Source organism: Panthera tigris, chromosome B2, assembly GCF_018350195.1.
Source record: "Panthera tigris isolate Pti1 chromosome B2, P.tigris_Pti1_mat1.1, whole genome shotgun sequence".
Taxonomy (NCBI): Eukaryota; Metazoa; Chordata; class Mammalia; order Carnivora; family Felidae; genus Panthera; species Panthera tigris.
This window is the reverse complement of record NC_056664.1, coordinates 102495981-102568069: the sequence shown is the minus strand read 5'-3', so window position 1 is coordinate 102568069 and position 72089 is coordinate 102495981. Positions and strand designations below refer to the sequence as shown.

The window sequence follows — 72089 nt, the reverse complement described above, 5'->3', positions numbered from 1 at the left end:
AAATATAACTGATTGTGTAACCAAATAATAATAATAATGTAGTGTAAGTTTTATAAAAATTCAGAAGTAAAATATATAGCAATAATACAAAAGCCAGGAAGGAAGAAATAGAAGCATAATATTCACAAGAACATCACAATATGTGAATATGTTGAGTTATGTGAATATATGTGAAGTGTTATAATATCATTTGAAGGTAGTCTGTCATAAGGAAGAAATGTAAATAAACTCAGAAACAGCCACTAAATAAGAAAATAAATGGTTACACTAATAAACCAAGGAGATAAAATAGAATTATAAAAAATACTCAATGTAAAAGAAGGAAGCAAAACAGGAAAAAAAAAGGAACAAAAAACATATGATACAACAACACAACAAACAGAAAGCTGATAAATTTAGACTTGGTCATCTCAACAATTGCATTAAATATAAATAATACAGACATACTTTCTTCAAGTCACAGATTGTTAGAAGATCTCAAAAGGTAAAATCCAACTATATGCTTCTTAAGAGAAACACATATTCAACTTAAAGATATAAATAGTTCAAAAGTCAAAGGATGATACAACATATATTTTAATAACACCAACCAAAATAAAACTGGAGTGGTGTATTAGTATCAGCCAAAGTAGGTTAGAGCAAAGAATATGAACAGTCATTTCTTAATGATAAGAATAAATTCATTAGGATTACATAACAATTCATAAATGCTGATGTCTATTAACAGAGTTTAACATACATGAAACAAAAACAGACAGAACTGCAAGGAAAAATAGATAAATCCACTGTTGTAGTCAAAGATTTCAATATTCTCCAGTCAATAATAGATAGAAAACTAACAGAAAATCAGGAAGGATATAGAAGACTTTAACAACATATTGTTGAGGGAAATTAAATGAGATAGAAATATATATGATGCTCTTGGGTTGAAAGAATATAGTGAAGAATTGATCTATAGACCTAAATAGATCTGTAGATTCAAATGTATCCCAGGCAAAATCCAAAAAGACACTTTGGTAGAAATTGACATGTTCCTTCTAAAGTATACAGAAATGCAAAGGACCTAAAATAGCCAAAACAACTTTTAAAAATAACAAAGTTGGGAAACAAATGCTACCTGATTTGAAAACTTGTTTTACTTATTACAAAACTACGATAATCAAGAACGTGATATTGACACCAGGATAGACAAATAGACTTTTTAAACACCATAGAATGTCCAGAAACAGACCTGCTCATATATGGACAGATAATTTTGGCCAAGATACAAACTTAGTTCATTGGGAAATGATGAAATATTGTATATTCATCTCCAAAAAAGTAAATTTTACTTGCATCTCACATCACATATCAAAATTAACTCAAAATGGATGGATCATAGCTCTAAATATAAAGTCTAAAACTATAAAACTTATAAAGGAAAATATAACCAAAAATTTTGTGATCTTTATGTTAGGCAAAGGGTTATTAGAAATGACCTTAAAAGTATAATCCATATAGGGAAAAAATGACAAAGCAAACTTTATCAAAGTTAAAAACTTCTGCTCTTTGAAAGACACTGTTAAAAGAATGAGAAGACAAACCAGAGAGTAAGAGAAATATTTACAGATCATAAGGCTGATAAAAAAAAATCAAAATATATGCAGAACTCTCAAAAGTCAATCATAAAAAAGCAAACTGATTGTGAAAATGTGCAAAACATTTGACCAGATATTTTCCAAGAAGATGTTCAATGACAAGTAAGTCAATAACATCATCAGTCATAAAAATGAAAATAAAAATAAAAATGAGATTTCATGACACACTATACACTAATTATATTGATATAAAAAGACCGATCATATGAAATGTTAACTACACTGTAGAGGAACTGGGACTCTGATACTCTGGAAGCGATAATATAAAAAAAAGAAGAGAGGGAAACAAACCATAAGAGACTCTTAACTATAGAGAATAAACTTAAGGCTGATGGAGGGAGGAGGGTAGGAGATGGGTGAGGTGGGTGATGGGTATTAAAGAGGGCACTTGTTGGGATGAGCACCGGGTGTTGCATGTAAGTGATGGATCACTAACTTCTACGCCTGAAATCAATATTGTACTGCATGTTAACTAACTAAATCTAAATTTTAAAAAATATAACCACTTTGGAAAGCAGATTGGCAGTTTCTTCAAATATTAAACACATACCTATGGTATAATCTAGCCCTACCAAGGAAAAAGAAAGCCTTTGTACTTACAAAGACTTGTACATGAATGTTCACAGCAACTTTATTTGTCATAGATAAACACTGGAAACAATCCAAATGTCCATCAGCAGGTGAACGGTTAAATTGTGCCATATCCACTACTGGGGAATCGAAGGGAATGCACCATTGATATGTGAATACACTTACAAGGAGGAATCTCAAAATGGTTATCCTAAGTGAAAAAAGCAAGGCAAAATAACATAATCTGTATTATCTTATTTATCTAAATTCTAAAATATCTAAGTTAATCTATAATGACAGAAAGCAGATCAGTTTTGCAGATTAAGTGGTAGAGAAGAGCAGGGAACATCAGGAGAAAAGGATTCCAAGAGATTCAAGGAAACTTTTAATTGCGATGGATATGTTCATTACCTTGGTTGCGGTGATGGTTGAGTGGATTTACACAAGTGCCGAAGTCATTCAATCATTCACTTTGAGTATGTGCTATTTATTATATACCATTATTTCTCAATAAAGCTGTTCTAAAAATCAAATACTAGGAATAAATCTAATTAAATATCTATAGAAACCCTTCAATGAGAGAGAGAAAATATAACAGAGAAATTAAAGAATACTGAAATAGGTGAAGAGCTACACCATTTTCACAGAAATAAAAATCAATATTGCAATGGCAATTCCCCTCAAATCGATAGATTTAAGTCAATGTAGGTTAAAATTTTATTAAGGGGTGTGTGTGTGTGTGTGTGTGTGTGTGTAAGAGAGAGAGAGAGAGAGAGAGAGAAATAAGAAGTTGATTTTAAAATATTTTTTAAATATATATGTCCTTTACATCTTGTGTCAGATTTACTTAGAAGTATTTTGTATTTGTGGATGCTATTATAAATGGTAGTTTTTAACTTTTATTTTGGATCATTCACTTCTAGTCTATATAGAAAAATGAACTTTTGTTTATTAATCTTGTATCCTGCAACCTTACTAAGTTCATTTCTTAGTTCTGGGGTGGGGGGTTGTGGATTATTTAGGATTTAGGAATATTTAGGTTTTTATTTAAGATTAAATTAAAACCATACGGTGATACTAGTATACCCCTACAAGAATGATTGTAATGAAAATAGCAGAAAATAGCAGGAGTTAGCAAGGACGAAGGATAACAGCAGCTCCTATACAGTGCTTGGGGGCAGGGGGTAAAAAATTAATACAACCACTTTGGAAAACTGAAACAAAACCTATGCATACCTATTGCTCAGCAATTCCACTCGTTGATATGTACCCAAAAGAAATAAGCATATAGATTTACTAATAGACATGAACATGAATATGCATAGCAGTTGTTTCCAAACTGGAAACAACACAAATGTCCACCTACAATAAACAGGATAAATATATTTTGGTGTTTTCATGCAATAAAATACTGTATAGCAATGAACAAATTCTAACTATATGCATCTGTTGGGGGAGGTCATTGATTGCTGATTGACCGGTGAGATAAACCCAGGTAAGTGGCAGCTTCTCATCCCCTGCCCTGTTCTTGGAATGTGCCCTTGCCTTCCCTACTCCCAGAAGCTGCCCTGTGGATACAGCCTTGAAAGAGTGATGTGTTGTTGAGACCATCTGGCTGGTATACATGACTCAACCCAGTTAAAACCAGTAGGTCAGCTTTGAAGAGATGGCTGATAAATGCAGAAACTACTCGTCTTGCAGCCACCCAAGATATATGTAGGTTCCTTTGCCTGCCACCTTTCAATCTGGGATGGTCTGCCTCTTTCTTCAGTCACTCCCTGCACTGTGTGTTCCGGGGGACCAGTTTCAGATTACATGAGGAAAGCCCTTGAGGTTGCAAACTAGCAGCAGCAACATAAATGGATTTCAAAATATTGAGCAAAACAGTCCTGTACGTGATTCCATTTACATAAAGTAGTAGATAGCAACAGTTACAGTTTTAGAAGTTAGGATAGCAGTTCTTCTCGGCAGTGCTAATGATTGGAGGGAACTAATTACATAGGTATTGTTCAGTGTGTTAGAACTCACTGGGCCTCACATTTGAGATTTGTCCCCTCGAATAAGACATCGTTTGCATCTGATGTCAGCAGTTGTACATGCCACAAACCTCCATGGCATTGACATGCAGTCACCTTTCATTTCAAGGTCATGGGGCAGGAGATGTAGGAGAAATATCCATTTCCTTGGGGCCTAAATTATATTAGTCACAAGAGCAGATGTTTAGGGTTACAGGTCACAAGTGCAGATCCCAACCAACAGATGGCTTATGGGCTTCACCTTCAATGAATTTCTGTGTTTGTGACCTACAGGGCTCTCTGAAACATAGGGCCCAGATCAGGGACTGCCCTTGCCCTGATCTAAGACGGTTCTGATCCAGTTAGAATTAAAAAAAAATTTTTTTTAATGTTTTTATTTATTTTTGAGACAGAGAGACAGAGCATGAGCAGGGAAGGGGCAGAGAGAGAGGGAGACACAGAATCTGAAGCAGGTTCCAGGCTGTGAGCTGTCAGCACAGAGCCCGATGCGGGGCGTGAACTCACAGAGTGTGAGATCATGACCTGAGCTGAAGTCAGATGCTTAACCAACTGAGCCACCCAGGCGCCTCAGTGATCCAGTTAGAATTTAACTGGTACATGTGTCTGGCGACTAAGGTGTTTGCTGGCCACAACTAGTTTTACCCATTGCTTCTAGATATTTTTCCCATTCTTGAGGGTACTTTCTCATAAAATTCTATTTCTTTGCTGTATTACCTTCAGGTTATATCTAAGAATGTTCAAACTCCAATAAAAAGAAGAGAAAGAACAATCTGATCCCCAAATAAACGTGGACCTGGTTTAAACCCACGGATTTATTACATTCATTTGATTAGCTGTAGTCCATTTTTGTCCTCCCTACAATGCGTAGAAAGCTATGAAGTTCTAAACTGAGGTCTTGTAGCAGCCTATGTTGATTGTTCAGTGTCAAATTCAATGTCAATTCTATACATGACCAGTTCACTGCTAATTAGATGTGTTTGCAATTTGCAATTTCTTATCTCCTGGGAATTAAACTCCCAGAGGCTTGAGTATGGAGAAATGACCTAAGGAAGGGACCCAGATTCAGAGAGGTATGTCACTAGTTTATCGCTTCTGCAGGCAGGTATTCACCCAGATCATCAGAAGAAAGCATTGGGAGGCTTCCCTTTGTACTCTGTCAGCCAGCTGATACCATCCTGTTTCAGCAGTCCCCCACAAGGGAAGAGACAGGCCTTTTAAAAGAAAACTGCAGCATGCTCTGAGGAGTCTCCTGGGTAACCCAGAGAGACCTGGAAGAAATCTGCCAGCATGGAAAACCGATGATTTGGGGTGGGGTGAATAGAGAAACAGAGAGAAAGCAAAGAGGGAAAATGAGAAATTTCACTTATCTTTATGTCACGGCAAGATGTTCTGTAGGCAACCATGCATTATTTCAAAGTGAAAGAAGAGAGGAACAACTTTTGGGAACTTTATAATTGTGCATAGTATGTATTAAACACCTTGCAAAAATCAATTTATAAGCACCCAAAAGAAAATGAAGGATTGAAAAAAAGTACAGAGAAAAGCATGTCTGCCTAATCTATTTTTTTTTCTCTAACACAGTAATAGAATTGAGGAATCAATAGTTATAATTAGCCTGATTGTCCAAAGGGGACTGGACGTAATATAGATGCAAAGCATATCATCTTTGTTAAATTTCTAGTCCCGGGCTGCTTGGCAAATGTCTCCAAAATGGAGAAGACAGAGGAAAGGATTTAGCTCATTTGGGGTGTAAAAGAGGCTTCTTCTGAGCAATGCCTGTGTCATCCTACAGTGGAAAAGGTGTGGTAAGCACTGATATATCAAATTCCTTAAGGATGTCATGCCTGTTCCTTTTTCACACCTTTATTAATTACTTAGATGAAGGTCAACGGTCAGACTCTTGGGTGTTCACAGGAGAGTTTTCCCATCAAGTCTGTCGCTCCTGCCATTAGAAGGTATATCTGCTCCCCTCCTCATACCCGTTATACCCCCAACCACCACATACCTGGTCAAACTTTCAATGAAGTTTATTTTAACAACACTCAATTGAAATGGGGCAAAAAGAAAAAAAAAATCTCTGAAGATAATGGAAGGAAAGGAAAGGAAATTATCAAAGCGAATTATCAAAATTATCAAAAAGTTGACTCTATTCCTTCTCCATCTTGTCTATTACTGCTTATAGATCTGGCCTTTCATTATTTCCTGTTTGAATTGCTCTAAAAGCTTCATATTCCTAAGACATCATTTTATATTCATCTGGACTTGCTTTCAGAGGTATTTCATAAACATAAATTTGACTGCTACTTTGCTGCCCGAAACCATTCATCACCCCAAACTTCTTGTCCAAGCACATAGCTCCTTCATAATCGATCTGATATTTTCTTCCAAACTTATCTGCCACCACCACAGAATACCCTTGATTTCAGAGCTCTGACAACTTTCTTTTCCTCCAATATTAGGCTTCTGGTTTCTGTGTGATATTCTACAAAGGCAATGACAGACTGCAGATGAGTGAAAAGTGTTTATTGCAGGAATCACCTTGCCACGAGATGATTTTTTTTTTAATTGGTAAGATATAACACAACCTGAATTTTTATTTGGATATCAGAGAAATCATTTTCCAATAATTAATTTTTAGGTTATCTACTTTTTAATAGAGATTTGTAGAACATAGTAAAATGTTTCGACTTCAGAATGTCACTTTTCTTCCCAGGTTTTTTGTTACTTTATACACACCTGGTTTATGATTAAGGAAAATCACGAAAAATATGGTCATCCTAGGGATAAGATTTCTTTCATGTTTATTTTCCATTCTCATCCCAGTTTTAATAAAATCTATTTATTGATTTCTATGTGACTTAAACTTTGATATAAGCTAATTCTGTGATTAGAGGTATCTACTACAAAAATAGTTTGTGGACCTTCTTTTTTTAGAAGTCCATATAGTCATTTGAACATCCAGGAAAAAAAAAATTACTCAGAAAGACCTTTTGAAATACTACAGGGGATTGATTACCTCTTGTACAGGATCTGCCTATGACATTTTGCCCTTCTAAGTATTAAATCAGTCACCTAATATGAAAGTAAATACACGACCACAAAAGTAAACATCTGCTTTCCATGCCAAGAAAACAAATGATTTTAAAGGTCAATTACAGAAAAATAATTTTTTTATTACCCATCTAGAATTTTTATATATTTGAAACTAGTTTCAATTTAAGACAATTTCACCCACATCTGGTTATAATCTGCATTTTCCTTATCCCAAATAATGACATTTGATAGAAAAAAATCCAACACAATATGAAATTTTAGATGAGTCTACACACACACACACACATACACACATATATATATAACTCAGCTGAAGTCCACAAATCAGCTAAAACGCATCAACAATTAGAAGTTCAGTAGATCATAGATTTGCTGATTCTTTTGTTCTTAGTCCAATAGAATATTTATTCAACAGATGACTACTGGCATTGTTAGAAGGCAGTAATGCACCGAAACCATGTTTGCTTAGCCTAGCAAAATAATAAATTGTGCTGTGTTTATCCTTTTGTTTCAAAGGCCAACTGTTGGCTTTATTTAATACCCTCTTAACATGCTAATAGCTCCTAATGGTCACATCAGCCATCAGTTAAACAAACCATTAGTTTGAGAAAAGAAATTTCAATAAAGGCAATTCACTAATTTGTTGATTGTTAATGGACATTAGCCCATTCAGGACCTTAGCCTAGACATACAGTTTAACTCAGAATCTATTATAGCAGTTCTCCATACATAGCAAAGGGGCTAATTCAGCATTCTAAGTACTTCTATTACCACAAGACACGCTACCTAGATTTTTATATGCAAATTAGATGTTTTTAATCTGTAACATACACATAAAAAAAGAACCTGCCAAAAATAGACTTTCAAATTCTATAATTTTCACACGGTTTATGATTAAGGATAAATTTACAAGGGTCTTCTTAACTTCTTTTTCAATTATTAAGGCACTGTTAAAGCTATTTTCGTGTTAGAGCTAGTCATTCCTGTTTTAGATACAAAATGTATAAAATACCCTTTATACAATCAAAACACCACATTATTATGCTGCAAAAATGAAAATCAAAGACATTTTTTATCAATAAGATTTTGCTGTTCCCTTCATGCTTGCCTTCACCGACAAGAGCCTAAATTGCTGAAAACATTTTTTGTGTTGCACTTTTCAACTAATTTGTTTATTTAATTTTTAAATACAAATGGGATTGATGCCTGTTTTCAGAACTCTTACTCACAATCTGATATTTGAGGACATAAAGAAAAACTAACACATGGTTCGTCAATTTTAAAAGGTAAGATACTAACACGTTTGCTTTCCTAGTTGAATTATTTTTCCTGTGATACTCCAGGACTCGTATAAAACTACCCAGATCCCGTCTACTTCAGTGTAAACTCAATTATATACATTGACAGACACCAAAGCACACACAGGACTGTGGAAAATCATTTAATTGTAGGCATATTTTACACATATGCCATTCATATCGCCCAGTAATAGGGTAAGGAGTACACAATTAGATTTGGCTTGTAGTATGAAAGCCAAGCGGTGAATGTACCCACGATTTCACTTTTTTTTTTCTCCTCTCTATCTTGAATGCTGGCTGAGGTGAGCCTGAAGATTACTGGCACTTTCAAGGTATTATCATCATACCCCATCATCTATTACGTTAAACAATTCATGGTGAAAAGGTTTCAGGCGATTAAAATAACCAAAGATTTAGGGATCAAGTTTCTCAGCTTTGAAATTTGAAGAAATATCTAATGGGAGTACAGCATTCTCACAAACAAAATGATTCTCCTTCATGCCATTTAATCATTTAATTACCGTAAAGTGTAGGAACCAAATGTCCTGGTCATACAATCACCTAATTACCATGACTGGACCATACAATAGCTCGTGTGTGCACATTTGTAAAACCATAATAGTCTAATGGAAAATACTCCAATGCATTTTATATAAAGCTCCAAATTTAAAATAAATGAAGCAGCCACAATTTAATCTTCTTCTTTTTAATCTTTGAAAAGAAAAATTACTGAAAGTAGATACCTCTGAGGAACAACCCCTATGTTTAGATATTAAACTTGCAAAACTTTTCCTGAAAAGTTCTTAGGAGGATAACTACTTGTCTATTTTAATCTATGTCTAAATTATACGTTACTGTTATTTCATGTGCCATGTTGTACTTTTAACATATTTTGAAACTTATGTGTGTTTTTAACAAAAATCTATAAAAATTCAAGATATGGTTAATTGAAAAAATATCAATATTTCTACGTCTTGAAATGTCACAGACCACCACTTCAATAACCTAATTAGTATTCAATAAAATAATAAAGTAATCATTTTATTTACTCGAGAATTCAATTCATAAACATTCATTAAAATACAGGCCTTATAGGGTTGCAGTGAGAATTAAATATGATACATAATACAGTGAAGAATTAAGACTCCTTAAACTTTAGATAGCTATCTAGATATAAAAATAGAATCTAGATGGTGGAGATCCAGAGCGAGAGAGGATGATTATGCCGTCTTTGTGAAGGGGAATGAACAGTATCCAATAATTAATAAAGCCAAGCAGTCCCTTTATTTACTCTTATCTAATACTGTCTCCCATTCTACCTTACAATCATACTCATGTTTAACTTGTTATTCTGCTCACAAGGAAACCAGCTGATAACACAGGGTTCATTTTTTATTGCACCATTGATATTGAGATGATAAGTTGGCAACTGTAATTGTTTCTCCCCCATAGCTCATTACAAAGTCCCCATGTTGATGTATCAAGTCATGGAGTAATTCAATTGATTCGAAACTATGATTGGATTCAATGGCCTTCAATTGCCTCTTTTTCACAAAGCAAATATTTTTAGCTAAGAGATATTTTACTTTACCAGTATATGAGCTTAACGTGATTAATTAACTAAGATGCTGAGTTCTACTGTGTCATGAAATCCACACAACCATCACTGTAAATGGTAAATACAGCAACTGGCAGGGGATGAGGGGGTGGAGGATGGAGTAATGACTTGGAAAGTCTTATCGTCCAACAGCTGTTACACACCCAGCCCTAACATCCTATCAGTTGATTTTGTATTTACCACACTTCTACTCATGGCACCTTTGTCCCAGGTCTAAAATACATCTGTAACCCAATCCTTTCTTTAAATTTCCAAAACATTTACCCTTTTCTCAATGTTGTCCCATTGTTCCAGATTACTCACTTTGGAGCTCACTTCTATGACAGCCTCCCAGCCAGGATGAACCTGCCTGTTGCCAGCACATCTTTATACATTTGTCCCAGGGGCACAAGGAGCCCTCTTTCTATACATGCCTGTGACTGTGTTTCTGTCTTCTTCAGTGGGGTTTACTTTATGACCATCATCATTATTTGCTGACTCTAAATTTCCTTTCATCGCTTTCATTCATTTATTCACTCAAGAAATATAATTGAGCACCTTATTATGTGGCAGCATTGCTCAAGATCACGGGAAATAAGCAGTGACTTTAAAGACTGGAGATAGCAGAGAAAGCAGAGATTAATTACAGTTTTGAAGAACTGTATCCAACCCTTCTGAGTTCTCTTACTTTTCATGCATTAAGTTCCTTCACTGATGATTTGATTACTTATCTTATAAGGAGTTTTCAGGAATGTTTCACCCAGAACCTTTCCTAATTTGGTTAAAGAATTCTGATAAACTTGTTAAAATCGTCAAAGGTGATTCTCCTAGAAATTGTGTCATGATTGATGGAAAGAAAATGGCATTATAATATCAGTTCTTCCTTTTGCATGTGTAAGACACAGCTAGAAATTACTAAAGTGTAGTCAGTCTTTTTATTTTTAGAATTGATTATAAAACTGGTTGTGCCTATAACTATAAAATGAAATAATATTTCACATTGTACAATATGACCATATCTAGACATTACACTTTAAAAGAGCTCAAGGGGCGCCTGGGTGGCTCAGTCGGTTGGGCGTCCGACTTCGGCTCAGGTCATGATCTCGCGGTCTGTGAGTTCGAGCCCCGCGTCGGGCTCTGTGCTGACAGCTCAGAGCCTGGAGCCTGTTTCCGATTCTGTGTCTCCCTCTCTCTCTGCCCCTCCCCTATTCATGCTCTGTCTCTCCCTGTCTCAAAAATAAAATAAAAAATGTTGAAAAAAAAATTTAAAAGAGCTCAACCCAGTAAGGTAGAATGTGAATCATTTTAGTCAGCTTTCAGAGTATAGGAGAGATCACAAAATGGAAACTGAGGAACATGCAAATTTCCCTCTGGTCAGGTGATTCTTCAATCTTTTATTATATTCTTTATTGGCAAATCTGTGTGACATTCCAGAATCTGTGTTTGCTTACAACTTAGAGGAGCTGGTTGCAATAAAAGCAGATTTCCAGTATGGGGATATCCAGTGGCACCTGAGTGATGGTCATCCTCTTCCATCAGGTAGAGTGTGCACTTTCCACACGTCCACCTCCTCACCACTCCTTATTGCCATGCACCCAGCTTGTTTCATTCATGTTTCTTATTTGGCTAATCCTATAAGCATTTGAGTTGTGGACCATGACCCACATTAGCCAGGGTGATAAAAGAAGAAGCCGCTGCGTATTGGAATTCTAAGTAATTAATTGAGGTAAGAAATAGGACGCTCTCTCAAGTAGCATCCAGTCTGAAAATTATTCTAATCCTACCCAAATCCAAAGAATGGTTCCCACATTTCCCAGCATATTTGAAAGAAGGCAACGTTTTACAGTATACATTTTTGGAAAGATAGCATTTATTGCCAAAGTGGAAAAGCTATAAAAAAAAAAAAGCATCCCATAAAGTCACTGGACTTTACTAGATGGTCTCTTAGCAATAGTAAGATTCATTCTTTCCCAGAACAAATTCTCTGGGGATCTGTTGTCATCTCAGATACAAATGAATAGGTTAAGGTGGTTTGGTGTGGTTTAACATGCAATTAGCAAGGGATAACACATAACCAGCAAAAGATGCTCCAAGATGGCTTGCATCAGCTTTATTAGGGTGTGGAACATGGGCCAAGAACAATGCCTTCCACGTAGTAGACCTTCAATAAATATTTTTGGAATACTTGGATAGAAAGATTAACTAATTAAAAATGACCCCCAAATTGTGAATATTTGTTAGCACTTCTTCTCATGGCTTACATTTATCTCCAAGTCCCTACTAATCTTCATTTACCATGACAATCACATTGAAGTCTTAGCTGAACATTACTTTTATTTTGTTAAATAGGAGTTGCTAGTTCACCTATCTATTAACTTTTCTATAGTTTGATATTAACAGGTTAGCTCTTCTCAGTTAATCCTTCTGTATTGTGTTCAGAAGGTCCTGAACAACAAAAAGCCATTTAAATGCATAGACACGAAAACTCACCTTTAATGTTTACAGACATTACTCCAGAGTACTGGTACTAAGCAGCATACCTTATTATGTGGTACCTAAACGGTACTGATTTCCATTTGGTTGTAATAAGCACTTCAAGTACATGATAGCCAGCCACGCTGTGATATTGGCTATGAGCAGAAGAGGCAAATACAATTAAATAGACTATATATATATATATATATATATAGTTAGATTGTAAAATGCCAGAGTTAAAAGGACCTGATGTCAGCCCTGGTGTTTCCCAGTACTTCTCAGCTAGAAGTGCTGGAACCTCCCATCATGTGTCCACCTACATTTGGTTTCTTGACTGGCAGGAGAAGGAAAGGTGAATATTTCATATCTATTCTTAGGAGATGAAATCTCACACGCACACACCTGACCCAAGGTGCAATGTCTCTTTACTTACCTTACCTGGCTCTCTCTTTCCTTTTGTGTTAGAAGTGCTCTCTTAAGTGGGCTTACAGGCCACTGAGGTGGATCCTAGAACTTCTTCTTTTATCCCTAACTCATTGTCATTTAGGGTTTGAAGGGACCGTTCAAACGACGCTAAGGCCTTCAGTACAGTTCGAAGCTAAGACCCCTACTGCTGTGACCCAGCTGTGGGTACTGCATTCCTTTTATTACAAGTGTCTCCTTGAATAACCTCAAGTTTGCATAGTCCCTTCGGAGGGTGCTCTGTGTGCTTCTGCTGGAGGCAGGAATAGATATTAGGTCATTTCCCTTCGCTCCATTCCATCTTGCCCTCAGCCTAGCTGATTTATGACACCTCACGACATTATTCAAGGACTTGTAGTCAAGAAGGATCTATGCGGTCACACTTTGAAGCATTCCTGATGTTCCAACCACAGAACGGTGAGACACAAATAAAAAGAGGAGAAAAAAACCAGACATCAGGAACCAAACAAAAACAAAATGAGGCAAAACAAAAACATACACAGGAGGCGGTGAGAGGGGCTGAGGCCACTGCCTGCTGTGTTTTTGAGTTATGAACAGAATAGGCGTGGTGTTTGGCTTCTTTAGGGAAGCAGAAACTGAAGTTGATCCCTACAAGTCAGATCTAGTTTCGTGAAACCAGGAGCTGGAGTAGAATTCCCTGCACATGAAAGGAAGCTGAAGGCATAGCTGCCTGCTAATGCAGAGACTATGGCAAACACCAAATTGCAATCTGGATGGGCAGGAATACGCACACAAAGCCAGAACATGAAGTGACTCAAGCCGCCTGCTGGTTGAGTTACTAGTTTGGAGACAGATACATGATCACGAAGGTGCGAGAGCTATGAAATGCCATGTGAGACCTGGTTCTAGATTAGAGGTTCACGTTTTCCCTCTGTCTAGAATCCCCTTCCCACCAGCACCATCTACCTGAGCTCCTTCCCATCCTCCGGGGATCTGTTCAAACGCCAGTTCTTCCAACAAACACTCTTAGCACATTTTTACCAGTCCTACAAGTAAGATGGCTTCCCAGCAGTTTTTCATACATGCATCTTGTGAAAGTCAAGTTTAAGTGTATGCCATAGTGGTAACTCTGACCTGAGTATATGAAGACCTCAGGCCAAATCCTGATCCAGCCACTCACAACTGGATAATATTGAGTGTTGAACCAAACTCTCCAAACCTCAGTCTGCTTCCGTGTAAAAACAGGGCTGTGTGTCTGGTACCCAGTAAGCCTTCAGTGATATGAACGACTCCTTTCGTGTACGTCTCTTATACTATAAGATTCTGTTTCAAGTGATCTGTGTGATAGAGTCAGGCTTATTTAGCTTTGCGTTCTGACTCTGTCCTTTAGTGCCTACGTGACCATAAGTGAGGGTGACAGGTCTGCTGGGAAATAATACTGAAAAGAAACCCTCCCGGAAAGAATAAAACATTCTGTTAGTAAAATCAAGATTTGTAAATCGATTCAGTCTGTATCACAAATTAGTCAATAATACATCTACTTTTTTAAAGATAATAACACTTCACACCCATTAAAAATGGTATATATATGTGTATGTATATATATAATATATAAATTACATGTAATATAGATATAATACATATACATATAATATATAATCTACAAATGTGTATGTATATATGTATATACACACACACACACATATATATAAATAATAAGTATCGGTGAGGATGTGAAGAGATTGGAATCCTTGTGCTCTGCTGGTAGGAATATAAAATTCTGGAAACCATTTTGGAAAATGATACGGTGTTTCCTCCAAAAATGTAGAAAAAGAATTGCTTCTCGGCCTTTTGGCTAAGATCAAGCGTAAAAAATGTGGAAAAAGAACTACCATACAATCCAGCAATCCCACTGTGGGCATATACCCAAAAGAACTTGAAAGCAAGGGCTCAAACAGATATTTGTATACCTGTGCGCATAGCAGCCTTGTTCATAACAGCCAAAAGGTGGAAGTGACCAAAGTACCCATCAACAAATGAACAGATAAACAAAACATGGTTTACACATACAATGGAATATTATTCGACCTTAAAAAGGAGAAAATTCGGACACATGCTGCAACATGGATGAACACTGACAATATTAGGCTACATGAAATAAGCCAGTCACAATAGGACAAATACTGTAAGATTCCACTAGAATAGTCAAATTGATAAAGAAAGTAGAATGGTGGCTGTCAAGGGGCCCAGGGGAGGGGAGAGCGGGTTTGGAGTTTTACTTTGGGAAGATGAAAAACGTCCTGGAGACAGATAGTGGTGATGGTTGCACGACATTGTGAATGTGGTCAATGCCACTGACGTGTTCATTTAAACAGTCAAAATGGTAAGTTTTACGTTTTGCATGTTCTATCACAATAAAAAAGATGGTGAAACAGAGTAAACTAAGAGACGTTCAACAAAATCACACAATTCCTACATTCTTTTTCCTCCCGGCATGCTTACTTGTTTTTGCTGCTTAACTTTGAGGTCAATGAGCTAGTATTTCTTTCTTATTCAAATTGGAAATTGCATGTTAGGTCAAATTAAGACTATTAATCAAAGACATGCCAAGTGTATTTTCTAAGTTCCCTGACTTTCCGGATTAATTTCTGATCCCAGCACCCAGAACTGCCGGGTGATGTGTGAATTTTAGGGGAGAGTGTAAAAGTGAGTTCATATTAACATGTGATGTCCAGAGTGAAAATCATCCTTGGGTTAAAGAAGCACTATTCTGAGTACTTTCCTGCAAATGAGACACATATGCACGCAAGTTTAGCTGCAAATGATAATGTAAGCAGTTTCCTATTAAGTAGAAAGCTTAGCAGAACTATTTCAAAGGCAACACACCTATGCAGAGAAATAAAATATAAGAGTGCTTTTTTTTATTCTCTCTTCAGTGAGTTGCTAGGTGCGGTGAGCAATTTGGGTGGTACCAGTGGGGAACAAAATGCTATTTTCGGCTTCTCTGCTGGGGAGATATTTTCTGGTGTTTGTGCTGTATATAGTTATCTCATCGGAGAGCCTGTCCCTCACACCTTTTTTGTCTTTTTGGATGTAAGTCTAATAATCATTTCCCCTGAGGTAGAGAAGCAGGAGATTTGTGTTCACCCCAAGGACCACTCAATAATCAAGTTGTTAAAACAGACGGGACTTTTCACTGCTCTCTCCTACCCTCCTTGGCTAAGACTGCTACCTCAGAGACCCATTTTCCTGGATTTCTGATTATCTTCTTTTTTTCCCCCAACATTTCCTTTGGCTACCTCCAATGATTTTTTTGACCCTTAAACTTGCCTCCAACATTCCTCCTTGACTTCTCCGTTTTGGGGACCCACGTTAGGCTATGCGGAGGCCAAACACATTTTGCCCCTCGAACACAGCAAGGAGGTAGGGGTCTGGCCTCGCACGAGTCGTAGTAACTAATACAGGAGCTGAAAGTGTTTTGGAGGGGTGAACGACTTCAATAACAAAGAATTTATGATAAATCATGTTCATTGATCTTCATCTGGCAGTGAAGAAAGAACTGGTCTGCTTGTTATTATTTTTTTTAATTACCAGATACTTTTTCATATCTTAAACATTATTAGACTACCTCTTGGAGGGGCACCTGGGTGGCTCAGTCTGTTAAGGGTCAGACTCTCGATTTCTGTTCAGGTCATGATCGAGCCCTGTGTCAGACTCCACACTGACGCACTGCTTGGGAGTCTCTCTCTCTCTGCCCCTCCCCCACTCGCTTTTGCATGCTCTCCTTTTCCTCTCAAAATAAATAAATAAACACTAAAAAAAAATAATAATACCTCTTGGCACCATTCCCATTCCCAAAGTTTGTTGGTAATACACAAGAACTATGGGCAAAGGGCAGTGGTAAAAGGCAGGAAGTGAAGGGAAAGCATTCAATGATAAGTGGAGGAACAGGGGAAGAAGGATGATGAGAAATTACATGTTGTACCCATGCTGGCAAGATGCCAGGAAGGACTGACAGAGGATCCTAGGTCGTGGTCCCTAAGGTACCTTCTTCCTCACAGCTGGCATATGACTTTCACAAAGAAGGGAAGGTAAACCATCTTTTCTCCAGGCCAACTTACAGTTTTCCACTTTGGTGTCTTGGCAAATAGAAGTATTACACATCACTTGCCAATAAAAATAGTAGTACTGAGGTTCGTGAATTATATTCTTTACAGATTAAAGTTGGTTCAAGTAAGCTGTGCAGTCACATCCCTTTCACTTGCTTTCTAGTGTGTTCTAATGTGTTCAAGCAAAAGACAGGGAAGTAGTGGGCAAGGAACTGCGTTCAGACTGCTAAATATGATATCCCCATGTGTACTCGAGACATGTGAACATTTAAAATGACTCACTTAAGGGGCGCCTGGGTGGCTCAGTTGGTTGAATGTCCGACTTCGGCTCAGGTCATGATCTCACAGTTCGTGAGTTCGAGCCCCGCGTCGGGCTCTGTGCTGAGAGCTCGGAGCCTGGAGTCTGCTTCGGATTCTGTGTCTCCCTCTCTCTCTGCCCTTCCCCCACTCACGCTCTGTCTATATCAAAAAATGAATAAACGTCAAAAAAAAATTTTTTTTAAACGTCTCACTTCAGGGGCACCTGGGTGGCTCAGTCAGTTAAAGCGTTTGACTTCGGCTCAGGTCTGGATCTCCCAGTTTGTGGGTTCGGGCCCCTCATCAGGCTCTGTGCTGACAGCTCAGAGCCTGGAGCCTGCTTTGGATTCTGTGTCTCCCTCTCTCTCTGTTCCTCCCCCATTCATGCTCTGTCTCTTTCTGCCTCTCCAAAATAAATAAAAGTTTTAAAAAAATTAAAATGACTCACTTCATGACCTATTGTGTTTAAAACATGTTTTTATTTTATTTTATTTTATTTTATTTTATTTTATTTTATTTTATTTTCAGAGAGAGAGAGAGAGCATGCAAGCAGGGGACAGACAGAGAGAGAAAAGGAGGGAGACAAAGGAATAGAGAGGGAATCCCAAGCAGGTTCCATACTATCAGCACAGACCCCGACAGGGGATCGAACCCACAAACCTTGAGACCATGACCTGAGCCAAAACGAAGAGTCAGATGTTCAACTGACTGAGCTCCCCAGGCTCCCCTAAAACGTGTTTTTAAAAGTATCAAGCTCCTTGCCTCACCACACATCCAAAAGGCTACAGCTGTGTATTTGTTATTTTCTGAAACACAAATCTGAGAACGTAAATGGGAGTTTGTGGCACAGCTGTGCATATCATCCTCTACATCCACGGATGGGCAAAGAGGTTGGGCCAAGCTGCTTTCTGCCTTCCTCCACATCGTTTGCCCTTATTTCTTGTGTATCACTTGTGTGATACTTTATGGTTACAAAGCACCATTCTAGACCTTGATTCTCATAACTCTGAGGTGGACGGCTGTTACCTCATTTTACAGAGAGAGAAAGAAGTCCTCTTACACAGCGTTCCAAAGGGGAGTAGATTTATGAACTACCTTTCACAGAGAAAACTGCCTCCCAAAGCACAGCATTTCTATGCGCAAAACTGTGCACTCTTCCCTTATTTCCTGTCACATTAAATCCAAGCACCTTCGCCTGGTTTTTAATTCCCCCCCCCCGCCCCAACTCAGATCTGTGGCAATATCCTGCAGATCCAACCTTTGTAATTCACCAATTTTTCTTAACAGAGAGTCAGGCATGTCCCTAGAAGAGAAAGATCCTATGTAAAATTAAACACTGATGAGCAATTAGGTAGGCCAGGCCTCCCTCTACAGGGCAGGTACCATGCATGATATCCCCAGTTTATTGATGAGACCACACTTCTAATGAGAGAGAGAAGTGTGGTTTGAACTGAATCCCATCTCTTTCGTGTCTGCTGTATATCTTCCTGGGCGCCTCCCACACGCCCTGTTGAGACGTCCGCTAAAAGTGATCATCTAATATTCCCCAGAGCTCACCAGTCCATCGTTAACATGCTCCCAGAAAATAGCAGGCGAAATTATATGTTCACAGTTATGACTGAGAAGATGGGTTCAGATGCCCCCTGCAACAGCCAAGGGTCAGCAACCCTTGTCCAAGAAATATATTTTTAATTATATTTTTTCCAGAAATAAAATTAAGGTCGGTGAGGAGGCCTCGTCTTTCTGAGACAAAATTCAGCTTTCAATTGTACTTATAAAATTGACAGTGTTTTCTAGAGTGCTTTAAGGGGGGACAAAAGCTTGCAGAGAATAAAAGATGGGGATTTATTACACTGCTATTACTTTGCAGCTTTTTATTATTATATTTCCTCTTAATTCTATTGAAAAATCCATACTCTGCTTGAAAACAGATTTTTTATTATTTCCAACTCATAGTAATGCTTTTCACCATGTTTAAATATCACAGCATTATATTTCACTCTTGGTTGAATATAAGGGAGGAGGGTATATTCTCTAGCAGACTTATGCGTCTATTTCATGGAAATTGCAAACACAGGAAGTAGGCAAACATAAAATGTATGTGTTGTTCCACCTTTCAAAAACTCTAGTTTTCCCAGTATCACACAAAGTGTCATGTGAATAGAAGTGTAAATTAGCTGAACACGGATTTTAATAATTCACTCCTCTATTCTCTCTGAACACCAACATTTTTAAATAAAGCCCCATAGTGAAGTTGATTAGCACCAGAAAGACAGCCAAAGACATAAAGGTGATGGGGTAAGTAGAGAATAAAGCAGGATGCAGATCCTTTGATAAAGTTTAGAGAGGTTAAGTAGAAATACAAGAAACAGAAAAATTTGATTTTGCACTAACAAGGCAGAACATTAAGTTAGATCAATATGAATACGGGAAATAGAATGGAAGAAAACTTTATATAGAAACAAGATCACTCAACACTAATCTACAAAATGAATCTTGGCATTAGTATTACAATAAGTGAAAAGGAGACAATTTCAGGTGAGTCTAATCAAAACTTACACAGCATCTAATGTAGGAAAGATACGAGGACACAAAGTTAAATCCAGATATGTCCCTCCCATTAAGGAGATTTCTAACCAAAAAATACCAGGCATACATAAATACTTAAAATTCAAAGACAAGTATGCTCAGTGTTCCTAGGAATAGAATGAATAAATGTGATGCGGAGAGAATAGCTCCCTATTAACATCCATTATAATATTAGAAAATCATATCACGAAGTTTTAGCAGAAAAAGGAAAATGAGAATCAATTAAGCCCAACTCCTTTATTGTGTAAATGTGAAAACTGAGGACTAGAGATGCTACAAACCAAAATTTCTTGAAAGACACACAGTGCTGGTCACAGTACCGTCTGACCCAGGAACCCAAGTCTCAAAGCTCCATGCGTCATTTTGCCACTAAAAGCGGAGTTAAAATGATACCTACATGATAGAACATGCTAGCTTAATTTCGGATGAATATGCATGCCATTACTTTGTGTTGTTAGCACTTCTGTGAAGTTTAGGATTCTCTCCCCAGCACCACAAAAAAATATTTATCAGTTGTGTTAACTTTCGTAAGTATGTTAGAAATTCAGACCCAGAGACAAATCAGTCAGGAATTTGTCAAGAACATTGCCGCCTCACTCATTCAAAACCGTGGCACTGAATTGGGAGCTAGAAATGGAAAGCGTTGTGAAGCAAAGGAGTATTGAACATGAGGAAACAAGCCTAAAGGAAATGAAGATTGCGATGAGGAAGAGCTGAACATGACTTAATAAACAGGAAAGACAAACTAGGAGAAAACAATTCATCCCTGAAAGTCAATGAGATAAAAATTGACTGTTTTTCTCTCCTTGAATTATGTTTGCCTGGTCATTACCTCATTGTCTTCCTTGGAGATGATTCTCCTGAGGTGGCCCTGAGGTAAGGCCTGGAGTACCCAGGGACCTGCTCCTTCCTCCTCTGAGGTAAGCTCCCCTCAGGGGTTGAAGCCACCGCAGGAGCTCTTGTAACCACACCCGGGAAGGACCCACTGAGGAGCCAAGCCAGACGCGGAGAAGCAAGGCCAGGCATGTTTGTCTCTGGCACTGCTCCCTTTCGCCATCCTTCTCTCTCCTTCCTTGATCCAGCACCCTTACTCTCAGCACCCAAAGCCGTCCCCAGGTCCTCTGGGATCTCTTTGAAGGATCAGTGCACTGTAAAGTGAATTTACTGTTTGGGGAGAATGAGGATTTAAGAAAAGAAACCCTAAAAAACAGTCTTTCGTAATAGATGATTCTGGAATGAGAGAGAACATTTTGACCTCTGTGTACCTGGGAGGAGTGACATTCAAACCTTTACGCTCCTGTATCCCCTAAAAGAATCTGAAAGTTGGGGTGACTGGGTGATTCGGTTGGTTAAGCACCCAACTCTTGATTTCCGCTCAGGTCACGATCTCGCAGTTGTTGGGCTCGAGCCCCACGCTGGGCTCTGCACCAACAGTGCGGAGCCTGCTTGGGTTTCTCTCTCTCCCTCTCTCTCTGCCCCTCCCCCACTCTCTCTCTTCTCTCTCTCTCTCTCTCTCAAAATGAATAAAATAAACTTTAAAAGAAAGGAATTTTGAAAGTATGTGACTTTTTAAGCTGAGAGTAAAACATTTGCTCAAGTCTAAATACTTGCAAAGAATATAATTTCTAGCATAGGGCAAATATTGAAATTGAAAATATGATATCACCCTTTTGGATGTTTATAATAGCAATTTGATATTCTCAACTGAAAATTTTACTAAAAAGCACTTCTTAATGGTTAGAAAATTAACAACACTTCTTTCCTTAAAATTGCATTATCATTTCACTTCTCCCATAGAATTTTTTTCTATGGGAAAATTTATTATTTTGTAATATAGTATTTTTCTTAAAAGGTTATCATTATCAAGCTTTCCTGCAAGTATATATTTCATATATATATCATATAAAATTTTGTTCTTATATATATTACCATTACATATGTAAACATACAAATATATTTATAAATACAATAAATATTTTGTGTGTGTGATTTTAGTTTCAGAGACTAAAAAGCTCTAAACGATAAAAGGAAAATTTTTTTAATATTGTAATTATTGTTAATACACTATTGGTCAACACAATGTAAATGTATGCTTGATGGATAATAATTGAATACCAAAGTCAAATTTTATTCGAAAGGCATTTCTTAATGAGATGTATGGAGCTTTCATTCTTCACTCAGTGCATGTAACCATGGGTAAATATTACTTACTGATAAAAATGGGAGGATTTAGCATCAACTCAATTCTTATTTTTCATTTTTATACATAACATGTAAGCATTTAGTTACACAAACCATTAGACGGGAATGAAAAGAATTTTGCTATAATAATGTCTCTCAATTTATTACACTACTTCTGAAGTACCTGACAAAAATCATCACAGCCAGCGATTCAATTTGGACCTTCTTTGACGGTGTTGAAAGCAAAACATTGGGATCAAATTCACTTGCAAATGAGTCTGTTACTAAGCAATTATAATTATTCACTTTCTTAACATCTATGCCGGTTTTTCCCATGGTACCCTTCTACCATGCCCACAGGCTTTTACTTGTCAGAGCGATGCACCATCATGTGATTCTGCTCAGGTAAGGGATTTTCCCTTCTCTCGCAGAATGGGGGAAATGAGGTGGGGAATGATGGGAGGGGGCTCTAAGCGTGACCTCAGGCTTATTCAACAGGTAATCGGTTTAGGAAAAGAGTAAATGGAATTTGAAATACCGAGAAATCAATTCCTTTGAAACTCATGGTGTCCTTGTACCCTTTGGGAAACATTTGTGTTGGCCCAAGTGTACTTACATCCAGTGAGGTGACTATTGCCTTATAATGTCACTTAACAAAATAGAGGTAAAATTAGACTTTGGTTTTCTTGACCTGTTTTTCTCTTGTGGTGGCACTTTCACTTTCCTTATATTTTCTGGGACCATTCTTTTTGTTAGGAAAACACCTAAAACTCATTTATTTTAAAGCATGATGGTTGACGATAGCCCAAGCAGTACATTTTACCCTAAAATGTATGGATTTGTGTATTAAAAGGAATCAACAGGGGCGCCTGGGTGGCTCAGTCGGTTAAGCGGCCGACTTCGGCTCAGGTCACGATCTCGTGGTTCGTGAGTTCGAGCCCCGCGTCGGGCTCTGTGCTGACAGCTCAGAGCCTGGAGCCTGTTTCAGATTCTGTGTCTCCCTCTCTCTCTGACCCTCCCCCGTTCATGCTCTGTCTCTCTCTGTCTCAAAAATAAATAAAAACGTTAAAAAAAATTAAAAAAAAAATAAAAGGAATCAACAGCTCAATATTAGGTAAACGGACTTTGATCGTGGATTTCCAGGTATTCGTCAAATGAGACAGAGCTTGAGCAACGGATCTTCTCTGAAGGCACTCCACACAGGAGTTTATCTGCTCAGAATCCCATGTTGACTTATTGATTGCTTCTTGAAAGCAATGGTTTGTAGTGCCCGCTTGAAAATAACAAAGACAACATTGCACGTCATTTGATATTCAATGGCCAAAGTATCATTGAAAAGAGAAGGCTTTGTAAAGGAGAGATTTAAGCTGAGTGCAAAACAGTGGTTCCGAAGATTTTAAGAGTCACGGTACCCTTGGAAAAATCCAGATACCTATGATTTCAAGATACCCTTCAAACTTATATATGGATTCTTCTACATGTCTGTGGCCATGGAGGTTACAATCTCCACATTCTCCGAAGAGCAATTTGTAGACTTGCAAGGTAGATGAGAACACAGTAGTATTTCATGCAAGAAAGCAACACACACAAAGATCCAGACATGGCATAGTTGCTTAATTGCCACTAGGTCTGTGTAAACTAGAATGCATTACTGAGAAAGGATGGTTGAAGATAATATCAAGATAATAAGCTAAACTATGAAGGATCTTAACTGTCAACAAACTGGTTTTAAAATTTAAAAAAAACCACCTTTTTTTTTTTTTTTAAACTGGTTAGCTTCATTCAATGGCAGAATTACGGTAGTGTTTGAGAAAGACTACTACAATGGTCAGATAGCTCTTTAAAAATTGACTTTGCAGGGGTGTCCGGGTGGCTTAGTCGGTTAAGCATCCAACTTTGGCTCAGGTCATCATCTTGGGGTTCGTGAGTTTGAGCCCAGTGTTGGGTTCTGTGCTGAAAGCTCAGAGCCTGGAGACTGCTTCAGATTCTGTGTCTCCCTCTCTCTTTCTTCCTCCCCCACTCGCAGTCTCTCTCTCTCTCTCTCTCTCTCTCTCTCTCAAAAATAAACATTAAAAAAAATGTGAATCACTTTGAAAAAAATAAATAAAAATAAAAAATGACTTTGGTTATAATCCAATTAGAGAAGCTGGATTCAAGGGGAAATTACTGGAAACAAAGGGGGTAGTTAAATACTCCTGATATATGCCATGAGAGTTCGGATAATGGCACTCATCATACTGTAGCCATGGAGACTATAAGGGAGGAGTGCATTCCAGAAATATTAAAAAAGTAGAATTGGCATTGATGCATACTCAAATACATGGGAGATGTGAGATAAGAGTGAGAGAAGTAGAAATATTTGTTTTGCATCAATATCCCTATGACAACAATGGTTAGCATTTACTGAATGCCTACTGTTTATGCAACAGCATGTTAGACACTTTGCATTTATTATCTTTGATCACCACCACTGCCCCACAAGGTCAATTTGATTGTTCAATTTTGCAAGGAAAAATTGTGGCTCAAATACATTAAAAGACTGCTTAAGACCGCAGAGTTAGTGCCAAAGCTATAATCCAAACCAGATTTTCCCAATTCTACAATCCACTACTTATAAAAGAGCTAAATATTTGGGGAATTCAAAATTACCATATATTTATATATGGCTTATAATTTTCAAAGAATTTATATGCCCATTTTCTTTTTGGGTCCTCAAAAATTCCCTCTTTATGGGATGATAGAAAGGATATATTATTATTAATCTCCATTTCACAGTGGAAATTGACTTGCTCAAAGTCATACGGTTCTTAAATGCCAAGAATAATGGTGGGTCTTCGTTCCAGTCCCCATCCTGTTCCTCTGCTATACCATCTCACATTTTTCCTACCTCATAACTACAAACTACACTCTTTATTTTAAATAGCTGGCTAGCTTGTAAATGTGAATTAGCATCAAGAGAGACCTAGTGAGAATGTAGTTCAGCCCAACTCCTTGCCAAGTAGTTTGATCCATGAATGAATGTAATATGAACGATGGGCATTTAAAAGAAATCGATAGTCTCTCTCTCTCTCTCTTTCTCTTTTACACACACACACACACACACACACACACACACCATTATGCCAACTTTGGCCGTAAGAATGTAAAACAGAGGAACAACGGAACCCAATTTTCTTAAGTCCTTTCAAAAGCCCAGTTTTATTTTCAAATCTCCTCAGGGACTGAGTTCACAGGCTTAAACTTCTGCATGAGCAATTTAAGTAAGGAAAAATTTTCTGAAATCGGGAATTATAAAACATAAAAACGACTTGCCACCAGAGATCATAGCATTTCTGTCTTTGAAAGACTATAAAATAGTAGAGGCTGCCCTTTGCCTGCAGTGGTTTCGATATGGTTCTAAATGGAAGTAGCCTCTTTGGGAAAGTGGTGGGCCAGGTGACCTTTCACAGTCTCTTTTAGTCTCTAAATTTCATTACTCTGTAATCTTATTAAAGAGATCAAATACATGCAATAATGCCCACTCATTCAGAGGTCAAGCTTCTGGAAACCTCAGGAGTTGATATATAGCCTTAAACTTAAAAGGAAAAAATGAGAAAAAGGAAGCTCTCAAGCATGAAAAGATATTAACTCTTACACTCAGATCATTACACTTATTCTACTGGAAAGGTAAAGCCACTCTCAGATCTCTTCTGGACAGCTGTGTGTAAAATATGACATTGGACAAGGATAACAGAGGATAACAGTGCAAAAAAGAAACAATTGCCAAAGGAAAAAATAAGAGTTAAGCTCATTTTAAAGAATCTGAGTCTTCTATATCCCACAGTCCTTTACACATCACTGTAATAGATTACTACTCCATTATTTTTCCCTAATTACCATAAACCTGCATGAAAAGCTTGAACTATTTTAACTATTGACTGCTTAAGAAGGCAGAAGTACATATCTTTTTTTTTTTAATTTACATCAAAATTAGTTAGCATATAGTGCAACAATGATTTCAGGAGTAGATTCCTTAGTGCCCCTTACCCATTTAGCCCATTCCCTCTCCCATAATCCCTCCAGTAACCCTCTGTTTGTTCTCCATAATTATGAGTCTCTTATGTTTTGTCCCCCTCCCTGTTTTTACATTTTTTTTGCTTCCCTTCCCTTATGTTCATCTGTGTCTTAAAGTCCTCATATGAGTGAAGTCATATGATATTGGTACATATCTTTATTTACAAAATTTTTATATCTATTTATAAAATTTACCAAAATTATTAGAATTTTAAAATTGAGACCTTTAAAGGAATAAGCCTAGATGCATAGAAAATTTGCCTGTATAAAAGATGTCCTTTTTCAGTTATGCTGGGTAAGTGTGTATGTTTTATTGTCTTATTATTTTTCACAATGTATTTTGAGAATCTGTTAGTAATGGGAAAAAAATGTTTCCACTGTAACAACAGAAAGACATCTCCAAGATAACGGGTCCTATTCTGGAGAGCGGTATGGCAGTTCCCTGGGTTACCCTGACCATCCACTTTATATCTCTAACCATATTTAATGTGTTGTAGGTTGTTTTTAGATGCACATGTCTCATAAACTCATTCTTCTTTACCTTCCCAACAAATTTTTTTATTTATATACCACTTTTCCAAAAGAGTTCATGTGGCTTATAGAAATAATTGCAATACAGCAAAATGAAAATAAATAAATCAATAAGGAAATTGGGATTTAAAAAGTAGGGTGGGTAAAGTCTATTGAATCCAAGTATAAAATTAGAACACAAACTCTATTAGATCCTGTCCTGTAGCAAAAAGCAGCCAAAATGTGCTATGCTTTTTTTGTTTGTTTAATTATTTATTACCAGTTCAGCCTTATCACCAGCTCTTCTAGAAGCTGAAAATATATCTCAGAATTTCTTCTCCCTATTGTCCAAGTTCGAGGCTGTCAAGGGGAGCACCCATGTGGGTTCAGAAGGCAAAGGAAAAAAGAGGCCATTGTGTGTGGGAACACAGGCAGCTATGAGAGTCTAGTAACTTTCTATCGAGTTTTCGAGAATCACTTACTTTGCTGCTTCAGCTTGCAATCTTCCAAACTATAATCCTTCACACTCGGAACGTATAGAGTGGCTTCTGTGGTCCTGTTCAAGTCCTGGCTCAGACAGTTCCTTAGAGGCCAAAGCAGAGACCAAAAGTACTAATCACTGTATTTAATTCACTGTATTTGTAAAACAAACAGAAACCATTTCCTCAGAAGAAACCCAGTTTGTCCTGCTGCAGGACCCAGAAAGAAATTTTTCTGGGAGTTCTCATAAGGCCGTATTGAAGGAGTGGTTGACAAATTTTTTACAATATGCACAATAGTGTCTTTCCTGCAGCTATTTCTTAAGATGTCCCTCAATGCAAGCTGATGGCATAAATCCAAAATGCAATTCTGGACAAGCAACTCTACAAGGGCCTGAAATAATGCAGATCAAGTGTGCAGTTCTCTGATGGCTTGGTTAAATCCAAATACAAAATTTGGAAGAACTGAAAGAATAGATTTATAGCTTAACCTTAGGGAATTTTCTATAAATACTATTTCATACTATAAGAAAATATCACCAGCACTAGGCAAAAAAAAAAAAAAAAAAAAAGATTTCATGAGTCTTTAAATACCAGACCATGATTTATGAAACTAGAAAAAAAGTCAGCTTTAAGATCTCGGTTTCTACAACTTCACCTATGAAATCCAGCTTTGAGGTATTTATGAACATCTCAGAATCTTTCCTATTACTAATTTGCTTGAGCAGCTCAATAATGAGAAATGTAGAATTAGATTTGAACTCTAAAATTCACAAACGATGTCTTTACTACCCTTGCCAAGGTGTTTTGTTTTGTTTTGTTTTCCCTCTTCCCTGGCAATCCATGTCAAATCAGGCACTAAGAGAATGAACCTAAGTATTGGGCTAAGAAAACTGCTACTCATTTATCAGCAATTTTTGACAATGTTATAGGTCATAATCTCAGATGGCTAAAGGTTGGTACCAGACTACAAGTTCTTCAACTCCTTCTATTTTCTCATCCCTTATATCTCTTGTCTCCATTCCTACTGTGAGAGCAGACTGACCCTGGAATATCTCTGCCAAGTAGTCCAGATTAAACTGAAGGAGAAAATGGTCACTATCTGCAACATCCAGAATGTCCAGATTAGGACGCTGGTGTACAGAATAGAGACTGCCTGTACCAAGCTTTATGGATTTGAATTGAGACAGAAAAAGGAATAAAATATCCTAAATAAGTTCATGTGTCTCTATCAAAGTTTTTTAATAAATAAATTTTATAAGAACATTTGCATGTTGATAAAGTCCCTATTCCTAAAGAAATGACCTACGAGAACCCAGGCCCCCTTCCTCATTAGCTTCAGCCATCACAGTCTATACCACCCCTGGTGTCCAAGTAATCCAGCAAAATTATGAATTTCTTAAGTAACCATTTGCTTGGTATCCACTCTATAATCAACATTGTTTAAGACCGAAGATACAGTAGTTAACAAAGATAGCAAAAGTCCCCTACTCTTGAAGCTTAATTATATTGAGGGAAGAGAGACAAAAAATGAGTAAAATTTATATCAGTAAAATGATGAGAAGTCCTATGAATAAATACTGAGAAACAAAGTGAGATAGAAAGTTTAGAACTTGAGGGAAAAGGGATGGGATGCAAGCTTGCAATTTTAAATAGGATGGTTGGGAAAAATGGCACCGAGCAAGTAACAAAAGATCGGAAAGAAGTGAGAGAGCAAACCAGGTGAACATCCAGGGAATTCTTGAGCCGCAGGTAAAGAAACCATTGGCGAAGGCTTAGGGTGTACAACTCAAGCCTGGCCAAGATGCAGTTAAAATTGTTATCTGCACATTTGGTAATTATCTGATAATATTAGTGCTTTGGAAGAATGAAAGGGTAAAAGACAACAATCACCTGTCGGACAAAACGGCGTGCAGGGAAGCCGGCGGCCACAGGTGTGGAAGGGAAGGTGGGAGAGAGCCATTCAGGCAATGATCAGCAGCCATGTTACTGGGTAGGAACAAGCTGCAACGTGAAATCATCCAGGAGAAGCACGCAGCTCTCCTTCCCCAAAACCTGAGAAAGCCCACTTATCCCTGAAATGAAGCCTAACACTGGGCTTTGCTATTGTGTGACTAGAAGGCAGCTAGATGCAGGCAATGGGGCTACAGTGTTGTTAGTGTTGTTGGCTAAAGTCAAGAACTTCTTCTCTAGTGATCCCATCATGCTAGCATTCACTGTGGCTCGTGCAGAACACAGACCACGGTAGGAGATGAAAGCCTCACAGTACAGGAGAGTTTAGGATCATAGAACTCTAAATTCTAATTCCTAGGCATGGGGAGCTGTGATTGGATAAACTGAGTAAATAACTTTGGTAGGTCTCAATTTCCTCATCTGTGATAAAGACGTAAATAAAAACTGAAGAGGTTTGTGAACATTGTAAATGCTGTAAGTAAAATGCTTGGCACATGAGAAACACAAGGTAAATGATTTGTATTATAATAAGGTGTTGCGAAGAAACATTCTGACATTAGCATAATCTGTTTGGCACCCTCAGGCATTCCATGGACCATTCTGCTTCCTCCCTTCCATATTTACATGTGGTATAGTTAACATGACTTTTACTAAAAGTCTCCATCCAAAATAGTGACTGAAAGTGGAGATTTGTGACGATGCAACAGGAGGTAAGAGGGGATATTTTTGAAATTAATATTTAACATATGTCAAGCCGTACTACAGAGGTGACCACCTAATTTGTCTACTCATGGTCTCAGCCTCAGGAACAATTTCTTTTTTTTTTTTTTAATTTAAACCCAAGCTAGTTAACATATAGTGGAATGATAATTTCAGGAGTAGAATTTAGTGATTCATCATTTACAAATAACACCCAGTGCTCATCCCAACAAGTGCCCTCCTTAAAGACTATTACCCATTTTTCCCATCCCCCCCCCAACAACCCTCCAGCGAACCCAAGTTTGCCAGGAGCAATTTCTTCTTATTATTTCTCCTTCATTTTGTTACAGCCTGTGGCTCCCCTCTCTATTCCAGTCCTAGCTGGCAATCTTACAGGACCATAAATTACCCTCAAGAGTTAAGTGAGAGAAAGGAGGAAGAAGAGTTGCTCAACAGGGATTCAGCCAATCAATGGTTACTTAATAACCTCTGACTATTCTGTTCAATTCAACACGCATGAATTATGTCAAGCACTGTGGATGGGCGTAATTATAAGAATGTTCTTCGTGCTCTAGGGACACACCATCTGGCTACAGAGATTAGAGTTAACCACATAAATCAGTTAGGGAATAATAATAATAACAATAATAATGCATATTTTGAGCTTTTGCTCTACTAGCCGTTCTAAATGTGCTATGTGCAATCCCTACAACACACTTACGAAGTAGATAGTTTTTACACTCATTTTAGAGTGGAAGAAATGAATTTGGACAGGTTAAGTAGCTTTTCTGTTGTATGAGGGTGTGTAATATTGAAGAGTACATTAACTGTGAACATGACTTTATAGATGAGTGCACATACCATTGATATTCTAAAGGGCTCCCATGCACAGAATAAAGAGCCAAATGAGGAGACAACATAGGAAAGAGAAGAAGGCTAAGAGACCAAAAAAGGAAAAAGGCCAATTGAATTCATTGATATATTGGTCAATGGATACATCTATCTTGATTACATCAAATATGCACATTTTTTGTGGTGTCTGAGGATTCTCCAGAGAAACAGAATGCATAGGTTATATGTGAGAGATTTATTATGGGAACAGGCTCAAACGGTTATGGAGGCCAAACAGTCCCATGATCTGTTACCTGCAAGTTAGGGAACAAGGAAAGCTAGAGGTGTCATTCAATTGAGCTCACAGCGCTGAGAACCTGGAGGCAGGGGTGCTGGTAGAGGGCCTGTCATCCAGTAGCCAGAGAACCAGGAGCTTCAATGTCCAAGTACAGGGGAAAATAGACATCTCAGCCTAAAAGGAGAGAGACATTACCCTTTCTCTGCCTTTGTGTTCTATTCAGTGTGGATAGTGCCCTCCCACATGAGTGAGGGCAGATCTTCTTTACTCAGTCTACTGATTCAAGAGCTAAGCTCTTCTTAAGACACCCTCACAGACACATCCAGAAATAATATTGTACCAGCTCTCTGGGCATCCCTCAGCCCAGTCAAGCTGACACATAAAATGAACCACCGTATGTGGAGTACCCCTATTGTGGTCAAGAAGCTGTGGTAAATGCTATGAAGGTAAGACTTGAAGAGACATTTTCAACCTAGGTGGGATGGGAAGGAGGGCAGAGGAAAATTAAATAGTAAAATATTTAAAGTACTACTTAATACCAGGAACCATGTATGAGAATGTTCATAGCAATAGTGCTAATTTAACGAAGAACTGAAGAAAACCAAAGTGTGCCTCTGTTGAAAATCAGAAAAACAAACTGTAGAATATTCATCAAATGCAGCATTCTTCAGTAGCAAAAATGAATTAATAGCTGTACATGCTACATGTTATATGACCTTTACAAAGAAAATGTTGAGGAATAAAAACCGCTTGCTTTTGAAAAATAAATGACACCATGTACAAATGTTAAAAAAAAATACTAAACTAAAAAAACTATAATTTTTAGAGATACGTATGTTATAAAATTTCCGGCAGACTGTAGGAGGTATGCACCCGGAAAAAGGACATAGTGACGGTGGGGAAGTTCTATTGCCTAAGTGTATACTTACTTATATATATTCTATAATACATATATCATATATGTCAATTATTTGAATGTATATAATATTTCATAGTAAAATGAAAAAGCAATTTTAGATCACTTTTGATATCTTTTATGATACACAACATATATATATATATATATATATATATATAATATATATATATCATAAGGTAGAATAGAATTAAATAGCCAATAATGATAGTAATGGGTAACAGTGTAATTTGCATACTAAGTACTGGTAACTTAATTCATTCAATCCTCACCACAGATCCTTAAGGTAGATGCTATTATTAGCCTCATATTATAGGATAATCATGGGAGAAAGCAAGGCACAGAGTTTAGACTGTCAGACTCCAGAGCCCAGGCAGTAACTGCTGTAGGAGTTCCAAGAAGTGATATCATGGTGGAGAGGTCAGGACAAATTTCATGGAAAGCTGTGCTTTCTGCTTTACAGAGAAAGTTGAGTTTGAAGAAACAAAGTGAGTTAGTGATTCACTTCAACCTCTAGAATAAATTATTTTTTCTTTAGCCCATTGTAATCTGTTTAGATGAAATATTATGGGAAAAAAATCACAACACCCATGAAAGAAGAGCAGTTCTGAACACAAGAGTGGAAGCTTCTCCGGGTGCCTGGGTGGCTCAGTCCGTTAAGCATCCGACTTTGGCTCAGGTCATGATCTCCTGGTTTGTGAGTTTGATCCCTGCATCAGGCTCTGTGCTGAACGCTCAGACCCTGGAGCCTGCTTCAGATTCTGTGTCTCCTCCTCTCTCTGCCCCTCCCCTGCTCATGCTCTGTCTCTCTCTGTCTCTCGATAATAAATAAATGTTAAAAAATTTAAAGAGTGGAAGCTTCTCTTTCCTTCAGCAACCCCTCTCAGTCCTTAGCATCCCCAAACTCTAAATGCTCTTCAGAATTTGACAACTGCTCAAAGACAAGCTCCATTGTCTGCTTTTTTGTCTCATGACTGACACTAAAAGGATACTAAATTTCATTACTAGTTATTGTTGAACCAAGATGCGTAGGGTGACATTTCAGATAGAGGATAGATGAATGTGTGTATTTTCCTTGGAATTTTAAGATCTAGAGCACCAAGTTATTGTAAGTTAAGGAAACCAAGGGCAAAGACCAAGACCAGAAAAGCAAGAAGCATCCTGTGGTCTGATTCAGTTGACCAGGATTCTAGTTTCTTCACAGAAGCTTGGAGACACAGTTTTATAAAAACGAGCAGTGGTTTCTCTCGAGTATCTGTTCTGCATATGTCTTTTAATTCTGTGGCAGAAAAAAAGCAACGAGTCCCAAATGGAAAGCAGTAGAGACAACTATCTTGACGTAAATATCTTTTCACTGGAACTCACAAACACACACAGAGAAGGGAAGGCATTTCTTTCGGATAAAACAACATAAATAGACAAAACAAACATAAAGCAGAGACAATACAATATGTCCCTAAGAGATACATAGTAAGCCATTTCAGCTAATGTTAACACTTTAACAGAACCGGAAAAGCTGGCTGATGGGAAGGAAAGCCAATGAATTTAAATATTTATCCACAAAGCATGGGAAGATACTGGGATATTTTTGGCAGAGGAGCCTCATGTGCTACCTTGTTCATTTGTGTGTGTGTGTGTGTGTGTGTGTGTGTGTGTCCATGTCTGATATCCTATTCTTTCCCAGAGGAAAAGCTTTTACCTATAACCTGAATCATATTTGGGGTGAGAAAAGGGTAGAAAACATTCACCAGGAAGAATAATCATAAAATCTGTGAAAAATAAGTCTCACTTATAAAAAAAAAAAAACAAAAAAACCTCACTTGGATCACAAAGTTCAAAGCCAAGATGAAATTCTAAGAAATGTAGATACTGACAAATATCTTCCTTTGTCAAGTATTTCGGGTGGTACAGAATTATTGCAAAGGAGAATAAATCTAGACACAATCTAAGAAAACTGCTGTATATTGGTGTCTATCTATAAATGCCTTCTCAACATTTAATTAAATAGCAAATGTTATTGTCAGTGTCAAGTTCTGAAGATTATAAGAATATTTTTACAGCGGTGCGCTTTTCTAACATGTTTATAAACAATTCAGCATTTGATCTATTTGACGCTATGCAACTTTGACCTTCACAATGCTGACATCTTGTTTTGTTAAGGCGTAGGCACAGTTTATGCCGCAAAAAGATTTAATTGCAGGTCCCATTAATTCACAATTTCTGCTGTGTTTGAAGATCTTTGCACTTTCTTCCAATTGAAATTAAAAAGGCAGACGTATGCATATAGCATGTTATTCTAAAAGTGGCCCATTCCCCTCTCTGAGCTATAACATTTAAAAAAGAGAATGTTTGAAAAATGTCAGCATGCTTAAAGAACAATATTTCTGAAATTTTCATTATAACAGGGCCATGATGAAACATTAAAATCACCTTCAATATGATTTTGTGATTCATTCTATTAGAGACAACAATTGTAATTTGGTTTGCCAGAACAACAAGATAGAACCTAAGAAAAATCAAAATTTACACCTAAGACCAGAAAACAGCTTCTGTGCATTCCTTCTTCCTCTTTCAAAAAGAAAAAAGACAAAGTATTAACATTTTAGGATAAGATGTTCCTCGTCACAAATTCTGTTAAGATCTTGGATTCCATAAAGAAACAAAATATAATTTTTGTCATTTTTAACATAAACAATAAACTGTTAAGGATAAGGCATGTCACACATAACTCATTTCTCCCAAATACCCTAAACTAGCAACAAACAATTTACTAAGGAACAATTTATTAATACTTTATTTTTAACTATACCCAGAAAAAGAATTTCAAAATCTGTCTAAAAATAAAATTTGCTTAATCCCCATAATTTGTTCTTCATTCTCTGCAATCAAATAAAATGTTTTGAGTTCAGTATATATTTACCAGTGAATATTCTCACCCACAACTCTAATAGTATTGTTACTGAATTGTGTAAGATATAATTTAAATGTGTACTGTTTCGGGGCGCCTGGGTGGCTCAGTCGGTTGGGCATCTGACTCCAGCTCAGGTCATGATCTCGCCATTAGAAATATGTGCCTAGGGGCGCCTGGGTGGCTCGGTCGGTTAAGCGGCCGACTTCGGCTCAGGTCATGATCTCACGGCCCGTGAGTTCGAGCCCCGCGCCAGGCTCTGTGCTGATAGCTCAGAGCCTGGAGCCTGTTTCAGATTCTGTGTCTCCCTCTCTCTGCCCCTCCCCTATTCATGCTGTCTCTCCCTGTCTCAAAAATAAATAAACATTAAATAAAATTTTAAAAAATAAATAAATAAATAAATGTTTCTTCTTGTTACATCATTTCCTTTTTATTTTTCTTAAAATATAATTCACATAAAGCATTTTATTAGTTTCTGGTGTACAATACAGTGAATGATTCAATTCAACAATTCTATACATTTCTCAGGTATACCATTTCTTGATAGCACCTCAGACTAGTTTCAGAATATTCTATTTTTTTCCCAACTTGAGTGCTAGATATTGTAACATGCCCATTCTTTAGTGGCCATTTCTGCAAATAGTTAGGATGCATTTATTAGTGAGCCAGTTGACTTGAGAAACCAGTCAGAATAGAATTGTTGAACTGATACCTCTGAAATGTTGCCAGAGGGATTTGTTTGCAAAGCCTACTAGTTGTCTTCAGAAATATACACTACCAACAGTCGCATTTAGAACCCTGTGAATGGGAAGTAGGGCAGCTGCAGGGGAGAAAACATCATCGTGCACCTCTATGCTCACTGTAGTCAGTGGGTGCCTTTGAGTGCAATAGCGGATAGACCTTATCTTCTCTGCAAAATAGAAATCAAAACAGCACTGAGAGACCACTTCACACTGGTCAAAGTGGCTAAAATTAGCAACTCGGGAACCAACAGATGCTGGCGAGGATGTGGAAAAATGGGAAGCCTCTTGCGCTGTTGGTGGGAATGCAAACTGGTGCAGCCTCTGTGGAAAACAGTGTGGAGCTTCCTCAAAAAAATTCAAAATTAAAATTAAAAACCCTATGACCCAGCAATAGCACTACTGGGAATTCATCCAAAGGATGCAGGGGTGCTGGTTCATAGGGGCACATGTACCCCAATGTTTATAGCAGCACTTTCAACAATAGCCAAATTATGGGAAGAGCCTAAATGTCCGTCAACTGAAGAAGGGATAAAGATGTGGTTTATAGATACAATGGAATACTATTTGGCAATGAGAAAGAATGAACTCCTGCCATTTGCAGCATTGTGGATGGAACTGGAAGGTATTATGCTAAGTGGAATAAGTCAGTCAGAGAAAGACAGATATATGCTCTCACTCATATGTGGAACTTGAGAAACTTAACAGAAGACCATGGGGGAAGGGAAGGGGGAAAAAATAGTTGCAGAGAGGGAGGGAGGCAAACCATAAGAGACTCTTAAATACAGAGAACAAACTGAGGGTTGATGGGGAAGGAGATGGGGGAGAGGGGGAAATGGGTGATGGGCATTGAGGAGGGCACTTGTTGGGATGAGCACTGGGTGTTGTATGTAAGCGATAAACCATGGGAATCTACCCCCAAAACCAAGAGCATACTGTACACACTGTATGTTAGCCAATTTGACAATAAATTATATTAAAAAAAAACAACCTTATCTTCCCTACAAACCCCTGGATGGCCTCCCCATGGCAATGGTATCACCATTAGCTCAATTTCCTAAACCAAAGAGATGGGGATTGCTCTCAATTGCCTTTATTTCCCTTGCCTCTTATATCTAAACAATCACAAAATTGTGTCCACTTTACCCCCCACTCTTCTTATCAAGATCTAATTACCTTTGTCCAGGCCACATGGTTTGCAAAACTGCCATTTAACTGGGCTCATCGTCTCCCAGTTCATCCTTCTCTGATATGTTCTCCACATTGTAACCATAGATTCTGCATTTTAGAAACTCGAGCATGTTGTTTCACTGACTAATGAGTCCTAGTGATTATCCAGTGTTCTCAGGATAAAGTGCCCTTCGTGATCCGGCCCCTGATTACCTATTTTCAGCAGTCTGTTATCTGTTTGGGCTGCTATAACAAAAATATCACAGTCTGGGTAGCTTATAAATGACAGAAATTTATTTCTCACAGTTCTGGGGGTTAACGGTCCAGGATCAAGGAGCCAGCATGGCAGGGTGAGAGTCCTCATCCTGGTTCATAGCTGGCACCTTCTCACTGTGTCCTCCGTAGTGGAGGGGACTTGCAATTTTATAAAATCTCTTTGATAAAATCACTAATCCCATTTATGAGGGTTCCACCTTCATCACCTAATCGCCTCCTAAGGCTCCGCCTCCTGATGTCATCACCTTTGGGGGTTAGGATTTCAATATACGGACTTGGGGGGGAAGCAAACATTCAGACCACAGCACAATCCCATTGGCCTCTGCTATTTTCTAGACCAATGTCATATTGAACCACTGACATTTCTGCCGGTGGTTTCTGCCCTACGCTGTATCTCATCTTTGCACATCTGGATAGGTTGTTCCCTCTCCCTGAAATGTTCTGCTCTCTCTCACACACTACTGCTCATCCTTCAGAGGGCAGCTTAGAATGCCACTACCTCGTCCCCAGAAATCTCCCAAGTCCTGTCAAGTACTCCCGCTTTGACCTTACGTTGCATAGTCATGGTTACCTTTGCCATCGAACTTATCACACTATGTTGCTGTTGCCTGCATATTTCTCTCTCTCTAGCCTGCTAGACTGCAAGCCCCTGAGAGCTACCAGAACATCTTACTTATCACTGAATCCCCAGAGCCAAGTCAGTGTTCTGTGTATAGTGGGCAGTCAAATACAGACAGATGCATTATAGATCAGTTTATAGCCCAAGGTGACATAACAAAGAAAACTCTTTTAAAAGCATTCAAAAGTAAAGGAACGAATGTAAGAGAAGCCCAATTCATTGTTCAATATTAAGACATATATATATACCACTAGCTTTTTTTATGTTTATGTAGAGTTTATGCCTTGCCTTCTTTTGAAAGATTTTGAGGTAGATTACAATCTACATACGTATGATATTTTTTCAAGCCAGTTGATTTTTTTTTTCATGCTGTTTATCTACGTTCCTATGTGTAACTCGGTAACGTTAATATTAGGTTGTAAGAGTTGATTGGTCTTGTTTATTCCTTCTTGCAGGTACTATAATTCGGTGAATTTGGAAAATAAGACAGGTTGTCAAACAAGATAGGAGCATTCACATAGGGCCTAGTACTTAGATTACTTTTAGAAAACATTCCATCAAATCTTGCCTAAGCACTACCGACTTCAGCCTAGATCATGGTCTCACAGCTTGTAAGTTCAAGCCCCGCAGTTGGGCTCTGAGCTGACAGCTCAGAGCCTGGAGCCTGCTTCGGATTCTGTGTCTCCCTCTCTCTGCCCCTCTGCCACTCGTGCCATATCCCTGTCTCTCAAAAATAAATAAACATTAAAAATGTTTTAATTAAAACGTTCTGGTCTTTCAAACCTCTTTGTCGTTCCCATTCCCTCCACTCAGCTGATGGTTATACAAAATCCACTTCTAATCCTATCGAAACATGTACCAGATAATGTGACCTTTGCGTCAGGAATAGGAAAATTTTCAAATCCTTATTTTTTTCTGAGGCTTAGTTTGTTCATTATTAAATAATAATATTTTTACATGGCCATAAGATTATAAAGCTTATGAAACTGCATCTTCAGTGTTCTCATTTGAGTTGAGAAGATCCATACTAAGCATCAAAACGTGACTTCAAAAGATAAAGTTATAAGAAGTTTATTTTCCCCCATGACTAATTGGCCAGTAAACCCCATTTTCATGTTCTCAGTTGACCTGGGATACCCGTGGACATTTGTTTCCCATCGAACTTGTTTAGTTAGATTAAGGTGGCTAGCTAGAACCCGAATGAGTCACTTCAACGCCAGCTACTTTGTGGGTGGTTGACTGGGCCACCTAGTTAAGCCAAAGGTCACATGCTTTCAGACGGAAGAATTCCCTGCTTGCTTTTTAGCAGCCTCCCTCACCTCTACCCATGAGATGCCCGTAGCAACCCCTCTTCCAGCTGTGACAAAAACCATCTCCAATGTCACCAAATCTCCCTGGGCGATGAGGGAGGCAATCATACCCAGATGCAAGCCACTGGACTTTTCTACTGCCTTTAAAGTCAGGAGGGTTATAATAAGTCATCTGTATCTTTCATAGCTGGAATCTCTTCCATCCTGAACTGAGCTTCCTAAATTTTTAATGCATTGTATCTATATCATTACAACCTTCACATCGTGTTACATTCTGCTTGCTCTCATTTCTGATCCTACTATTAAATTTACCCGCACTTCTGGTGTCCCTGTTATTATTTCCAGCAAAACCACACTCTCATTCCTATCCTCTGTGACTTATTCAAGCACATTGTTACAGTGACTTGGTCCCTTTTTCCTGCACTGACAAGTTCCCCCTCCCCCAGTCATTCTTATCTGATTGCAACATGCTATTTTCCATTTCATCTTAAAACCAAATTTTTCAAGTATTTAACAAAAAAAAATACTGTCTCCTGACTCTACTTCCCTCCAATGCTGGCCCATATTGTCCATCCCCTGTAAGAACATTCCTCAAAAGTTCTTTAGATTCACTGTGTTTAATTCTTTGCCCTCATGCTCTCTTGGGCCCACTCCAGTTACAAGCGTGTAGTGTCTAACACATGCAAACCACAGTGGAATGAATGAACAAATCAACTACAGCCCTACGTTTGTGCAGGACCCTCTTTCACATTCCTCAAACTATCAGTCTCTGTTCTCTTCACCTATAGGAGCTCTGACCCACAAAGCAGAGGTGGGTGGAGCATAGGCTATGCTAACCCCCAGTTTGTTGTTTTCCTGTCCCAATTCTCCGTAAGTTCCTCACCTCTGAATAGGATATATTTTAATATCTTCCTTCCTTCATAGCTAAAATGAAAAAAAAAACGAACAAACAAAAACAAAAAACAACCTTTCATGACATTATGATGTCATATCCTGTCGCCTCCCCCTGCGTGGTTCCAACACAGCTCTGAATCTACCAAGGTGAGTCAACTACAAAACTACTTTTCTCTCAAGTTTCTGCTTTATTACAAATCGAATGCATCTTGTTTTCAGACCGTTGGGTCTGCTGGGCGATTAAATAAAATCCCTCTGTTGACTTCATCAAAGAGTTTGTTTTCAGCTGTATCTGTCCTCTGCTTCTTCTTTTCCATGGCAGTAAGTCTCAACTTCACAGCCTAAAGTGAGTGGTGGAAATTTGCAAGGAAGTGAATATGAAATGAATTACCTAAGAAAGAAGACAATTTAGGTGATATTTCAAAGTATCATTATCCTGCTGCGCATTACTTAGTTACGTAAATCTTAATCAGTTGAGCATCCAACTCTTGACAGCCAATCTTATTTATCATTCTGTAGCTCAAGGAAATAACAATAATAATGAGGCACCAAGACATAGAGAATAGAGTGAGTGGAAATATTCCTGGGCTCTTGGGTACAAGGGGAGGTACAGAAATTTTCTAAAATAATAGGAAAAAAAAAAGAAATTGTCAGAGTTCTGTTCCCTAAGTTTATTCCTTGTAGCTCTACTTGGTAACTGGAGCTGGAACTTGTAACTGTACCAAAGCCAGTGCCCGGAGTGGCCTTCTCTAACTTCTCTGGTGCATACGGAGGCCAAGGTCTGTGATGGCTCCTTGTCTTAGAAATTCACAGCCGTTGGGGCGCCTGGGTGGCTTGGTCGGTTGGGCGTCCGACTTCGGCTCAGGTCACGATCTCGCGGTCCGTGAGTTCGAGCCCCGCGTCGGGCTCTGTGCTGACAGCTCAGAGCCTGGAACCTGTTTCAGATTCTGTGTCTCCCTCTCTCTCTGCCCCTCCCCTGTTCATGCTCTGTCTCTCTCTGTCTCAAAAATAAATAAACGTTAAAAAAAATTAAAAGAAAAAAAAAAAAGAAATTCACAGCCGTGACACTTCATTTGAAACTGTGACATCCTGATCCATTAAAAAAAAAAAAAAGTGGAGTAGCCAATCTCCTCTTATTCCTATACAAACAGAAGGACTTTAGGTATTTTCTTTTCTCAAACTATACGTGGTAGAAATGCCCAACTTTACCTATGGTATAATTTAACCATAAAATCTGCCTGCCTAACTGTATTTTTCACTTGGGCTTTACATGTGGTCGTTAATGCAGAGATAGTTATCCTTATGAGTATCATGCAGTTTCAACATTTGGTCCAGTTCCTGAGAAGTTGAGCATCTGGAAATGATACCTAAATACATTGGCATGCTGGAAATTGTCATCCCTAAAAATAGGTATACATTTCACGGAGACAGGCAGTGTGTGTCTTTGTGACGGGCCATCAGCACATCAAGGGATGATACACTGAGCTAAATTTGACTTTACCTCACTTTAAATTCTCATCTAAAAGAGATCTGCCATTCTCATCATGCCAAAATACATCACAGATTTACTATTTTGTTTGTTGCTGTGACTTGTTAATTAAATCACAGTGTGGTTATGTTTATTAAGTTACAAATTATACCTTTTGGGGGAAGAACAAGTTCTGAAGTGGAACATGTTTACTTGATGTTTTCTCTCCCATCTGCCTTAAGGGGAGATATAATTAAATGTAACAAAGCAAGAGGCAAGTGAATGCAAGGAGAAACATTGTGAGAAAATTTCTTCCAGCTGAATAAAGCTGTAAAGTTCTCGAGGCAGACAAATTGCTACAGATGAAAAGCTAACTTGAATCTAAAGTAAGATTTAAAACGGGGAGATTTTACTTTTCAACCTCTTTTCTTAGACTTTCAAAACTGTCTACAATATAATGAAAAGCTAAGAGCATTGCATTGTTTCTTCCTCACCTGCCCAGCCATCTTCCCACTGCACTGGTAAGAACTCCCACATTTTGTATTCCAGAAAATGGCAAAATAGTATCCCAATCCTCTGAGGGATGCGGGTCATTGTAAATGTGTCGTTTTCCAGACCTAGGCTGCCCCGTCTGGTAACCCAGTAGCCACATGTATCTATTCAAAATGTTAAATTAGTTTATGAATTTGTAATTAAAATCAAATAACATTTAGATTTGAGTTCCTCTCTAGTCTCTCTTCAAGTGTTCAATAGCCACTGACTGCTATGGCTACTGACTACTCTATTGGATGGCATAGATATAAAACATGTCCATCATCAGAGAACGTACCACTGGACAACACTGTAGGAGCTGTGCATAAGGCTGAAGTGTATCTTTTTTATGGGGTTCTGCGAAGCACTCTCCAACAGGATGGTCTGTAGGGATGCAACTGTTCCATTGTTGCAGTTAGCCACAACAAAAAGACAATAGCAAGAAATTGTCCCCGAGGTTCAGACTATGACTAGAGCAAAACATACCACCTCTGTGATATGACTTAACACATATTCATATACTCTTTTAAAATATGTCTCCTCTTGCCTGCCTACACAAAGTCTAAAAATTTCCCGTCTTAGTCGATGTTCTGCAGGAAGACAATGAAAGTCTTACCAGTTATGTTGTATAGAAGCGATAACCTAGACGAACCATAACACCTTAACACCAAACAGAACTTTCTGCGATGATGGCATGTGACTACTGAGGGTGGAAAAGGTGACTAGTGGGACTAAGAAACTGAATTCTCAATTTTGTGTGATTTTAATTCATTTCAAGTTAATTCATTCCAATCAAAGGATCAAGGTTGCTCCTCGCTATTGTATTAGATAGCACAGGTCTATAGGAAAGAGCTGAAGAAAGTACTAAGCGGGTTAGAGAATGTGGTAGAAGGAATTAAAGATGGTTTTCCTCGGGCGCCTGGGTGGCTTAATCAGTTGAGCATCCAACGCTTGACTTTTGCTCAGGTCATGAAGTCAGGTTTGTGAGATGGAATCCTGCACTGTCAGTGCAGAGCTTGTTTGGAATTCTCTCTCCCTCTCTCTCTGCCCCTCCCCTGCTAGCTCTCTCTTTCTCAAAATAAATGGATAAACTTAAAAAAAAAAAACATGACCTCTGATACACACAAACCCTGTATAATCCTTCACCCTGAGAGAAGGCAAGATGTGAGATTGTGATGGGATTTCACTCTCAGGGCTAAGTTAGTATTCAGTTAACTTTGAGTTTGTCGAAAGATAGATTACCCTAGATGGGCCTGACCTCCTCAGGGACCATGTTCTTCTTCTTGTAGAAACAGATTCTTTTTTCAATGTTTATCTATTTTTGAGAGAGAGAGAGAGAGAGAGCAGGAAAGGGGCAGAGAGAGAAGGAGACACAGAATCTGAAACAGGCTCCAGGCTCTGAGCTGTCAGCACAGAGCCTGACGCGGGGCTCGAACTTGTGAATCATGAGATCATGACCTGAGCCGAAGTCGGATGCTTAACCGACTGAGCCACCCACATGTCCCTTGTAGAAAGAAATTTGAGCATGAGAGAGGTGGAAGAGGCATACTGTCATGTTATAGGGAGGGCCATGGGGCAAAGAAGAGCCGGTAACCTCTAAGAGCTGAAAGTAACCCCCAGCCAGCAGCCACAAGGAAAAAAGGCCTCCGTCTACAGTTGCAAGAAACAGAATTCTGCCGCCAGCCTGAATAAGCTTGGAGGGCGACCCTGAGCCTCGTAGGATATCGCAGCCCCGTCAGCACCGTGACCGCTGCCTTGGGAGACTCCAGACAGAGGATGAAGTTAAACCAGGCCTGGGCTCCTAACTCACAGAAATGGCGAGAAAAACATTTGTGTGGGTTTAAGGCACAACGTCTGTGGTACCTGTTATGCAGCAACACAAAATTAATGCAGAGAATTTATGCTTACTTAGCCTGTTTAAGGGAGCATGCTTTTTGAAAACTTTCAGCAGAATACATCAGTTAAGAAGATAAAGTTTTCTATTATTAACTGTTTCTTAAAGTGGATTTTAAAGTAGTTCTTTGCCAAATTTTGTTGGCCAGACCTTTGTGAATTGGAAGAGGAGGATTAGATGGAAGAAAGGAAAACCCCATGACAATGATGGCAATAGGTGATGACAGTAAAATAGTGTTTAAAGCGTTGATGGCGGTGACGCTGATGGCAAATAATTAGTATGACCATCGAGATTATAGCCTGTATTTATTTCCATGGGTAGCAGAGAGCCAAGAAAATGTTCTTGTCATCAGTAAAGGAAATATCATTTTCGAGTCAGACATTGTTGTGTTATTCACTAGGTAATAATCAACATGTAAAACACGTGATCTGAATTCAAAACATCAGATAGTGAAGTTTTGAACCAAAACAAAGTGGAAGCATTTTCACAGGAATTCATATTTGAAAATAACTGCAAATTAACATTTATCTTTTTTCCTTTAAAAAGCCAATTTCTAACTACTTGGCTTGGGGAGCTAAAAGCATTAGGATAACCTTATCTCTAACCTCAAATGGAAGGAATCATAAGGCTTCAAAAAGTTTTTGACCTCTGTGTTTAGTTTATTCATTTTAGAAAAGCAAATGCTGTATCTGAACCAAAATATATAAAAAGATTTTCACTGTGTGAATATACTTCATTATATGTAGGCTACCTTGACCCAACACAAGCTGAGGATCATATATTCCTACACACAGAAACATAATCTCCCCTTATAATAAACCATAAGTAGAATACAATGTTCTTTTACATGATAACAGAAAGGTAAAATGTAGGTCAGACATTCAGAGAAATAAAAAAGGAAAACACATCTTTATCTCTTTATTCAAAAGAACTAACTGTACCAGGTCAGTCCCAGTTCTTTGGAATAGAATGATGGTGTGCTGGTGATAAACACTAAGGCAGACCAGGCTGCTAGCAATCAGAATATCATGATGCTAACCAGATTAGGCCAATAAAGCTCAACTTGCCTTAAAAGTGATGTGCATAGACTAGACAATTTCCTGAGGTCCTGAGCTCTCCTTATCCTTGTTGGTCTAAACCCTGAACTTACCTGGGTGTGAAACTTACAAGATTCTGTCTGTAAAAGACCAGCTGAAGCGTGGATAACATTTAGGACTCTTTTCTTCAGCGCAATGCATCCTCCAAGCAGAGATGCTCTGTTGTTCTAACCTAAAACTTTGGGGAAAAAATTCTCCTGCCCTTCTCATTCTTGTTATTCCAGAGAGAGGCAGCGCCTCTCGCTAGATGGAATCGTGCAGCAGAGAGGCATCAACTCTGTGTCACAACACGCTGCGTTCAACAAATGTTCTCTGCTTTTGGACAGCTGCCTGTCTCTGCTTCAGCGAAAGCGTGGAGCCCTGTACCCAACAGAGAAAGTTCCTGCCTTAGAGTGATGGTATATTGTGGTTGTAGCTGAGAGAATGAGAAAAGCAGGGGAGGGCAGAGGCATCATCTTCCTCCATGACTCAAAGCTAGTTTCTTTCCTCCAAAAAATATTTATTGAGAACCTAGTTGGGGCGCCTGGGTGGCTCAGTTGGTTAAGCGCCCGACTCCGACTCAGGTCATGGTCTCACGGTCTGTGAGTCCAAGCCCCGCATTGGGCCCTGTGCTGTCAGTTCAGAGCTTGGAGCCCGCTTCAGATTCCGTGTCTCCCTCTCTCTCTCTGCCTCTCCCCTAGTCACGCTCTGTCTCTCAAAAAAACTAATAAACGTTAAAAAAAATTTAAAAAAAAAAAAGAAAGAAAATCTAGTCTGTAGAGACATTAAGGTAGAGACACTGGAGATGTGTGGTGACAAAGCACTGTCAGAATAAGTTCTAGAGATCGGCTGTAGGACAGAGTGCTTAGAGTTAACAATATAGTACTGTACAATTACAATTTGTTAAGAGGGTGTAACTCATGTTATCTGTCCTTGCCACATTAAAAAAAAAAAATTGGGGCGCCTGGGTGGCTCAGTCGGTTAAGCGTCTGACTTCAGCTCAGGTCACGATCTCGCAGTCCGTGAGTTCGAGCCCCGCGTTGGGCTCTGGGCTGATGGCTCAGAGCCTGGAGCCTGCTTCCGATTCTATGTCTCCCTCTCCCTCTGCCCCTCCCCCATTCATGCTCTGTCTCTCTCTGTCTCAAAAATAAATAAACATTCAAAAAAATTTAAAAAAAAAGGATATATCTTATATTTGTCACCCCAGTAACTATGTATGAACAAATTAAGCAATCAATACTCTCTGGTGAGTTAAAAAAGAAAAAAAGGACAGCATCAACTTTGCCCCACATGGTAGATCGAGAGCCATCAGGGAACCAAACATGAACACATAAGCACACAAAAATACATGATTAGAAATGTGACAAGTGTTACAATAATACACAGAACCTACCTTAGATTAGGGAGAGCTTCAGTGAACATTCACAGAAATGCCAACGTTTGAGCTGGGGACAAGTAGGTAGAGAGAGATGTTCTTTGGTTGGGACTGGATGTTCTAAGCAGAGGGAAGAAGGGAAGAGTAGAGGAGGAGGCCTGGAGCAGAAATGAGCCTCACATTTGAGGAAGTAAAGGGCTGGTATGGCGAGAGAACAGCAGCCAAAGAAGCCGAAGAGAGGCCAGAGAATGAGCCGGGACCAGATCGTGCAGGGCCTTATGGGCCACTTAAGGAGTACGAATTTTTCCTGAGAGCAATCGATTAAAGTGTTCTAAACAGATGAGGTTCATAATTCAATTTATATTTTAAAAGAAAGTTTTGGGGGAGATATTTATGAAGGTAGTAGGGCTCATTAATCCTAAATTATCTTGCTAGTTTAAAAAGCTTCGTAGCAATATATTCTCTAAGCTCATTCGGTTGTCATTACACAGGTTTCTGACTTCACGAAATGAGATTGCATGGCAACCAAAGTAAGGACTCACATATCATTACCTTCTTCTCAGCCTAGGCCTTCGCCATGCATTAGCTGGTCAGGGCTTTCTCGGGGCAGCACGACTGACATTTGGGGCTGGATAATTCTTCACTGAGGAGGTTGCCCTGTGCATTTTAGCGTGCAACATTTAGCACCGTCTCTGGCCTCCACATACTAGATGCCAGTGGCACACTGTTCCCCCAGCCCATTCCCAGTTGTGACAATTGAAAATGCCTCACGATGTTGCCAACTGTCCCTTGCAAACCACTATTTGCAAGCACAGAGCAAGCTGTCATCAAAGAGGCAGTATTATCGTCTTCAGATACATGATTTCTATAAGAACCAGTCGCTGAAAAGGACCTCAAAAGCCATCCCAGAAATTACCTTACCTACTCCCACAAAGACATAGAAGAGTTAATTTCCCATCCTTGTAAAAATCACCTTGATATTCTTTGCACCTAAAATCTACAGCTCAGGCAAATCCTTGGCATTCAGGAGAAGCATGGGTTTGGTGAGGTTATTGCCTTTGTGCAGAGCAGAACTATTTTCTTGTGCCCCACGACACTGCAGAGCAAGATGGGGAACAAAGAGAACCCTGCCACAGTCAACTGATTTATTTCTCTCTCTACCTGTTCCAGAACTTTCTACCTGACACCTTCATTCCAGAGGATGTAATATCCGATCATCCCCAAATGCCTTCTTTAGGATGGCCTGGAGATCACTCATAAAACAGCTCACTTTCCAGGAGAAACTGAGTTGTAAGTGATGAGACATGTCCAGGGGCACACCCAAAGCTTGTTCACTGGTGGTAAACAAAAAAAAAAGGAAGACCCTTTCCAAATGTTTGACTCAGCATCCTGCTCTCAAACCTACCCTGTAAATAGACTGCTTTCTGTGGATTTTAGGGCAGAAGGTGGCATAAAATCAGAGCTATATATATTTGGAGCCACCGCGATGGGATATTATATCTATAGTCTCACTGACGACAACAGTTTTGAAGTCTCTTTTTGCTTTTAAACTATTAGTGGCATTTGCCTTTCAGACAAATGGTCGTACAATGTGCTGAGGGAATCTCTAATGCAGGCGGAAGGAGCAGGCACCCCTCCCACGGGCTCTAAGGGGAAGCCACTTCCCTCCTCTTGCCACAATGCTTGAAGCTCCTACTCTTAAGCCCTGTCTCCTCAGGTCTCTGTAATAGTAACTGTGCAAACACATTGAGCCAGAAGAGTTCACTGAGCCCAAGAAAGGTCATCAGAGAGTTGAGAAGCAATTTACGTACAGATAAGTGCATAGACTTGGAGCCAGAGGATTGGGGCTAGAATTCTCATTCTGCCACTGTTGGTTTGAGCAATTGAATTTTTTCCATGTTTCAGTGTCCCCACTTGCAAAACGAAGCTACTAACTAAGCCCGTTATTTGGTTGTTCTGAGGAACAAATGAGTTCCCACATGTGAATACAAATTAACGTATGTGAGAACAGGTCCTAGAACGTGGATCGGATCGTAAGTACTGTATCTGTTTTGTATTTTCATTGTTAGTTCATAAAAAAATCTAGCTGTATTAACCAGCTTGTGTCTAGGTACATATATTTAAAGGGGGATAAATCAAAGATTAGATACATTTGGATAGAATAAAATAAATCAGCAAAAGCCTCCAACAGGGAAAATTGCCCAGAGACCACAAATCAAACTGAAATAAAAATCAATTTGGAAGTATTAATATTTGAGGAGGTCCTATTATATCAATGGTCTTTGTTATACATTAAGGGAGGGGCAGTAAATTCCATTCTCCAGGGGGCTCATACGCCACATAGAAAAAGTTAAACATGGATTAAAGTAGATACTAAGAGCACCACGTACAACAAGGAGCATATGAAAGAGCCAGCTACTGCGTGGCACAGACAGGAAGGGCCAGGGAGGCAAACAAGAGAGGTGGTGGCAATGTATTGGGGGTGCTACAATGGTGGATCTTGGACACATGGGTGCCTCGCAGTTTGTAATAACAAAAAATCGGAGGGGCGCCTGGATGGCCCCTCGGTTAAGCATCCAACTCTTGGTTTTGGCTCAGGTCACAGCTTTGCACTTTCGTGAGTTCCAGCCCCATGTCAGGCTCTACGCTGGCAACACGGAACCTGCTCTCTCCCTCTCTCTCTATCCCTCCCCCACTCGCACTGTCTCTGCCTCTCTCAAAATCAGTAAATAAACTTAAAAAAAAGACACTTAAAAATTTGAAACACTGATTGACATGTTCACCAATATGTGTCTAGTTAAACATATCATGGGGCAAACTTCCATTTTAAATGATGACATGGTTTTCTTTTTTATGGAACAGAAAGATTTCCATGGCGTCTTCTTGTAAGGAAATGCAGGTCATAGAATACAACGTTTGCCATGGTCCCACTGTACAAATGGGTATGCGTGTGTGTGTACATATCCTCTATGAATATCTACAGGTAAAGAAATATACCAGAGCTTGAGCAATTACTTCTTCGGATGGGAACTCTTTGGGGAGCACTGCTGCCAAAAAAGAGACTCTTTTTTGTACTTTTATACCTACTGTTTACATTTTTTTACACTAAGCACTGAAAGTCTACTTTAGGAGAGAATTGAGGGAGAATAGGCAAGGATTAAAAGAAAATATGTTTTTCCTAATACTGACGAGGCATATTAAAGAGCTGACATGGTGTGCATTTTCTTTTGTAGATCTCTCAGAATTGATTATAGAGCCACTTTTTATTATAGTGCACTTTTTATATAATGATTAGCTTATCTTATTCCATTCTTGAGTAGAATTTGGGTCAGCTCTGCATGCTCACTATTTGTGCAAGTGGCCAGGACAGTCAACTTTCACAGCATGACAAGTATTGATACCACTGATGGATGAAATGTTTTCTAAGCACTGAAATGGCACTTTAAAAGGGTAAGGGGAGACAGCCGCAGGCTTCCTGGTCACTGGAATATATATGAGTCATTCAGAGAGTAAGAGTTCCAAATGCTAACTCTCTAATCAGAGAACACAGCTGGAGAAGGAAATACTGGGAAAACACTTGAATCTCATCACCCGAGTCTTGTACTTAGTGTCGCAACTTTACCGCAGAGAAAGTTTGTTGCCTGAGACGCCCCAAACGAGTTAGCGTCTCCCTTTTAAAATGGATAACATCCCAAGTTAAAAACTGTAAAGGCTTCCTGTTTGGGAAGAAATGGTTCAAAACCTGCGTAGACTTAAGGCCAAACGACCTTCTTCCTCTGCGTGTTCACAAGCCAATGGCAACCAACCCAGGCAAGAAGGAGGTGAAATCTCATTTATTTCTGCCTTCCACCTTCAGCCATTCTTTCCCGTCTGTCCCCACATGCAGGCCAGGACTTTCTGACTCTTGGCTCTTACTTCTCAGACAAAAACGATCCACCATCGCTAAGTAAAAATAATGAACCAGGATGTATACAAACTGAGGTAGGTCGATGACTGTAGTTGTGATTTTGGACAAGTTGCCTAAACTGGGATGAGACAGGTGAATTTGGAACATTAACTTATTTTTAGTTCCATAATTCCATGCTTCCACAATAATCAAACCTTCAGGAGTTAATAAAGGCCTTGACCACAACAGAGGATATTTGAATTTCAGGTTAGCAAAGACCAGAAAATCTTAGTTCAAAAAAGAAAAAAAAAAATAGTGTCCTCAGGATAAAATTTCAAGCCCTGACAACCCGGGCAGGAGAGAGAACTTGGAGCCTTTCTAGAATTCTTCAGACTGCACAAAGAATATGCCCCTCAATGCCCCCACCTACTCACATCTGCTATGCTTAGATGTTGTACTATCCAGAATGCTTTTGGAAAGCCCAGAGAACTCCTAAGTGGATCAAATCAGAAAACACTGACAGGTTCGTGGAAAACTGTTCTCTTTTAGGTTTCCAATGAAATGTCTAAGCCTTAAAGATGAGCTTTAAACATATGGCCGCTCATCAGGAGTAAATCCTTTTAGAATTCTACCCATTACTAAATGCTGCACAGCAAAGTACACATGAATTCTTAAGAAAGCTCAATATTTTGTAGCACATTTAACACATTGAAGGAAACATTTTTGTTTGTAGGAAAATTATACTGACTGTAACAAATATGTTTATTCTAACGAGATCGCGTCACGCATTGCAGTATGTAGGAAAAGACAAATTAAAAACTGAGAGTCCCTATGAATCGGTAACGTGCTTTTGTACCCCTTCTTCTTTGCTCCAAGTAAGGGCAGATTCCATGTGTTAGGATTGTCCAGTTTCTTCTTGCTCCTCGTCCATTTCTCAGAAAACCACCTTTTTCTTCTTGCTTTAGGCTTTTATTCTGTTTTCTATACTTTTCTTGTTCAAACTTGTCATTTTCTTCAATGCTCTCTATTATCACCCCCAAACCTATTTTTCTTACAGCCCTGTGTTTTCTCTCGTTAAGCACCCAAGAATGATCTGTTTCTTTTTTTCCAAATGGCTTCCATTTACCATTAGTCTTTTTCCTCTTAGTTCCATTATGCACTTCTTTCTCAGCTAGGAAGCAAGGACAGAGAAAGTCTGTACATATAATTTTGACTTCACTTTATGCTCTCACTGATTTGAACTGTCATCTTTTCCATAGGCAGCAAGTAAGTGAAGCAATTGCTATAAAATTAAGTTACTTTTGCTCAGGTCAGATGTGTCAGTGTGGGCTTTCTAAATCCAAAAGCGGATAACACTTCCTTGTCCTAGTTAGATTAAAATGGTCAGTGAATCCTGACCCTCCCCAGATGGACAGCGTAGCTCCTTCCGTAGAGTTTCGGGATCTATGATATCTGCCCCTGCTGATTCCTTGGGTTGTTCCTCACAGTTTTCCTATGTGATTTCTGCTCAACCTGGTCAAATCCTGGCAGTTTCCTCAAACACCATGTTCTCACACTCAGCCAGGTCTCCGCCCCACCCCACTGCCATGGAATACCATCCCTTTTTTTGACTCATCTGGAGACTCATCTGTCTGGGAATTGGTATTCCCTTTTCCTTTCCCCACCCCAAACCTGGATTTGACCGTGTTCCTAAATTCCCCTGGGTTTCTCCCACATGACTCCCCTCCATGTTTTGTTAGAGGTAGTGGTTTTTTTGGGCAGTTTTCCCCCAGTGGACTCTAAGCTATTCTGAGAAAATCGTGCCCCCCGCCTCTTTCTTCATTTGTACCACAGGGATTTAGCTGTCGCAAACAATGCTTGTGAGAGAAATGTATTTGTGCTATGAAATAACAAATGAGAAAGGCCACTAGAAATCTTAAGTGCCATACAATAAGATCACCATAATAAGGTAATCTCATCATCTTTGTAAGAGCTTATGAGGGAAGCAGGTCAAGGATGTCAGTCTGCCTGCAACTTTTTGAAAGGCTTGAATCATAGATGGGACATTTCTACTTACACTTTGAATCTGTAAGAGAAGGAAGCCTCTGGGGCAGGAGCCAACTCAGATTTAGATTACCTACTATTTCTCCTGCTCATACAGCCTTTTGCTCTCCATTCAACAGGTTTTCCTGAACCCAGGAACCACAGTGGGCCACAGTTCCAATGGGTCGATTCTGGCAAGGAACCCCACCCCTCCCCCTCCCCCTCCCCCTCCCCATGGCTCCCTCTTTTCTGGAGGTCTCTCCCGATGGACTCTGCCCATTTGGTCAATGTGGATCTGTGCTTTACCCATGCTCTATGCTCTGCTAAACCACTTAAGGTCATTATCTTATCTAAATTTCAAGCAACCACATGATATACATTTTATTGTTTTCCTTTATTTTATCACTGAGAGGACCAGGACTTGGATCAGTTAATCAACTTACCCCAAAGTGAAGCAGGCAGAAAGAGGCAGAGCTGAGATTTGAACCAGGTTCTGACTGACTCCAGAGACTGAGTTCTTAATCACTGCTCAGCACTGCTTCTCCATCATCTGACCACAGCTTCACCAGACTCTACCCGTGGAGATAGACCCCAATCCTATCTGACATCCTAGGCATAGCTAGTCTAGAAATAAACTTTGTTTTCATTACTATATCTTTATTTTCCCCTTGTGTTTCCCCTCTCTTGACTCATAATGCCACCACGTAAAATATTTTCTATTGACCCTGGATACAAAGAGTGGTGTTGGGGATGGATGGAGACTGAAGTTACTGTAGTTTTAATTCCCCAGTTAGGATTGTCACCAGAAAAATCCTGAGATCAGGATGGGACCAACCCTGAAGACAATGAGGATAATTACAATAAACAACATCTATTAGGCATTTACTATGTGTTCTAGTCACTTTGCTCTGAACTTTGTATAATTGTCCCACTCTATCTTCATGCCAAGTTTATAAAGTAAGCACTTTATTATACCGTTGATACAAATGAAAAAAAAAAAATGAGACAAAGAGAGGTTACATAACTTATTCAAATTCACATATTGGTAATTTCTGAAACCAATCATCAAAATTAAGCAGCCTGACTTGGCCCCCAACCACTAAGCTAGATTGATTCTCAGGAGGTTTGCTTCTGTTGACTCAGTAAGTTTTCTGTAGGAATGGAGGGGCAAAGCAGAGGAAGAGACAGAAGCTGTTAGAATGGGTTGCCTCATTTCCCATCAGTGGAGGCAAATGTTGGAATAACAATTATTCGGAAAGTTGCTGGAGGAACATTTAGCACTGCAGTGGAAAAAGTCTAAGGTATTCTTCCAGAACAAGAAAGAAAATTGCAGCCCTAGAAATCTGGAGAAGTCTCTGCCCACTAATTTCCTGACACATAAACAAATAATTAGAACAGATTAGTTAGGGTCTCATGAGGGTGCTATATAGGCTGTCTGTATCTGGCAGTAACCTCCGGTTCTAGGTTTGTCCGGGTGTTAAGGCTATGTGTAGATTTCCCTGTACTGGGTATAGACAGCAAAACAATGTTTCCGTCTGTATTATAATGTTTACCACATATATTACAAAGATTTGTTTACATGGAATCTCCCCTCCTAGACTTTTAGGTATTTGAAATTACAATTGTTTTAGTTCTTGCTAGTCTCCTGGATAGCAGACACAGTGCTGATTCTTAATATGCATCTGGGATGTGTCTATTTTTCAACAGGGAGTTTTACCAAAGGGACCGCAGATCAAGACTGCTCAACATGAATGATGTAATCCCTGGGTTATCATCAGGTTTGTTTATTTGTTTTCATTTTGGAGGCAGTTATACTCATGTACATTTCAAAGTTCAAGAGGTACACAAGAGCTTGCAATGCAAAAATCTCTCTCCAAAGAGAGAGCCGCCCACTCATCCCTACCCCCACAAGGACAGCCAAAAGTATCAATTATTAATATAAGCCTCATAAAGGATTTTATGCACACACTAATATATATTTGTTTTCTTCCTCCATACCCTTTCTACAAAACTGTAGAACATGACTCCCACTGTGGTGAAACTTGAGTTTATCCATAAAAAGAAACCCTTAAAGTTCATTCACATGGATATATCATGAGTTTTCTCAGCTTTTATGCTTTTTGTTCATTTGTTTTTTTAAAAATTCGTTTGTTTTTAAGGGTTATACCACATCCCATCGTAAGGATGTTCCATTGTATTTATGCATCACCTGCCAAGTATTTAAGGTGTTTCCAACAAAGCTGCCTGTTCTTTCTAGTAAGACTTACTACTTGGGGAGCAGATTTTGGAGGGCATTTTATTAATACTATTATATAATATTTAGATTCCATTTTCATTGAAATTATACATGCATATAATGAAAAGGCAACATTATTCTACAAGTTTTTTTAATTAAAAATTAAAATATGACAGCAATTCAGCATCAGACTATAGGTGTTCTCACAAAAGGAATTTATGTCTTATGTATATAAAACAAAACAAAACAAAACAAACAAACAAACAAAACATTATGCTTAAAGCTGGCATAAACTTTCCTGAAGTGAAGAAAGCCCAGACACCACAGAAGAAAAAGGGTTGATGCATTCCCGGGGAAAATTATATCTAGACACATCCTGTCAAAATTTTGAATTAGCATAACACATTTAAATCTAGGTAGAAAATATGTTCATAATAAAAGCGAAAAGTCAACCTAGACTTATACTGCTCTGCAATATAAAAGAGTAGAAGTCATGGAAGCAGCATTTGAGAAGCTCTTAAAGGGTGAATTTTAATGATATTAGAAATTGATTTCGATGAAATATAAAGATTACAAAAGACACAAAACCAGTGATATGACATGCACATTGTAGAAAGCAGAAACCATTTGAGCTATTAAACAAAAAGTACTTGAATATAAGAAAATAGAGGCTTAAAAATCATTGCAAGACATGCAGGGATGGGCTCTACCCTCTGATACTCTAGGAATGACACCCGGAAAAAGCCACTGTGACTCTGTTTAGAGTTGTTATGGGAAACAACTGTCCAATGAACACATTTCCCAAGCACCCTGAATGTAGGAAAAGCCACCCTGGCCAGTGGGATTGATCAGAAGTGATGTGTGTCATTTGTGGGCCAGAGATTTTAAGATGGACGTGTACTGTTCCCATAATCTCTTCCTTTTTCTGCTAGTTGGAAACAGAAGATGATGGGGGGGTGGTAAGGAAGGAAAGTGTCAAGATGGAAGGAAAGTGTCAGCCAACAAGAACACTGGCACTGAACTATTTATAAAAGGGAGAAATGGAATGGGCTAAGGCGGTGCAATTTTAAGGTTTATTTATTACAGACAAGTGAATTACTCTAATTAATAAAATCGTCAACCTTGCCCGTCTATGGCCTTGCGATCAGCATTGCAATCGGCAAGTTAAAGGATCAAGAGACTCTTGGGAACCATTGACATCCAAGGATCTGGAAGCCGCTGCCATCACCAGCCTGCCTCAAGACAGCTGTGAAGCCAGTGATGCAAAGGCCGCCGAGAGCCATCTCTCTGGCTGTGCTTGCTGGGCAGGAGCGGGAGCCAGGGCAGAAAGCGGCTGCCGACCTCAACCCTGCGCCACTTCACAAGAAGCATCTAACTGCCAAAAAACTCACTGACATCTTGTTCTCCACAAAAGCATCTAGAAAACACACTTCTTAAGTTTTCTAGCCTCTGCAGTACTGTAAAGGACTCTGGCAGGAAGAGAGATAAGGGGCTGGGTGATAATTCACCATAAGCACCGCTTCCTTATGCCTTCAGTGTTCTGGCACATAAAGCACACACATGCGGACAAAAAGATGTGCTGCGATTTAAATATAGTTTTTCCTGAAATGGGAGAATATGGGCATATTTTACTTTCTTTCTTTTTTTTAAGTTTATTTATCGAGGGAGAGAGAGAGAGAGCAGAAAAGGGGCAGAGAAAGAAGGAGAGAGAGAGAATCCCAAGCAGGCTCCGTGCTGGCAGGGCAGAGCCCGATGCAAGGCTCAAACTCAGGAATCATTAGATCACGATGTGAGCAAAACGAAGAGTTGGAGGTTAACGGACTGAGCCAGCCAGGTGCCCCTACTTTCTTTTCTATGTTTTCCAAATTTTCTGTGATGAACATGTATTATTTTTATCATAAAAACATAGGAACATGGGGTGCCTGGGTGGCTCGGTCCATTAAGCGCCCGACCTCGGCTCAGGTCATGATCTCACGGTTGTGGGTTCAAACCCTCAAGCCGCGAGTTGGGCTCTGTGCTGACAGTTCAGAGCCGGGAGGCTGCTTCTGATTCTGTGTCTCCCTCCCTCCCTTCCCCTCCATGGCTCGTGCTCTGTCTCTCTGTCTCTAAAAAATAAATACACATTTAAAATTTTTTTTTAAAGCAGAGGAACATTCCTTTAAAGTATAATGTAGCAATTGATAATAATTCATCCCTTTTTATTTTTTAAATTTACTACAATTCCATTCTTTATTTCTTCCACTCACATAAAAGACCCAGAAAAGTATAAAAAAAAAAAGAGGGTTATTGATAAACGTTAATTATTAAACAAGTCACCTTTCTGTGTCTCCAATGACGGACTATTTGTGTGTGATTTGCCTTCATAACTAAATTGGAAACTACCTTGAATACAGGAACCGTTTCTTTGCACACACATAATTATGTTAAGAAATGGATTGTTGATTAAGCTAAGTAAATTTTTCCATGATTAGTAATGATATAAAAATAACTTGTCAACAAAGCTTCTCAAGAAAAAAAAAAAAAGAGAGAGACTTAAGAAAATATGAGGTTATCTTGGTAGCAAGTACAGGAGCAAAAAGACACAGACATACCAAAAAATTATATGTATGTGTGTGTATGTGTATCCCATTCACCTTAGAAAAGGAAGTGGTTTTAACTGAGATTTCCAAAGGAGTAGCAATCTTGTTTTCTACTCAGTGGGCCAGATAGGAAAAAAAAAAAAAAAAAAACAAACATAAAAAATGAACAGTTGATGATTAAGTATGGCCAGTTCTAGAGTCTCAACTCAGTGAAGGGAATTGTGGGTTTTCAAGCAACATTCAGAATCCATTTTTCTGCCATCATTTATCTCTATTGTGTATCGAATGTTCTATCTTTCTAGCCAGCCACTCTGATAAAATGTGAGTAAGGAACCACCAGTAATGTTATAAATGAAGTACTTAGAAGCTTGCAGTAATAGTAGGTATTAATAATCACCTTAATGAAAATTTGTAGCAACCCAATTTGTCATTTGAAAAAGTAGCAACACATGGTATTCATTAAAAATGTGTAAGTACAAAGTTGCAATACTATAATCTCCACCAAGATGTATGAGTATATTATGTTACCTCTCGATGTTTCTAACTATTAACATTTCCTTGGATTTTTTTTTTCCGAAGAAATAACCTTAGAAGACTTCATTTCAAGACAATGTATTTACTAAAATCCCTCCCCGACGTGCCAGCAGCTACAGTACCTAGGGCAGTTTGTACTTCCCCAAATCTCCCATCTTCTCTGTTCTTCTACAGTGCGACTTTATCCTCCTCATTGAGCTTTGGAGTTGATTACCCTCCCCTGGAACTTGCTGGGGCTGTGACTGCTTCACCCAATGTACTATGTAAACTACAGAGGAAGTGATCCTATGTGGCTTCCAAGCTAGGTCATGAAAAGCCATGCAGCTTCTGCTTTGGGCTCTTGGAATGCACACCCTATGGATACCCTCTTGGGACCTTCACGTTGGAAACAAGCTGCCACAAATAGAGAGGTCCAAGCCAAGGTAAGTCTGCCGTGCTCTGAGTAACAGCACCAGCTAAGCCCATAATCAGCAGAATCGGGCCCGAATCTTTTACCACATACAAAAATCAATCAAAATGAGCTAAAGAAACCTAAGACCCGAAAACATAAAACTCTTATAAGTGTAGAGGAAAAGTTCCTTGACATTGGCCTTGGCAATAAATTTAGAGTATACCAAATGCTCAGACAACAAAAACAAAATTATAGTGAGACTATATCAAACTAAAAATACTTTTACACAGCAAACAAAATTAAAGAAGCATTTTATGGAGTGGAAAAAATATTTGGAATCGACATATCTAATAAGTAGTTTATATCCAAAATATATAAGGAGGTCATCCAAATGAAAAGCAAAAAAACAAAACAAAGGAAAAACAAAACAACCTACGTGAGAAATGGGCAAAGAACCTGAATAGGCCTTTTTTAAAAAAAAAAAAAGACCTATAAATGACACAGATACATGAAAAAGTACTCCATATCACTAATCATCCAGGAAATTCACCCCTGTTGAGATGGCTATTATAGAAAAAAAATTAAAAATAACAAATGTGGCTAGGGTGTGGACAAAAGAGAACTTTGGACACTACTAGTGGGACTGTAAATGTAAATGTATGGCCATTATGGAAAACATTATCACAGTTCTTAAAAAAAATAGAAATACCATATGATTCAGCAATCCTTCTTCCTGGTATATACTGGAAGAAAATAAAATTAATGTTTTGAAGAGATATCTACATGTGCTCATTGCAGCATTATTCACTATAGTCAAGATACAGAAACAACCTAAGTATCCATTTGCAAATGAATGGATAAAGAAATTGGGGTATATATACACAATGAAATATCATTCCATATTTTAACCTTTTAAAAGGTTAACCTGCCTTCTGCAACATCATGGATGAACCTAGAAGACTTTATGGGAAGTGAAAGAAACCAGATGCAAAAAGTGAAAAGAAAACCTGCGTGATCTCACTGATACGTGGAATCTAAAAAGTTGAATACATAAAAGCAGAGAGTAGAATAACCTTCATCAGGGTTGGAGAGGTAGGGGAAACGAGAAGTTCAAAGGGTACAAAGTTGCAGTTATGTAGGATGAAAATGTCTAAAGATCTAATGCACAGAAATGTTACTATAGTTAATAATACTGTATTGGATACTTAAAATTTGCTAAGAGCACAGACTTATCACACACACAAGTGGTAACTACATGAGGAGAAGATACAATAATTTGCTTAACTATAGAAACCATTACACTATGCAAATGTGTATCAAATCATCATGTTGCACAGCTTAAATATATACAATTCTATTTTTTTAGTAAAATAATAAAGGAACATAACTTTATCATCAGGTCTCAAATTCTTTGGATTGGTGTATAATGTTCTTTATGATCCCTTCAGCCTTATTTCCCACAAGACCCATACTACTCTTACTGTTCCAGTAACACCGAATCTCTTGTAAATCCCAGATGGAACTCGCTTTCTCTCTCCTCCATTGACAGCTTTGCACATGATGCCTCTGTCTTAAATGTTCTCTTTACACTTCAGTTCTCAAACTTTCCTGATCCTCCTGGTGGCCACACAAGCGGAGCTTCTCTCAGCTTCCTTAAGGTAAGTTATGCCTGTATTCCCACTCCCATCTGATAGCTGCCCTTATAATTCAAGAGCCTACCACAACGCCTAGCACATATTATGTACCCTGTGAATGCTTGTTGATGAATGGATGAATGGATACATGAATACATGGATGGACGGACAGAAGGACACATGAATGGACATTGGAGGGAGGATGATCACAAAAATAAATAAATAAATAAATAAATAAATAAATAAATAAAACAACTTTCCAAAGAGATATGTTTTAGTCCCAGTGTTAAATCCTGGCAAGGATTGGAAAAGACTGCAGTGAAGAATACATCCCAGATGGGTAGAATAATCAGATGAAGGGTGAAGGAGGGAAATGAGAGAAAGTTTTGTGTCAACAGCGAGTTCATCTGGGGTAAAGTCCTTATACAGGAGAAGAGTAAAGAGAGCTAGTTATTAAAATTGTTGAAGGAACGAGGGGAGAAAAACACTGCTGTCATGCTTTAAGTAATTCGGGGAGAGGTGACAGAGGTCACTGGAGAACAAGCTATTACACTTGCATACAGAGAATGCAGCTAAGTATGAAGAGCCATGAAGAGGGTGTTATTTGTTTCTTAAGATTGTATGGGTTGGTTTGCAGTTAACCATGCTGAAGGCATCGAGAAGTATTCCTTCCATTTTTAAATACCTATGCAAAACCTTAGGTTAAGTATTTTATTTTGTTATAAAAAAAACCATCAGGTCCAATTTTGTATCCACTGAACATACAAACATGTTACATATTTAGAGAGAAATATGGACGTGTTTTATGAAAATCTTTTGTCAGGATGTTGTTCATAATCCATTAAGCTAGAGCATTGTTTTGAAACATAATGTAAGATGACAAAGTTTTAAATAAAAAAAGGTACAAAGGGTTGTTTGCGAACATACCCAGAAAAATCACAAAATAACTAGAACTATAGTAGAACCTTTCACTTTCATCCTTCACTTAGGGAATGAATCTATTCAGTTCTGAAGGCTGAATTGTGTTATTTCCTTTACACAGTGTGGTACAACTTTGAACTTAGGCAACACGGAAGATTTTAAAGTGACTAGAATAAGAAAGGCAAATCCTAAATCTTCCAGAGCCATAAGGAGGAAAATGAAAATGTGATTGTTGGCCACACTCAAGCAGCAGCGAGTAGTAGTGGAATGAGATACAAGTGATAAATTCAAGAAGTTGGAACGCAAGGTAGTAATGAAAGGAATCTAAGAATTTCATAAATATTTTTAAATTGTGGTAGATTATCACACTTCAATATAATAGCAATAGCTAATTTATAAAGGAAGTCTGTAGACAACAAGAGGGTCTTAGTGGAAATAATGAAAGCACTGGAATAAGAAAACTTCCTGAGCTTTGATGTTCTCACCTGAAAAGTGACTAAAATAAAATGTACCTTATATACATAATTATGACGATCGGGGGAAAATTATATAATGGGTTTGGTGCGAAGTCGTCATTTGATATGCAATCATTACTGTTGCTAATACCGTCATGGAGTTTGATGCGCACCTAAGAAGAATTTAAAACTACAAAAGAAAGAAAAATAATAGCAATTATGGAGAGTTATAGGAAAAAACATTCAATGATCAATGTTTTTTGCTGTAGAATAAGGAGGAAATAGTCAAAAGGAATCTCTCATATACATCTTTCTGTGTGTATACGTATTTTCTCTGCTATCTTGTCAGAGAGAAGTTAGTCTTGAGAAAATTAGTGACAGACAGGTGGCATTAGTAGCTCTTCAACAGTCAAAGTTGAGGTAGGTGACATTCAAAGGGGGACAGCTTTGGGTATAGACAGAATCCAATTCCAGGACAGCAAGTAGATACGAGAAGGTGATGACTTCCGTAGGATTCATTTGAAAGACAAGACTATACAGTTAAAATATTTCCAGGAAGAGATTTATGCTTTAAATGTGTTGGTTCTTTTTCTGGGTGCCCTGGTGGCTCAGTCAGTTAAGCGTCCAACTTCAGCTTAGGTCACGATCTCACAGTCCATGAGTTCGAGCCCCACATCAGGCTTTGTACTGCCAGCTCAGAACATGGAGCCTGCTTTGGATTCTTTGTCTCCCTCTCTCTCTGCCCCCTCTCCTGCTGGTTCTCTCTCTCTCTCTCTGTCTCTCTCTCTCTCAAAAATAAATTAACATTAAAATAAATTTTAAAAAATGTTCTTATTATAGCTTCACCTGAAAAGAAGAAAAACAAAAACAAAAGCCTTTGACCTCCATGGGCAAAAACTAACCTTTGACATAAGCCTCACAAACTCATACAAAAATAATTCCAAATGTGTCATTTTTAAACATTAAACTTTCAGGGAAAAATTGGAGAAAATTCTCAGGATGTAAGGCTAGGCAAGGAGTTCTTACAGTTGACATCAAAACATGATCTGTGAAAGAAAAAAAAGTGGGTCAGTTGGACTTCATCAAAATTTAAAAATTTTTCCTCTGAAAAAGGCACTTTTAAAGGGATGAAAAGACAAGTTATAGACTGAGAGAAAATCCTTGCAAAGCACATATCCAGAGACTAGTATCTTGTCTCAGTATCCAGGACTCTCAAACTTATAGGAAAATAAAATCCACTTATAAAATGGCCAAAAGACGTAAACCTTTCACCCAAGAGGGTGTAAGATGGTAATTAAGCACACGAAAAGTGTTCAGCATCATTATTAGGCAAATGCAAATTAAAATCTCAATGCAATCACTTTACATGCATCAGATCAGCTAAAATAGTAACAACACCAAGTGCTGGTGCAGATGCTGAGAAACTGTCACTCCTACCGTGTACGTGGGAACATAGAGAGAAAAATAGTTTGCCAGCTTTTTATAAAACCTGACATGCAATGACCACACTAGCAAGCAATAAATTATTGGGCATTCATTCCAGAGAAAAGAAAACTATGTTCACCTTCACTGTACATGAATGTTCATGGCAGCTTTTCTCCTAACAGTTAAAAAACTGGAGCCAACTCAGATACTTTAAATAGATGAACAGTTAAACAAACTGTGGTACATCCATACCATGAAATACTACTCAGTAATAAAAAGAAATGGACTATTGATACACATAACACCGTGGGGTGAATCTCCAGGAAATTTTGCTCAGTGAAAAAAAAAGAAAATCCCAGAGGTTACATACTACATGATTCCATTTATATGACATTCTTGAAATGACAAAACTACCTAAAGGGAGAGCAGGTTAGTGGTTGTAAGGGGTCAGAAATGGTAGGGGTGCAAGAAGAGGTGACCAGGGATTAGGAGTGAAGTTGAGGCATTGGAGGAGGAAAAGGGATGTAGTTATCAATTACATCCACTAGGAATTTCTTGGTGATGAAATTATTTTGTATCTCGATGGTGGTGGATATACAAATTCATATGTGATAGAATTGTGTGAAACTAAATATACCTACCCCCAGATAATTGGGGAAACCCAAATAAAATTAATGGATTATAGTTTTGCAAGATATTACCATTGGGGGAAACCGGAAAGAGAGTACGCAGGATCTCTCTGAATTATTTCTTATAAGTGTATATGAATATAAAATTATTTCAAAATAATAATTTTAATTGTTTAAAAAAAAAAAAAAACAAAAACGTTGACCTGGGGCACCTGGCTGGCTCAGCGGGAAGAGCATGCCACTATTGATCTCATGGCCGTGAGTTCAAGCCTCACATTAAGTGTAGAGATTACCTAAAAATAAATAAACTTAAAAAAATAAAACAAATAAAAACAAAAAAACTTTGACCTGAGCAATGCCCTCAGTTAGTAGGTTATAAGAAAAAACAAATGACTTTTAAACAACTTCAAAGTTTTAATTCCTGATGTATCACTGTATAAGAAAAAAAAGTCATGTAGGTTTCCTCAAGATACTCTAGACTAATTAAACTGATTTAATAACTTTGGTTTAAAAACAGTTCCATACGTTCCTCCTGATTTTGCCACCGTATAAAAATACTGTTAGCACAATATTCTATTTTATGCAAATCATGGATGTATTTTCTTATGAATAGTCTATTTTAAACTTTAAACTTTAAATTTCCTCTACTGGTTTGGTGTATCAGATAAACTAACATCACTTACAAAATTGCTCAATTCTAAAACACCTGTGTTCTTATTTACTACATTATGGATTAGCCACCAGTTAACAGGTGAAAGGGGCACATGAATCTGTTATGTTAGAGTTCATGTCCATTTTTAAGAAATGTAAAAATATGGTGCCTAGAGGCGCCTAGGTGGCTCAGTCAGTTGAGAACCCGACTTGGGTTCAGGTCATGATCTCCTGGTTCATGAGTTCGAGCCCTATGTTGGGCTCTGTGCTGACAGCTCAGAGCCTGGAGCCTGCTTCAGATTCTGTGTCTCCCTTTCTCTCTGCCTCTCCCCTGCTTGCTCTCTCTCTCTCTCTCAAAAAAAAAATAATAATAATAACTAATCAACAAACATTAAAAAACACTTAAGAAAAAGAAATACACAAATATGGAATGATAAGGAGATATGTACACAAGATACTGAACATACATTGGTTTGTTATGGAATAATTTAGTCTTAAAGTAAAAATATGCTAAAATGTAAAAGGTAATAAAATACAAATCTGATGGCCTGTACCATAAATGTACAAGGTCTGAGTACAACCTCATCTGCCTGGGTTTATAACACTTAGAAATAATGAGCTTGAAGGAAAAAATGAAATGTGTTGAAATTTTTGATGAGTTTGTAGAAACGTGATGAGTTTATTTATAAAGAAAAAAAGACTCATGAGCTCTTTATTGAATGCTGTTATATGGATAATATCCTAAAAGTATAAGTAAAATCTGTGCCTTTTTTTGGAAAAGGGGCCAAGTTATACTCTTCTGAAATAACAAATGTCCTTTTTCTCTCACAATAATTGTGGTTTTTGGCATACTCTTAAATTATTCCAGTTACAGAGTCTTATTCTTTGAAAATGTTTAGTTCATGCTAATAACTGCTAGTCACTACAGCTTTAAAAAATTGCCTGTTCATTACTGTCATTAGATACTGTGATATATGTTCATATATTATCTCTTCTGACAACTTAACTTTGTCTTTTGCAAATTCAGTTTCCAATTTCAAAACAATAAAACTATTTAGACTTTTTTTACATGTAAATAATGCTTAGGTTTCTTAAATGACCACTAAGTAACACAGAGATTTATCCCCTTCATTTTTAAAAGGAAGCATGTTAAAAATAATTAGCTATGTTTGACCTTCTCCAGATGTTCGAGCAGCTCAATACTGTTAAGAGAACTGTCCTGTATATTCTTGTTTTCAAAAGGAAAAAAGTCTGTTTTCTTAGGTGAATCATATACAGGTAAAGGGCATTAATATACATATATTTCAGTTTTTGTGTTTTTTCCCACCTCAAAAAAAACCATAACTATGTTCATGTTCAAAAACTGACAAAGTAACTGTCAACAAATTTATTTTTAATATACATATACATTTTTAGATTGACCTCACTTATTTTGATGCTCTCCTGTTAAACACATACACATTAAGGATTGTTATCTCCTTGGAGAATTATTTTCATTACATAATGCTTCCCTTCATCCCTGATAACTTTCCTTGGTTTGGGGTTTGCTGTGTCTGAAATTAATATACCTATTCCTATTTTCTTCTGATTAATATGAGCATGGTTTATCTTTCTCCATCCATCCACTTTTCTCTATGTTTGTCTTTATATTTAATTTTTTTTTTTTAACGTTTATTTATTTTTGAGACAGAGAGAGACAGAGCATGAACGGGGGAGGGTCAGAGAGAGGGAGACACAGAATCTGAAACAGGCTCCAGGCTCCGAGCTGTCAGCACAGAGCCCGACGCGGGACTCGAATTCACGGACCACGAGATCGTGACCTGAGCCGAAGTCGGCCGCTTAACCGACTGAGCCACCCAGGCACCCCTGTCTTTATATTTAAGATGTGTTTCTTACAGACAACATATGGTTGGGTCTTGTTTTTTGATCCACTCTGACAATCTCTGGTTTTCAATTGGTACATTTAGACCATTGAGATTCAAAGGGATTACTGATATAGTTAGATTCATATCTCCCATTTTATTGCTGTTTTTTGTTGTTGTTGTCCTTATTTTTTATTCATTTTTATCTTCCTTTTATTTCTCAGCCTTCTGTGACTTTAAATGAGCATTGTATGTGATTCTTTTTTTTTCTTTTTTAGCATATCTGTTATACTTTTTTTGGCTTTCTTTTTTTTTTTTTTTACATTTACAAGTAATCCTGTCAACCTTCAAATAACATTATACTGCTTCTAAGGAAGTATGAGTACCTTGTAACAAATAACCTTAATTATTTCTGTTTCTTATATCATTGCTGTCATTCATTTCACTTATATACAGCATACAGAAGCATATATACTATATATACAGTATGTGTATATATATATAATGTGTACATATTACATATAATAATGTATGTACATTATATTATATATATAATTATATATGTATATCATATGTATATATTATATATATTTACATTATATATGTATATCATGTGTATATATAATTGTATATGTATATCATATGTATATATTATGTATGTATTTACACATAAGCAAACATAATAAAATACAGTTAGTATTATTTTGAACAAAATATTGTCAGATCAACTAAAAACAAGCAAATTAAAGGTTTTTATTTTACCTTCATTAATTCCTTCTTTGATGCTTTTCTCTACTTTACTTAGATCCCAGTTTCTGACCTATATTATCTTCCTTCTCTCCACAGAACTTCTTTTAACATTTCTTGAAATTCAAAACTATTGGAAACAAATTCCCTCAATTTTTGTTTGTGTGAGGAAGTCTTCATTTCTTCTTTACTTTTGAAGGTTAATTTCTCAAGATACAGAATTCTAGGTCAGTGGTTTTTTCCTTTTATCACATTAAGTTTTTCACTCCACTTTCTTCTTGCTTGCATGGTTTCTGAGGGGAAGTCAGATGTAATTCTTATCTTTGTTCCTCAATAGGTTGGGTGTATTTTCCCTCTGGCTTCTTTTAGGATTTTTCCTTTAACTTTGGTTTTCTGTAGTTTCAATATGAAATGTAGATGTGTAATTTTTTGGCATTTTTCCCGTTTGGTGTTCTCTGAGCTTCCTAGATCTGTGATTCGGTATCTGACATTAATTTGGGGAAATTCTCAGTCATCATTCTTTCCAATATTTCTTCTGTTTCTTTCTCTTTTTCTCCCATTTCAGTGTTCCCATTACACATATGTTATACCTTTCGTAGTTGCCCCACGTTTCTTGAGTGTTCTGTTATATTTCAGTCTGTGTTCACTTTTCAGTTTTGGTGATTTCTATTGAGATTTCCTGAAGCGCAGACTCTTTCCTCAGCCACGACCAGTTTACTAATAAGCCCATCAAAAGCATGCTTCATTTCCATTACAGTGTTTTGATCTCTAGCAGCTCTTTTTGTTTGTTTTTGTTTTTGTTTTTTTCCTGAGGATTTCCATCTCTCTGCTTACATTGTCTGTTTGTCCTTGCATACTGTCTATATTACCCACTACAGACCTTAGCATATCAGCTAAAGTTGTTTCAAATTCCCGATCTGATAATTCCAACATGTCTGCCATGTCTGGTTCTGACTCCTGCTCCCCCTTCAAACTGTGAAGTTTCTTGCTTTATAGCAGGCCTTTTAATTTTTCTTGATAGACATGATGTGCTGGGTAAAAGGAATTGCTTTAGTAATGTGGCAATAAGGTGTGAGGGAGGGGACGTATTCTCTAGTCCTGTGATTAGTCTTGTAGTGAGCCTGTGCCTCTGGCCCATGAATTCCTTTTGTGCTTCTCATTCCCATCCCTCCCCTTCTTACCTGGGACGGGATGACTAGAGCCAGGTGGGTATTTCCCTTCCCTTAGATCAATTAGGGTCTGATTAAAACCCCCAGCAAGGGTCTTCTGGGTGGCTTGGTCAGTTAAGCTTCAGGCTCTTGATTTCAGCTCAGGTCATGATCTCATAGTTTGTAAGTTCGAGCCCCAGGTTGGGCCCTGCACTGACAGTGTGGAGCCTGCTTGGGATTTTTCTCTCCCCCTCTCTCTCTGCTTATCTCTCTCTCTCTCTCTCTCCCTGTCGAAATAAAATAAATAAATAAACCCAGCAAGCTAGACTGTAGTTGAATAGTTTCTCCTGAGGGCAGACGTTGTTAAGAAGAACAGAATGCTCTCATGAATTTCAAAACCATTGCAGAAAGAAGCACAAGGGAATTTACTGGGAGAACCCCATCTAGCACCTGAGGTAAAACTCACAGAAATGTAGGGGACCCCCTGTGCCTGAGTCCCCTTGGAGTTTGTAAGTTTCAGACTTGTCTTCTCTGAGCCTCCAGCAATTCATCAATTACCATTCAGTTTCGTATACTGGCACTGGTTCCCGCAGAGCCTTCTGCTCCAGTAAGTTGTGATTTTGTGTATTTGCCTGTCCAATTTTGGGGGGTAGTTGTTTTCCCTGTGTCCTCACTTCTCTTACAGATCTAGGAAGAGTTATTGATTTTTCAGTTTATTCAGCTTTTTACTTGTTAGGGTGGTGTGGCAACTTCCAAGCTCCTTACATGAGGAACCAGAAACTGAAAGTCCTGTTTTCTTTACATACCTATTTATACTATTATAGATGTATTATAACCTATTATATTACCACTTATCATATTATATTATTATATTATAGCCTATTAATATTGGTGACATTCATAAGGTACTTAATGATATAAAGACTAAAGATTTAATAATGGCCTCACCCTATCAAGATAGTTTATTAAAACTTTATAAATTGATTATATATTATACTTCAACATAATAGATCATTCTGTTCCACTCTAATATTTTTAGCTATTATAATAAAATGACCACAACCATTTAGCCTTATCCACAAAAAGCTTTCTTCTCTTTGCTTACATTAGTCTAAAGTTCTGCTATAGAAAGAAAAAAATCAAGTGTCCCGGAAGAAACATCAGAAAAACCTCAGCAAAAGACTATAGCAGTTAGACCTGACCTTTGTTGTCACAAGGAATAAACTCTGATCAAACTTCCCAGACCATCACCATAGAAGGGACCTTTTAAACTGATTCAGAAAACTGAGTCAGAACCTCCAAGATTGTTCTGGTCTAGAAGCACAGACTCGATGGGAGTGAACTGTTTAACCAAGTTCAACCAAACAAGAATCAATTACCCATGACTCAATGAACCAAATTAACTGATTTAACTGAAGTAATATTGTATTTTCAGTGCCCATTTTTAAAGTCTATTTTTTTTTCTTCTGAATCTTTGTCTAACCCTCAATGTAACATTTTATTTATACAAATTTGAAGGAAAAACTCTGTCAGTGGGATCTTCTCCCAATGAAATCTTCAGAATTCAAAAGAAAAAAAAAATCCAAAAGTAGCAATACTGACTATAAGCTAACAAATGATCAGGAAATTAAAAAAATAATTCTGAAGAAAATAATGACCTACAGTGATTGACCTTTCTTCATTAAAACAATAATAACGGTTGAACTGTATGAGCAGCAATTTTATTAGATTACTTTGTTTCATGACCATGTAATTATTTCCATAGGTTCATTAAAATGCATCCTCGTTCCTACCAGAATATAATTGAATAAATCACATTTGTAACTTTGACCAAGCCCAAAATCTTGCTTAGCTGGGTCAGATAAGCCCAGTATTTAGAAGGAAGGACCATACTTCACATGTGCAGATAAATGATGTCTTCAAAGTCCTCCCTGGAGAAATTGCCTGATACCTGTTCCATATGAGGTCCCAGCCCTACAAGTAATAAAGAACGTTGCTCCTGGCAGAGGCCGGGATCGCCGATGTAAGAAATGGGATCTCAGAAAGAGGTGACACATCCTGACAGTTACAGATTCCGCAGGAGAAACCTGGTGGAGAATAATAGGATGGTTCCTTATATTTAATGTCAGTACGATTGCTAAGAACAATGAAATTCTTCAGTGACATAAAAGTAAACTATAGCCTCAAGTTCTTGAAACACCTCCAGATAAACATCACCTTTGGGACTCCCGATTGTTTTAGTCATACCAAAAAAGACGTCAAATCTTTGTAATAAACTGGTCAAATGAGACAAAATATTGCATCGATGACGTTAGAAGAAAATCATTGACCAAATGAAGTTGGCAAGTTGGCACCACAGTAGCAAGCACTTGATGGTAACGACAGTCATGGTAGAAGGAAAGCTGCTTCCAATAGAGTCAACGCTTCATCTAGTCAAGTCAAAAAGAACTCTTCGTACTCTGGGGGGTGGGGGGAGGAAATAGGAATTTTAACTGGTTTGATCCCTCGAATAATAAAACTTTGAACATTTCCGATAAACCTGGATGCCCTGACGGAACAATTTTGGCTTCATTGTTCTCTGCAGTTGAAGCCGTGACTTGACCTTTGTGAATGTAATAATCATGTCGCAAAGTTGCTGCTTTTGACTCCGGGCAGGTTGATACGAACTCAGAAACCCTCCTACTTTTGCAAGGTATTTTTTTAAAATTCTTGGCCTTGTGTTGGTTAGAGAACTAGCCCTTCTTTGTGGGTCAACTCTTTGTTTCTTCTCCTGAAAGTTTATAAGTCTGAGTGCTCCTTGGACAGACTGTATGTTGGCAGAGAGCTAGGCAAGCAAACACATACCTGCACGTTTAGTGCCACAAATTGAGCCACTATTTCTGGAGAACAATCTGAAAATAGATAAGGAACAGTAATACGAGTAAAAAAATTAAATGCAGCATGAAATTAGGTGCCAAATAAGTGGTTTCAAAAAGAAATGCAAAATGACATTACGAAGGGAGAAATCAGTCAAGCTGGGGTGGTGGAACAGCTCTTCTGAGAAACAGCAATCTTGTTGCTAGTGCACAGAGGAGAGGAAGAACAAGAGTTAAGGCACCAAAGGGCACCGGTTGGGGTGGGGGGCTCAGTCGGTTGAGCGTCCGACTTCGGCTCAGGTCATGATCTCACGGTCTGTGAGTTCAATCCCCGTATTGGGCTCTGTGCTGACGGCTCAGAGCCTGCAGCCTGCTTCAGATTCTGTCTCAAACTCTCTCTCTCTCTCTCTCTCTCTCTCTCTCTGCCCCTCCCCCATTCAGGCTCTGTCTCTCAAAAACAAATAAAATGTTAAAAAAAATTTTTTTAAAGAGTTAAGGCACAGAATAACAAGGCACTAATTTTCCTCCCTGTGAACCCATTAATATTTTCCTTCACTCCTCTGGCACATATCTTTCTATCATACTTAAGAACTTCACATGAGAAAAGACAATTCTTATTATGAGAAAAATTCTAGAGGTCAAAGAAAAAGTCATACCACCTCCTGGAATTTGGGAGTTAACTGGGTTTCTGAGGAGCTTGGAAAAGGTCTTCATTTATTATTAGGCAAGGTAGAATTAAATTTATTTCTGCCTCTCCAGAGAAACTAAAGAGCTCTTCATAAGTTTTCTAAATAAAATTACACATTCTCCAAATAGAAGGAGATTTTTTTTTTTTAATGAGAGAAAAGTAATCAGTATTTTTTACTCTGCTAAAACCAAAAAGATTCAATCCATACTCACTGAAGATTCACCTTTGATGTCTGTTCTGCTATTGACATTTCTTTGTGCCATTTCTGCTTTGGATGCTTTGCGGCCTGGGGATTGGTAGCAGAAGTTGAGTTCGTGTCGTTTCCCTATATGCTTAATTTTTAATGACAGGTCTCTCTGAATTACCAGATTGTGTCAATTACCCCTCTAAGAAATCTAATTTTGTTAATGAAATTAGTTGCTTGGAAAAGAAACGTAAGCATTAATTTCAGTTTAGCAGTTTCTCTTCGAGCTGTAGCAGGTGCTATTTGACTGAATTGCCAGCACTTGATAAAAGGGTTTATCAGGCCTCACACTCAAATCAAATCAACGCTGCCCCGAACAGTTCTGCCACCAGTGATATGACACGTTGTAGTACATCTGGAAAACAAACTTTTCAAACCCCACATAAGACACGTAGTCACTTCTCTGAAAAAAATCAGCACGGCTTTTTTTTTTTTTTTTTTAATGACCTCAAGCCTAAAACTTTTGTATAAATTCAAAAGAAAGTAAAAAGTTTAAGGAAATGATCTGTGGTAGTGTAGAACGAAAGTGTATTTTTTTTTCTAGGACTATTTCTCTATATAAGCTTACAATGTAAATTTTATGTCAATTATCAAGATGATTTTCTTTTTTTTTTTTTAACATTTATTTATTTTTGAGAGACAGAGACAGAGCATGAGCATGGGAGGGGCAGAGAGAGAGGGAGACACAGAATCAGAAGTAGGCCTCAGGCTCTGAGCTGTCAGCACAGAGCCCAACGCAGGGCTTGAACTCACGAACCATGAGATCATGACCTGAGCCGAAGGTGGATGCTTAACCGACTGAGCCACCCAGGTGCCCCTATCAAGATGATTTTCTATTTATTGTTTTACTTCACTTTGCCAATAGAAAACTCTTGGTATAATCTGTGTTCTCAACTGTTACAGCTTTTAAAGCATC

At 38.2% G+C, this 72089-nt stretch overlaps 1 long non-coding RNA gene across 1 annotated transcript; it reads left to right on the top strand.

The window, feature by feature from the left end:
* Window positions 1-40030: 40030 nt before the first annotated feature.
* Window positions 40031-59572, top strand: LOC122238427. The gene is made up of 6 exons (XR_006217345.1): window positions 40031-40069; window positions 47437-47556; window positions 48172-48299; window positions 53882-53952; window positions 57698-57945; window positions 59510-59572. It is a non-coding gene; the product is annotated as an uncharacterized LOC122238427 (long non-coding RNA).
* The last annotated feature ends 12517 nt before the right edge of the window (window positions 59573-72089 follow it).